The 69452-nt window shown below is 50.3% G+C and overlaps 4 protein-coding genes across 4 annotated transcripts; 1 reads left to right on the top strand and 3 right to left on the bottom strand.

The window, feature by feature from the left end:
* The first annotated feature begins 10929 nt into the window (after positions 1-10929).
* LOC150062465 (PRAME family member 8-like) lies at positions 10930-21140 on the top strand. Its single transcript, XM_090334014.1, has 4 exons — positions 10930-11177; positions 12347-12910; positions 13613-14066; positions 20940-21140. Exons 1-4 carry the CDS (start codon positions 10930-10932, stop codon positions 21138-21140), a joined length of 1467 nt encoding a protein of 488 aa, XP_090190140.1.
* Positions 21141-21199: 59 nt separating this feature from the next.
* LOC150062464 (preferentially expressed antigen in melanoma-like protein 1) lies at positions 21200-22482 on the bottom strand. The gene is made up of 2 exons (XM_090334013.1): positions 22394-22482; positions 21200-21779 (listed from the first exon to the last, which is right to left on the bottom strand). The coding sequence occupies exons 1-2, from the start codon at positions 22480-22482 to the stop codon at positions 21200-21202; spliced, it is 669 nt and encodes a 222-aa protein (XP_090190139.1).
* An 8785-nt stretch (positions 22483-31267) lies between these two features.
* On the bottom strand, positions 31268-35038 carry LOC150062463 (PRAME family member 12-like). Its single transcript, XM_090333907.1, has 4 exons — positions 34971-35038; positions 33742-34038; positions 32586-33176; positions 31268-32089 (listed from the first exon to the last, which is right to left on the bottom strand). Exons 1-4 carry the CDS (start codon positions 35012-35014, stop codon positions 31516-31518), a joined length of 1506 nt encoding a protein of 501 aa, XP_090190033.1. The 5' UTR covers positions 35015-35038; the 3' UTR covers positions 31268-31515.
* Positions 35039-45450: 10412 nt separating this feature from the next.
* Lrrc38 (leucine rich repeat containing 38) lies at positions 45451-63121 on the bottom strand. The gene is made up of 2 exons (XM_090333906.1): positions 62285-63121; positions 45451-46338 (listed from the first exon to the last, which is right to left on the bottom strand). The coding sequence occupies exons 1-2, from the start codon at positions 62916-62918 to the stop codon at positions 46085-46087; spliced, it is 888 nt and encodes a 295-aa protein (XP_090190032.1). The 5' UTR covers positions 62919-63121; the 3' UTR covers positions 45451-46084.
* Positions 63122-69452: the final 6331 nt, after the last annotated feature.

Raw genomic sequence — 69452 nt, 5'->3', positions numbered from 1 at the left:
GGTTACAGGGCGGAGGGTTTTTAAGGATCGGAGGCCGTTTGGAATTACAGTAATGGGCAGCCTCTTAAATGACTTGTTTTATTATCAGAAGCGGCAGTAGACGCCATCCTTTTAATCTTTGGGTCTCTATGAAAATCATCAGCATGGGGCATATCTAATATAACAGATGGGCACTTAGAAGGGGGTCGGGAGGCCTGTTGCAGTACCTCCTCGCTGTACTTAATTCTTTTTAACCCAAGTTCTTCATGTCTTGAAAGCCTATGAATAATTCCTGTGACGATGATGCCTGTCCCATGGTCAGTCACTTACCTTTTGCCTTCTCCACTCAGCGTTGACTGAGATGCCTCGGGCGGGCCACTCCGAGCTGGTCACACAATCACTTGGATCCAAGTTTTCCTGGAAGACAGCGTTCCTCAGCCTTGCAGGCACTCAGGCCGCATGTTGGGCGCCATTTGTCCAGTCAGGCAAGACGTCAACTAGGGCCAAGAACCTAGAGGGAGGAATGAAAGGGGCAGGAGACACGAAGAAGGCAGCTAGACAAGCATTCTGATCAAGCTGCGAATTTTATTTTCACACAGAGGTTTATATGCCTCTTCAGGAGAGGCAGGAGGGGGTTGGGGTACTGCTCAGGGTAGGAGGTCAGGTGGTAGGATGTTTACATATCAATACAAGTAGGCATGAGTTGTTTAGTGACCTTAGGGCAAGGAACTATGCAGGTACATTCTTACGCTAAGAATTCAGGGAAGGGGAGAATGTCTCCAACAAATGTAAAAGACCTTTATGATGAAAACTTTCAAAACCTGCAAATGGAAATTAAAGCAGAACTGAGGTAGTGGAGAAACCTCCCATGGCCTGGATTGGAAAAATTAATGTCATGAAAATGGAAATCCTGCCAAGGGCAATCTACAAATTCAATGCAATGCCCATCAATATCCCAATGTCATTCTCTAAGGAAATAGAGGAAGCAATCCAAAATTTCACATGGAATAATGACCCCATAGAGCAAAAACAATTCTTAGGTGAAAGAACAGCACCGGAGGAATATCAATAGCAAACTTTAGACTCTATTACAGAGCTATAGTAATCAAAACAGCTTGGTACTGGCACAAGAACAGGCCTGAGGACCAATGGAATAGAACTGAAGACCCAGAAAAGAATACACATACCTATGGCCACCTAATCTTTGATAAGGGAGCCAAAGAAAAATAGGATGGAAGAAAGACAACCTCTTCAACAAATAGTGCTGGCAGAATGGGTTAAGCACTTGCAGAAAACTAAAGTTGCATCTTTCTATGTCACCCTGCACCAGAATTAATTCCAAATGGACCTTGAGGTGAAAACTTTATAAGAAGGAATAGGAGATATACAAGGTCTCCTAGACCCAGAGACACAACAAATTTGAGAAAGTTTGGACAAATGGGATGGCATTTAGCTGCAGACCTTCTGTAGGACAAAGGACATAGTTAGCTAGTTAAATAGAAAGCCCACAGAGTGGGAGAAGATCTTCACTAGCCATACAGCACACAAAGGCCTCATATCTAAAATATATATACAGCTTTAAAAAATTGAATCTCTCCAAAACAAATCTTCAATGAATCAACCATCCCATTAAAAGATGGACTAAAGACTTAAAGAGAGACTTCTCTGAAGAGGAAATGAGAAGGGTCTATAGGCACATGAAGAAATGCTTGACATCTCTGGCCATAAAAGAAATGCACATTGATGGGCTAGAAGGCTCACCTGAGTAATGCTAGCTACTCAGGAGGCTGAGATCTGAGGATCTAGGTTCAAAGCTAGCCAGGTAATACAAAGTGCTGAGACTCTTATCTCCAATTAACCACTAGAAAGCAGAAGTCAGGCTGTGGCTCAAGGGTAGGGTGGTTGCCTTGAGCTGAGGAGTTCCGAGATCGCACCAAGGCCCAGAGGTAGGGCAGTAACATTGCACTGAAGAGCTCAGGGATAGGGCCCAGGCCAGAATTCAAGCCCCATGACCCCCGCCCCTGCCCAAAAAAGAAAGGCAAATCACTTCACTCCAGTTAGAATAACCATGATCAAGAAATCCAATAACAACAGATGCTGGCTTTGATGTGGCCATCAGTGTTCGCTATTACACTGTTGGTGGGAGTGTAAACTAGTTTAACCACTATGGAAAGCACCGTGGTGATTCCTCAAAAGATTAAACACAGAGCTCCCCTATGACCCAGCAATTCCATTCCTTGGCATTTACCCTAATGTCCATAAATATGGACATACTAAAGCCACTAGCACAACAATGTTCACTGCACCATTTTTTTTAAACCATAGTGAAGATATGGAACCAACCCAGATGCCCCTGAGTAGATGATTGGATCAAGACGATGTGGTACTTATAGACAATGGAATTCTATGCAGCCATCAGAAAGAATGGTTTTGCCCCATTTGTAAGGAAATAGAATGACTTGGAAAAAATCACATTAAGTGAAGTAAACCAGACCCAAAGAAACATAGGCTCCATGTGTTCCCTCTTTTGTAATAATTAGTACACATGTAGGACTCTCCTAGCCAAGGATTACAGTACCTCAAAACCTTGGTGCATAAGGTCATATAGGGTGAGACTAAATGAAAGGAACTTTGGGATATGGAAACAAGAGCTTTATCTTGTGTGCTTGTTGTTCTTAATCTATTATGTTATTTCTCTTCTCTTTTTTTTGCCCTTTGGTTAATCTCATCTTGTTACTGTGTCTGACTCTGTATATTGCATATACATTCATTTGTTTATTTGAAATAGGAAAGGGAAGGGGGAAAAATGAGAGGATTGGGAGGGGTAGGGGAAGAGAAATGCTGACAGAAACATGAGAAGGGATATCAATGTGTGAGAAGTAATGCACCTACTACCTGGCAAAAGTAACTGTAACCCCTATATATGTTATCTCAACAATCTATATACACTACAAGTCTGAAATGCTACTCTACTGACCCTGGTTAATCTTGGCTTCAGTGGAAATTGGTATGAAAAGTGTTCTACCCTGAAATTGGGGAAAAGACTAGATAAGACCACCTCGATGAGTAAGAGTTTAGCTTCTTCCCTCTAAGAGATTCAAAAGTTCATTCATGTTCTACCATGCTTTACTAACAAATCAGCCTCATTTTGGAGACCCTAGGCTCAGATTGAGCACATACTTTCTAACGTGGAGTTTCAATTTGGTAGGAAGTTCATTGAGAATGAACCACAGCCACCTGGAAGGGACCCTACCTTGTCATCCTGACGACACCACAGAGGTGAAAGTAGATGAGACCACTGGCTGGCTCCACCACAGTCCATTTTGGAATTGCTGAAACTAAGACTTTTGTGTTTCATTTCCACTCCTCCTCTCCAGCACACATTCTGTGGTACATGGATTTGTAAACCAGTTGGACTTGGAAAAGGATGCTGGTTTCCTGTTGTGCATATGCTAATGAAACAAGTCTAGTACTTTCTTTAAAGTAACTTGGTTTAACCTCATGGGCCTAAGGCTCCAATGCAGCTCTCACTAGGAAATCAAATCTTTGATTTCAAGTACATGAAACCAGTGGGGACTGAACTACAAAGACTGGGTCTATGTAATTGTCCTGCACTCACAGCCAACTGGGTGCCTAGTGGCTGAAGGGGGACTTTTGGGCTTTTTCACCCAACTCTGGTGGAGAATTGGAGGGAAATACTGGGAAAGACCAAGAAAAAAGATAGCATTGTCCAAAATGAAATGTATTCTTTACCTGATTTATGTACCTCTGACCCCTGTGTACCTCCCCTTTAAAATAGCCATAAAAATTTTAAAAATAGGGCCCGGGAGTTTGGCCTAGCGGTTAAAGTGCTTGCCTAGCATGCACAAAGACCCGGGTTCGATTCCTCGGTATCCCACATGCACAACCAAGCCGGAAGTGGCAGAGACGAGACACAACCAAGCCGGAAGTGGCAGAGACGAGACTGCAACAAGCGACAGAGAGCGAAAGCAAGCAAACGGGGCCAGAAAGAGAAGAAGGGGGCCAAAAAAAATTTTTTTTAAAAATAAAATCATTTGCTTAATGTAACTTTGACTTATTTGAGGTCATAAGGCTCCAGCCTATTGTTCCTCTCCTGTTAGAGGGGAGGGGTCTGCTGTGCCCTGGGCACTGTCCATAGCCTTTCTCACTTAAGGTTAGCCCTCAGCCACTTTGAGTCACAGTTCCACTTCTGATTGAGACAGAAGTGTAGATAACTGTAGATGAGAGTCTACTAAACTTTCTTGCCTCAGCCAGTCCTGAACCTTAATCCTTGGAGCTCTGCTTTCTGAGTAGAGGAATACAGGCATCATTCTACAGTATGGGCTAGTTCAGCATACTCTTCAATTATTATTTATCTTCTCATGTTGAGACCTGGAAATACTGAATTACAAACAAAAACAAGCCAGATGATTTTTCTTTTTTCTTTCCTTTGCCCAGTTCTAGTGCCTGAGCACTGTCCTTGAGCTTTCCCAAGATTAGTGCACTACTACTAAGTCACAGCCTTTTCTGGGTATGTGGTACCAAGGAATGAAACCCAGTGCTCTTTGCACACTAGGCAAGCACTCTACCATTAGGCCACACTCCTTGCCCACACGAGCCAGATTTGTCTTAGCCTTAGGAGGCCATAAACTCACAATCTTGATTTCCTTGCTTGTTCAGAACTAGCACTCTGTGTCATTCTTTAAAATTATTTTTTGTGGGTCTCGGGGATCTTCAGCCTGGGGCTACCACCCTACCCCTGGCCTGGGTGTTTTCTGTGAGCTCTTCAGCTCAAGGCTCCCACTCTATCCCTGGAGCCATGGCCCCACTTCCCATTTTCTAGTCATTAATTGGAGAGAAGAGTCTCAAGTTCTGGTGGCCACACTGGCTTTGAACCACGATCTTCAGATCTCAGCCTCCTCAGTAGTTAGGATTACAGATGTGAGCCATGTGCCTCTGTATCTTAAGTCACAAAAGGTCTCACCCTCTTGAGTGCCTAGGATTACATACCCAAAAAAGGCAGAAGTAGTGCTATGGTTCAAGTGGTAGAGTGCTAGCCTTGAGCAAAAGAAGCTCAAGGACATTGTCCAGGTCCTGAGTTCAAGTCACAAGACTGGCAAACAAATAAAGAGAAAAACCTATCAGCAGGGTGTCTGTGGTTCAGGAGTGTAATCCTGTCTACTCAGCAGGCTGAGATCTGATTATCTGGGAGAGAAGCCCTGCCAGACAAGAAAGTCCCTAAGACTTTCATCTGTGTGTCTGCTTGGTTTTCTGGGATGAGACTGTCTCCTGCTAGGCCTAGTTGTGTTCTCCCCATAGACTTCTCACCCCAGATGAGTCTAGAAACATCATCACCTATTCCTGGTGTGTGGAGAGTTAGCAGGGGCTCCTGCACCACTGCCCCACTCCCATCATGCCTTGCACCTAGGTTTGAAAGGAGACAAAAGCCAGGGGCTTGTGTGGCTCAATTGTCTCCTCCAGAGGCTTTTCAGAACTTGGAGGGGCCTAGGTCTTCCTTTTGAGCTGAGGTCAAGGCAGGGCCCGGATTTTCCTCCCATCCTCAGGTCCAGGGTAAGAGCTTGTGAGGAAGGGGCTCAGTGCTGCTCTCTGGGCTGTAGCCAAAGAACCTATGATAAAGTTGTGTCAGTAATTTTCTTTGAAATATGAGCTAAAGCTGGGCCCCATGGCTTACACTTGTAATCCTAACCACTGACATATGAGGATCCAGGTTCAAAGCCATTCCAGGCAAGAAAGTACCTGAGACTCCTAACTCCAAGTAACCTCTAGAAAATGGAAATAGGGCTAACGGTAGGGTGTATCCTTGAGCTGAATAGCTCAGGGACAGCGTCCAGGTTGAGTTAAACCCCAATGACCCACAAAACAAAAATGAAAAACAAAAATATAAATATAAGCTAGGAGTGGAATGAAGATACCACCCCATTTAGCCTGAGCTCTATCCTACGCCAGAATATTTTAAGAATTTTTCTTTTATTTTTAAATCAAAATTGATTAAAACCTAATGCAAATGATAACTTTTCTGTGACTGTTAAGACATAGGTAAGATTAGATATTGTCCAAAATGAATCAGAATCAGCAGGTCATTAAAAATGGTACAGTATTAAAATAAAAAATAATTTTTCAAAAAATAAACACCTGGTATTGGGTCATCTGTGGCTCTGACCTGCAATCCAAGCTTTTCAGGAAGCTGTGATGTGAGGATCATAGTTAGAAGCGAGCCTGGGCAAGAAAGTCTGTGAGACTCCCCTAAACTAAAAACACAAGCCAGAAGTGGAGCTGTTACTCAAGTTTTAGCTTGCTAGCCTTGACCACAAAAGCTCAGGGACCGACTCTGGTTCAAGCCCCAGGAGCAACACAAAATGGAAGAAAGAAAGAGAGAGAAAGAAAGAAGATAGGAATGCAGGAAGGAAGGAAGAAGGGAATGAGAGAGGTGGGGGGGGAGGTGGAAGACAGCTATATGAGTGTCTTTGGGTGGTAGGGCACCTGCCTACCAAGTGTGAGGATCACAGTTGAAAGCCAGCCTGGATCCAGACACTGGTGGTTCATGCCTGTAATCCTAGCTATTCATAAGGCTGAGATCTGAGGGTCATGGTTCAAAGCCAGCTCAGTCACAAAGGTCCATGAGACTATTATTTCCAATTACCCACCATAAAACCAGAAGTGCTACTGTGACTCATTGGTAGAGAAAAAGCCTGGAGCTGAAGAGTTCAGGGACAGCACTCAGGCCCAGAGCTCAAGCCCCACAATCAACAAAACAAAACAAAACAAACAAATCCAGCTTGGGATGGAAAGGCCCAGGGACTCTGATCTACAGCTAACCTCCAAAAAGCCAGAACTGGACTTGAGGCTCACAATGAGCAGGGTGCCAATCTCAGGTAGAAAACCTAAAGCACAGTGCCCAGGCCCTGAGTTCAAGCACCAGTACTAGCATGCGTACACACACATACACACACACACACACACACACACACACACACACACACACACACACGTACAAGGTCTAGCTTTATTTATTTCTATTTTGGTATTCATATGTATTTTCTTTTCCTCTATGTTTTTGTCCTGATAGTGGTGGTTCTTGAAATGTGGGCCTGGAAGTTTTCCCTGATCTCTCCAGTGCAAGGCTACTGCCCAACCCTTTGAGCCACAGCACTACTTCCAGTTCTCTGGTGGGTATTGGAGAAAATAGTCTCACATATTGCAGTGCCCGGGCTGGCTGTAAACTATGATCCTCAGAATACAGCCTCCTGAGTAGTTATGATCACAGGATTGAGCCATGACACCCAGATTCATATGCATTTTCTGTACATTCATGTAATCTTGTGAACAGAAGAACATAACTACATTGTTGGCCTGAATAAAACATTCATTAATGCCAGTACACACATTTGGAAGTAAAGGTCACAGAACACAAGCATGGGAGTACACAGAAGCCAGGAGTGGGCAATGAAACTTCCAGTCTGGGCTGGCAATGTGACTTACTGGTAGGGAGCTTGGGCTAGCATGCATGAAGCCCCAGTTCAAGTCTTCAGTACCACATGAACACAAAAAGCTGGGAATGGCCCTGTGAATCAAGTGGTAGAGTGCTAGCCTTGAGCAAAAGCAGCACAAGGACAGGGCCCAGGCTCTGAGTTCAAGACCCAGGCATGGAAAAACAAAACAAGAGTAAACCAAACCTAACAAAAAACCTTTCAGTCCCCCGGACCCTGCCCTTTCCTCCAGGACCCTCTGGAGAAGGCAGAGAAACCAACCAGGATGAAGTGGGTGGAGCTTCAGGACTTGTGAGCAGAGGCTGCTTTCTGATTGGCACACTTGTATTTGGCCAAGGGAGGGGCAAGTAGCCTAGGGGAATAAAGCTTCAGAGGAGCCAGGGGAGAAGGGAATGCTGGTAAGTGGAGTCACTGCCTGAGCCTGCTGCCTTCAGAGAGCCCCACTGACCTGGGCCACATCTGGTAAGTCCCCAGCCTCCCTAGGGAAAAGGCAGGAGTCCTCTCAGCCAGTTCCAGGGTGACAGTAGCAGAACCAGGATGCCACAGGAGAGTATTGTGATAGGGGCCTCTTCCTTTCGGTACCCATCCTGGGACTTGAAGGCAGGACCTCTGGGCTGTCCCTTAGCTTCACTTGGACAAGGCCTGTGTTCTGTGATTTGAGCCACAGCTCCACTTGTGGGATTTTGGTGGTTGATTAGAGATGAGGGTCACAGGTTTTACCATCCAGGGGGACTGCAGGCCATGATGCTCAGATCTCAGGGTGAGTTGCAGATGTGAGCCACTGACACCCTGCAGGAACTTGTCCTCTCTTGAGAAACAGACTTCAGGCTATCATCTTGACTCTAAAGGCAGCTTTCCCTTGGCCAAAATACCTTGATTTGTGTTTTGTTGCTGTCATTTTAAATTCAGAAAACAAAATGATTTTTCTTTTTTCTTCTCTGGGGCTTGATCTCTGGGTCTAGGTTCTGTCCCTTCGCTATTTTAGCACAAGGGTACAGCGCTATCTCATGAGCCACAGTGCTAGTTCTGGCTTTTTCCTAAGTAGTTATCAGAGATAAGAATTTCAGACACCTTCCTGCCAGGGCTGGCTTCACAGATCTCAGCCTCCCGAGTAGCAGAGATTACAGACACAAGCCCAGGCACTAGCTCAAAATGTAGTTTTTCGGCACACTATCACTTATTTGAATTGAAATTGCTTTTGCTCAAAATCAGCACGTTGCTTACTTTGAGCCACAGTGCTACTTCCAATTTTGCGGTGGTTAATTGAAGAGTCTCACAGCCCTTCATGACCAGGCTTGCTTTGAACCTGGATCCTCACCTCCCAGCTCCTTGAAGAGGTAGGGAAGGATTATAGGCGTGAGCTACCAACCCCAGATTAAGCAATATCTTCAACCATGGGATTAGAGATAAGAAACTACACCCAGGCTGGCTGGTTAGAAAGGATTAGAAGGGATTTCCATGCTCTCAGTCTTTAGGATCCACTTAGTCAAGACTGAGGCTTGACTATTTATTTATGTGTTCAAATTTGTGGATTGTAGGGCTTGAACTCAGGGCCTGGGTGTTGTCCCCTAACTGTTCAGGAAAAGGCCAGCATTCTATCAACTTGAACCACAGGATTACTTCCTGTTTTGCAGTGGTTACTTGGAGATAAGAGTCCCCTGGACTTTGGTGTCCTTCTTGGCTTTGAACCACTCTCTTCAGATCTCTGCCTCCTGAGTAGCTAGGATTACAGGTGTGAGGCACAGGGGCATGGCTCCAAATTCTATGTTTAGTTCAAAGCCAGGTAGCTACTTGAGAGGCTGACACTGGAAAAAGCAAAGTTAGAGGCCAGCCTGGGCAGAGGAGCTCTTGACTTCCTATCACAAAAAGAAATAAACCTGGGATGGGAGTGTGGCCTAAGGGTAGAGTGCTTGTCTAGCATTCAGGAAGATATGGGCTCAATTCTTTATTACCATGTACATACAAAGGAAAAGATGGATATGGTGCCTTTGCTCAAGTGGTAGAGCTGTAGCCTTGAGAAAGCCTGAGAACAGCACGCAGACCTTGAATTCAAGCTGCTGAACTGGCAATAGTAATAATAATAATAATAATAATAATAATAATAATATAACAGCTAAAAATGAGTAAATAAGCATTATGTGGAGATTAAATAAAAATAAATCAATAAATGAAACAGGCCACATACTGATGGCCTACATTAATAGTTATAATGCTAGCTATTCAGGAGGCTGAGATCCAGTCAGTCCATGCATACTAATCCTTGAGTTCCTTCTTTTCCAGTCTTGGGCTTTGTGTGTCTCAAGTGGTAGACTGCTGCCTTTCTTCACCTGAAGGTAAACAAAAGACATTGAATTCAAGCCCCATTCTCTGTCTGTCTGCCTGTCTGTCTCTCACTGCTGTCTGACATTTCTTTTTCAAGCATTGGTGTAGGGAATGGGCATGGGCAGAGTCCTTGGGTGTTGCAGATTCTCTTTCTTGGAGGTGGCCCTGAGATGTAACCCAGGGCCTCCTGAAGGCTGGGCAAACCTCCACACAAGCTCCACCTCCATGCAGAGCAGTTCCTTAAAGGAGGATGGAGCCTTGTCCTGCTCTGTCTGCTCCCCCTGCTCCTCTGGCAGTGGCAAGGGCTCCCGGGTGGAAGGGCTGCCTGGGAGCCTCCCTCTCAGTCCTTCAGTGAGGCTCCATGTCAGAGGTGGTGCTGTGCACAGGACACCCCACACGGTGCCTGGCCTGGCTGCTGCTCAGCAAAAGCATAGACACGGAGCGCTGTGGCTCCTATTGCCTGCGGTCTTCAGCAGTCCACGTGGAGGTGTCTGAGGAAGAGAAGAGCAGAAAGGCTGGGCTCATGACTCTCCTGTGGCCTTTGTTGTAGGGCTGAGAGTGCTGGCAGGGCTTAAGGCAAAAGCCTAGGCTGTGCCCAGTGCCTGTGGCTAACTCCTGTTATCCTAGCTACTCAGAAGGATGAGATCTGAGGGTCAGGGTGGAAGCTCCAGCAGGCAGAAGAGTCTGTGATAGTTTAATCTCCAAGTAAGCATGAGAAATGGAGCTGAGACTTAAGCAGTAAAGGGCTAGCTAGCTTTGAGGACTAAAGGTCCAGGGCAGAGTCCGGGACTTGTTTTCAGGTCCCAGGAGACATCCACACCCTTGCACTTGAGTACACGCACAGGAGCACACATCCAAGCTGGAGGAGCTTGGCTCTGTCTCTGTTGTGGAGAGGACTCTGACCCAGTGTCTGTGTGGGCATGAGGAGTAAGTGGAAAGGACATGAACTGACATCTCTCCCCTTGCTGGAGTAGTGATGTTGTCATTGAGTGAGTTGTGTCTGAGAAGGGGCTTCTCAACGTGAACTCATACACATTCATCTTTAGCTGCCATCCCTTGAACTTTCCTCTGCAGGTTCATTATGGGGACACGGTCTCCATCGGAACTCTGGCTTCTGGCAATGGTGAGCCTGCTGAAGGACCAGGGCTTGGCCATCTCTGCTCTGCAGGTCCTTCCCTGGAATCTCTTCCCTAAACTGTTAATAGTGACCATTGTCGGGAGACACATGGCGATGCTGAAGGCCCTGGTGTCAGCCTGGCCCTTTGCCTACCTCCCTGTGGGGTCCCGGAGGGACAGAGACAACCTGAAGACTCTGCAAGCCATCCTGAAGGGGCTTGATATGCTGCTGGAGCAGGACATGTGGCCCAGGTGAGGACCGGCAGGAGTCTGGCAAGCGAGGACCCTGAGTGCAGGATGGGACACAGGTGACAGGGGACTCAGGGAGAGTAGGTTAGACACCTAGGCAACTCTAGGGGCCAGAGGGTCACAGACTCTCTGCTGAGCTCTGGTGGAAGAGGGCTTCTGGTGTGGAGGGTTGCTGGGGATGCCTGCGAGGTCCCCACCTCATTCTTCCTTTAGCTCTTAAGAACATTTTCAGGAGTCTGGAGAGGCTCACACGAGTAATCCTAGCTACTCAGGAGGCTGAGATGTGACATGTGAGGATTGCAGTTCAAAGTCAGACAGGCTCCAAAAAGTTGGTGAGGTTCTTCTGTCCAATTATTGCCAAGAAATTGGAAGTGGCTCTAGGGTAGGTAGTAGAAGAGATAGGATGCTGTCCCAGAGCTGAAGAGCACAGGGACAGGGCCCCAGGCCCCAAAGTTCAAGTCACCCCTACAACCAAAAAATCAAACAAACAAAACAATGGGAAAAAAGAAAAGGAAAGAAACCCTTCAGAATAGCTGTGGCTCAGTCCTGTAATCCTAGCTTCTTAGGGGAAAAAATGTTGAGGACCTCATTCAAACAAAGGGGCAGCAAAATGCCTAACTCATTTTTTTTTTTTTGTGGGTGGCAGGGGGGAGGGGTGGGGCGAGGGAATGTCCTTGTGGTGCTTGACCTCTGGGCCTGGGCGCTGTCCCCGAGCTCTTCAGCTCAAGCCTAACATTCTACCATTACAGCCATAGCCCAAGTTTCTGGATAACTGGTGACAAGAGTCTCCTGGATTTTTGTGTGCCCAGCCTGGCTTTGAACCATGATCCTCACACCTCAGCCTCCTTAGTACCTAGGTTATAGGCTTGAGCCACTGGCACAAAGCTCCTCAGGTTCTTATCTCAGATTGAGCAAGAGAGAAAGCCAGACATGGGGGTGTTATTCAAGTGGTAGTGCAACTAGCCTTGAGTGGAGAAGCCTCAGGGACAGCACAGTGGCCTTGCTTTCAGGCCCCATTACTAGGGAACAGAAAGAGATGGAGGGAGAAAGCTAAAAGGAAACAAACAGAGCAAGCTGGTGAAAGAGTAAATGTGGTGGGCTCAAGGTTGGCTAGATCAGATGAAAGCAAAGATTGGAAGTTGACCCATGTCTGTCCTGTGTCTCCCCAGTAGATGCAAACTGCGAGTGATAGATCTGCGGGAAATGTCCGTGAGCATCTTGGGGTTGGGGTACATAGAGTTGTCCCGAGCCTGCTCAGCACTGGCCCTGATTGACAAGCCAGCAGCGAATCACCATCCAGAGATGACAGAGGAGCCGCCCTTCCGGATCTTCCTCCATGTTGTCATTGATGATGGGCCCCTGGATTGTGGCCTAGCCCACTTGCTGCAGTGGGCCAAGGCGAGGACTGGCCGGGTTCAGCTGTGCTGTAAGAAGCTGCAGATTCTGTCACCGTTACACGCACCCTCCACCTCTAAACTACACGACATTCTGCCTTGGCTTCATCTGGACTCCATCCAGGAGCTGCTTGTGGAGGATTTTTGGCATCACAGAACTGAGAATATTGTTCCTTATCTGGTCCAGATGAAGAACCTTCGCAGCCTTACCCTCTCCAAGAAGAGAAAACCTAATGTGATCCGTGTCCATGAATTGGCTGCACTACTGCACCTTGAACATCACCAAGTGTCTCAGATGGATGAAGACGTGATCCTTTATGAGAAGCTGCACGAGGCCCTCAGGTACACATGGGGGACAGAGCCTGCCTTGGGCTGGGGAGAAATGGAAGGGCCTCACGAGTGTGCAGTCAACATGCTGGGGAGGTGATTCTGGGAAGACACAAGAATGGACACATTGTCCAGTGTAATCCTTAGCTCTACCCTGATGTGTCAATCACAGGAGAAAGCAGGGTGCATGCTGGGAGCATGCTGTGGGGATGAAGCTCCCTGTGGGGTCCTGTGCAGGGTGAGTGGCTGTGAGATGCTCTGTAGGAAGGGATTCTGAGCTACCAGATGGAAAGGAAACTGGAAGGATAAGAGGGTCCTGAAGCAAGGGGAACAGGAAAGGATGATTTTGCTGAGGTTTTAGGGAGAATGAGCCCAAGGGCAGGAAGCCAGATGTGAGGAGAGGGGGCTGGAGGAGAGAAGGCAGCATGGGTCAGGCGCGGGGACACTGACAGGAAGCAGCCTGGGTGGTGGAGGGACACAGGGCTCAGCCAGCATTCTCCTGTGATTGGTCTCCATTGCTGCATCAGCACAACCTGTGAGGACCATCTACCCAAGTCTGCTCTGTTCAGCACCATTCACCCAGTCCCTCTGCTCTCTCTTCAGGACCCTGAGGCCCTTGACAGCTCTGTCCTTGCATTCATTTCCATGTTGGGCAGGAGACTGGAAACAACTGTGCCAGAATCCCTGCATCCATCAGCTGAAACACCTGCACCTCAGGAATGTGTATGTGGTTCACTTCAGCCCTGGGCCTCTTCGAGCTCTGCTGGAGAAAGTGGCTGGAACCCTGGAGTCCCTGGCCTTAGAACACTGTGGAATTGATGATGCCCAGCTCTCTGCCATGCTACCCACCCTGAGCCAGTGCTCCCAGCTCAGCTTGTTCAGTTTCTTTGGCAATCCCATCACCATAGCCGCCCTGCAGAACCTGCTGAGGCACACAGCCAGGCTGAGCCAGCTAAGTGAAGGGCTGTATCCCACCCCTCTGGAGAGCTATGATCAACCAAGTTCTGGCCATTGTAAAATCAACAAGGAGAAATTGTCTCAGGTCTGTGAGAACTTGCTGCCGATCCTGAGGGACATACAGCCAGCCCATGAGGTTCACATCAGCACCAACTCCTGTGCTTCTTGTGAGAAGTTCCAATTCCACAGCCTGGCACCCAGTGGCAACTGGGAAGTGAGGGAAAAAATTCCATTTTCACGGACTTATTGATATTTTGGGGTTCTCTGGATTGTGTTCTTGGGGTCCCCTGGAAATGAACATGAAAGTCCCCTTTAAGACACTGGTCCATCTTAGAGGGGACATCAGGGACCTGCCATGTGGTATTGGGGCTCCTCTGTCCTGTGTTCTCAACTTGGAATCTGGATGGAGTGGATTCAACATGGGAGGAACAAGAGGACATCCCTGTTTTCCTGAATGGCTCTGAGGAAAAGGCCACATGTTCATGGATCCACTCATTACGTTCATTTAACTTCCAGTCAATAAATCAGTCATGGTAAGCAGGGCTCCATGGCTTATGCCTGCTTCCCAGCTACTCACGATGCTGAGATTTCAATCTCCTCGTCAGAGGACATTGTAGCTGAGTATGGTTCTTCAATACCTCTAGTTCTGAGTACTCAGGAGGCTGAGTTCTGAGGATTGCAGTCCAAAGCTGCACAGGCAGTTCAGGACCCGGACCCAGGCCCAGAGTTCAAGCCCCAGCACTGACACTCCAATGCCAACATTGTGTGTGTGTGTGTGTGTGTGTGTGTGTGTGTAAAATCTGCCTGGTATCCTTCATGCATGTAGTCTTAGGTATTCAAGAGGTAGAGATCTGAGGTTCAAACTTTAAGCCAGCCAGCCAGGGAAGGAAATCCATGGGGCTCATGTCCAAATAAATACCACAATACTGGAAGTGGTATTGTAGCTCAAAGTTCTAGAGAACTAGCTTTGAACTAAAAACCTCAAGTACAGTACCAGGGCACTGAGGTCAAGACCAAGAAAAAACACACACAAAAAAAAATCGCTAATGATCACTTTGTTATCTGATATATTGAATTTATTTGTATTTGGATATTTGAAATTTGATAGGGAAGGGGGGGAAAACCAAGACGGGTGGGGGATGTGGGGGGGGGAGGGAAATGGGTACCAAGACATGTGAAAGGGTATCAATGTATGTGAATTAATGCACCTTCTATCTGGCAAATATCATGTAACCCTTTTACTAATTACAATAAAAAAAAATCGCTAATGAGCCTAAAGACCAGTGGCTTACCATCTAGGAGTCTGTGTGTGTGTGTGTGTGTGTGTGTGTGTGTGTGTGTGTGTGTGTGTGTGTGTGCTGGGGATTGAACTCACGGCCTGAGTTCTGTTTACTATGCTTTTTTTGCTCAAGGATAAGGCCACACCAGTCGACCACAGTGCCACTTCTGTTCTTTTCTGTGTATGTGGTACTGTGGATGTGAAGCCCGAACAAAATATAGCCATTTCAGACTTAGATGTCATCCTGCTAAAGACACAATGACTGGAAATGTGTCAACAACCACCTCCCCTAAAACCTCCTGTAAGACCCCTCTCCCATCCTCTCTAGGTATCACCCATTCCCACAATGAAGACAACTGAGTCTGTTAACTAAAACTAACCCAGACCCCATAGAAACTCAGTTAACTCAGGAAGTTCCCAAGCTGTGAACTGTAAACTCTCGATAATAGAACTCAGGAACAAAAGGCAAGGAACTAAGGGGATGAGCCCAATCGAGAAGAGGCATGTGGGCAGTCCCCCGCCTCCTGCCACAGTCGCTGACCCCTCCTCTTGCCCACCAAGACTGCGCACCAAAGTCAGGTAGAAAAAGATAGGGTAATTCAAATGACTCCCCAGAAACAGGTTAGGATTTGAGTGGTCACTCACTGTGATGTGGCAAAATTGTGCAGTTCTGTGTGAATGTTACAATCCTAATTACCCTGTATGTGGTCAACTAGCACCATATGGTCAGCGTGTTAAAAAAAACTCTGGGAACAAAGGAGTCGGGGCTCTCAACTCTCACCCACTGTGTTGGCGATGGTTGTGAGTCCAGGCTCTAGCTTGCAATAAAAGACTCTCCTGCTCTTATATCGGTTCGGCTCCTTGGTGGTCTTTGAGGACCTCAAATCTAGGCATTACATGGAGTTATGCATCTTAGGCAAGCACTACCACTAAACCACATTCCCAGCCCTCCTTGAGACTCTTCTCTACAATTAGCCTTTTATTGGGACAAACAAAACCCCAGGTTTTCCAGTGGCAGATTACCAGCCAAGTGCAAAAACACCTACACAAGCAAAGCTCTAAGTTCAAGTCTCAGTACATACATTTAAAAAATGAGAAAGTGCTTGTGAGTCTTTCTAAGAAAACTAGTCCTGTACCAATCCAGAGGCAATGCCAGACCCTGGATGCCTTCCTGCTGAGCCACAACTACAGGAAGCCCCAGACTTGTGGACTGAGGGGCTGCATGTGCAGGAACAATGGAGTCCACTGACCCACTTGGGGCCAGGCTGCTTCACCCTAGGCTCTGGGTGGCCTTGCACAACTTGCTGGAGCCCTGTGTGCCAGCTCACCACACTAGATGCGTTGAGGCTGATGTCAACCTCAGAATCACTGCATTCATTCCTTAACCTACTCAGACATCTTGTCTTTCCCCAAAGTGAAGACAGCCATCTTTCTTTTCCACAACCTGTTGAGTGCAAGAGGGGCTGGAAGCCACCAGGATGGTGGGCAGTGTGGAGAGGTGGGGGCAGAGCTATGGCATAGTCCATCCAGCAGGGGGCAGGAGAGGCCAGCCAGTGCAGAGAAGCCTCTGGTCAGCAGACACAAAGCCTGAGACTCCTGACCCAACTATTGGTAGTGGCAGGGCCTTGGCATCTTGCCAGCAGGGATGGACCCAGGGAAGGAGGGCCTTTGCTCCAGGAACTGGAGCTCATGGCCACCTAAAGTCTTGCAGGCCTCCTTCCTACTTGTAGGGTCGATGATCAACCAGGATTCCCTTCAGTCAAAGTGCAGGGAGAAAGACGTTGAAGGACCTGCCTCTTCCCTTGGCCAAATCTTGTTTATTTCCCAGTCTTCAGGCTTGAACTTGCCCATTCCTGAGCACTGTCCTTGGACTTTCTCAAGGCTAGAACCCTGCCTCTTGAACCAAGCACCACTTCCAGCTTTTTTCTATATATGTGGTACCAAGAAATGGAACTCTGGTCTCCGTGAATGCTAGGCAAGCACTCTCCCACTAGGCCAAACTCCTGGCCCTCAGCCCAATCCTTGTATCTCAAGATGAAGGATGGAGTCCTATCATAATCTTCCATGTCAAGGAAGACACCGGGTGCTCATGGACAGGCTTGACCACACACCTGGCCTGCAGGCAGGATCCCATCTGGGAGGGGATAAGAACCCCACCCTTGGTCCCCAAGGTACCATAGCTCCACACCTGTCATGGGCAGGCAAAGTAATTCACCAATAGGCAGGCATTATGATGCAACATAGTTTAGTGAGTTAACATAGCAGAGTTAACACAGGAATCAACATGCAGTCAATGGCTTTCTAATAGGGACTCTCACTGGACCTCTCAAGATGGTGCTTCTGTATCTAGCTGACTGAATTCCCATCTAACACAACCACATCCTGAGAAGGTTGAACTTAGGCTAAGAAATGGAGGGAGAAAGGGAGATCAAGTGTAGCTGTGACCCTTACTAGACTCTAGGTTGAAAAACCAACTGTACAACTTATGGTTGGGAATTGGAGGGAAATACTGGGAAACACCAAGGGAAAAGGTAGCATTGTCCAAAAAGAAGTGGACTCTTTGCCTGATTTACATAACTCTGATCCCTGTGTACCTCACCTTTATAATAACCATAAAAATAAAAATAATAAAATCACTTGTTTAAAGTAACTTTGACCTGTTCAAGCTCATAAGGCTCCAGCCTATTGTTTCTCTCCTGTTAGAGGGGAGGGGTCTGCTGTGCCCTGGGCACTGTCCATAGCCTTTCTCACTTAAGGTTAACCACTTTGAGCCACAGCCCCAGCCATGGTATGGGGGAAGAAATACACATAATTGGAGATAAGAGTCTCACAGACTTGCCTGCCCAGGCTGGCTTTTAACTGTGATTCTCATAACTGAGCCTCCTGAGAAGGATTGCAGGCAGGAGTTACCAGGGCCCAGCATGCAAGTACTTCCTATATTTAGGAATTTGGAATTGTACTGAGGCCTGAACTCAGCTCCTGGGCAGTGTTCCTGAGCTGTTTTGTTGTTGTTGGGGGGGTGGGCGAGGCAGGTGTCATGGGGCTTGAACTCTGACCTGGGTGCTGTCCCTGAGTACTTTAACTGAAAGATATTGCCCTACCCCTTAAGCCACAGCCCCAGTTCCTGTTTTCTAGTGATTAATTGACGATAAGAGTCTCAGGTCCTTTAGTGCCCTCTGGCTCTGAACAGTGATCCTCAGATCTCAGCTGCCTGAATAGCTAGGATTGATTACAAGCATGAGCCATCGCACCTGGCTGTTCCTCAGCTTTTTTTGCTCAAATCTAGGGTTTTGCCATTTGAGCCACAGCCCCATGCTGGTTGGGACAGAAATGCAGATCACTGTAGACGAGAGTCTATTGGAGTTTCCTGCCTCCGCCAGTCCTGAACCTCAATCTGGGGCTCCGCTTTCTGGGTAGCTAGGATTAGAGGCACCAGCCCACTGTATTGTGCTTGTTCAGCACACTCTTCAACTCTTTATCTTCTCATGTCGAGACCTGGAAATACTGAATTTCAAACCCACACAAGCCAGAATCTTTTTTTTGCATTTTTTTATTGTAATTAGTAAAAGGGTTACATGATATTTGCCAGATAGAAGGTGCATTAATTCAAATACATTGATACCCTTTCACATGTCTTGGTACCCATTTCCCTCCCCCGCCAAAATCTTTGTTTTGCCAATTCTGGGGCTTGAACTCAGGACCGGAGTATTATCCTTGGACTTTCTCAAGACTAGAGCTCTACCACTTAAGCTTCAGTACCACTTCCAGCTTTTTTCTATGTGTGTGGTACTGAGGAATTGAACCTGGGTCTTTGTGCATGCTAGACAAACATTTTACCACTAGGCCAAACTCCCGGCCCAATAAATGTATTCTTCACCTGACTTGTGTCAACGCAACTCCTCTGTACCTCACCTTTACAATAACAGTACAAAATTTTAAAAAGAATTAAAAAAAAGTCTGCGCTTGAAGTACCTTTGACCTATTCAAGGTCAGCATAAGCTTTTCTCTAGGGAGGAGTCTGCTGTGGCCTGGGCACTGTCCCTGAGCTGTTTGCCATCCCTCTGAGCCTGAGCCATTTCTGGTTTGGGGAGGAAATGCAGATAATTGGGGATACGTTTCTGAAACTTTCCTATCCTCCAGATTAGGATTAGAGGCATAAACTACCATGAGCTAGCAATTTCTTCCTAAATGAGTTTGCCTTTCAATTTGGGAGATGATTCTGGGGCTTAAAGTCAGTACCTGGATACTGTAGCTGAGATTTTTTTCTCAAGCTTGGGTTCTGCCACTTTCATCCACAGCTCCACACCTGGTTTGGGAAATTATGCAGATTATTGTAGATAAGCATCTACTAGAGGGAACCGGGAGTGTAGCCTAGTGCTACAATGCTTGCCTAGCATGCATGAAGCCCTGGGTTTGATTCCTCGGTGCAACATACACACAAAAAACCTGAAGTGGTGCTGTGGCTGAAATGGTAGAGTGCTAGCCTTGAGAAAGTCCAAGGATAGTGCTCAAGCCCCAGGATTGGGCAGTGCTTAGGCCCTCAATTCAAGCCTTAGGACTGGCCAAAAACAAACAAACAAAAAACAACAACTGTTATTCCTGATGTTGGCTTTGAACTTTGATCTTTGGGTCTCAGCCTCCTGAATAATTAGGATTATAGGCACGAGCCACTGGCACCCTGTTAGAAAATAAAATGAAGATCCCGCATCACATTCCTGCCACCAGGGAACTTGTCCTCTCCTTTTTTTTTTTCTTTTATCCCTGGGGAATGGTATGGGCTTTGAACCCCTCTAGGATGTAGCAGCGTCCTAAAGAGAACACATGTTCATTTCCAAGGGAACCCAAGAAAAAAACAAACTAGTGAAGTGCACAAAAAAAAAAAAAACAGGGTCTAAAAATAACTTGAAAAAGGACAGTCCTCTGTAAGTACCCAGAAGTCCCTGGATGCCAGGCGGTACAGCTGGCACCTCTCACAGACACAGGACGGGGCACAGATCCGGACCTCATGGGCAGGCTGTATGTGTCTTAGGAACTGTACCAACCTCGCACAGACCAAAGAAAATCTCTCTAAACAGCATTCACCTGGGTACAATCTAGAGCCGCCATAGATGTCCAGAGGGGCAGGATACAGCCCTTCACTTAGCTGGCTCAGCCTGGCTGTGTGCCTTAGCAAGTTCTGCAGGGCGGCCGTGGAGATGGGATTCCCAAAGAAACTGAACAAGCTGAGCTTTGAGCACTGGCTCAGGGTGGGCAGGATGGCAGAGAGCTGGGCATCAGTGATCTCACAGTGCTCTATGGCCAGGGTCTCCACAGTGCCAGCCACTCTCTCCAGCAGAGCTCGAAGGGGCTCTGCACTGAAGTGACCCATATGTACATTACTGAGATACAGGTGCTTGAGCTGACTGGTGCAGGGACACTGGGACAGAAGCCTCAAGTCTTCTTGCATTAGTGAACAACCATTCAAAGACAGAGTCGTCAAGGGCTTCAGGATCCTGAAGAGAGAGGAGAGACACTGGGTGAATGGTGCTGAGCAGAGCAGACTCAGGGAGGACATGGTCCTTAGAGGCGGTCCTGATGCACCGATGGAGTCCACCCACAGAGAATGCTGACTGAGACCTGTCACTCCCCGCCCCAGGCTGAGGCCTGTCAGTGCCCCTTGAGTCGGGCTCATGCTGCCCTCTCTGCAGCCCCCTCTCCTCATCTCTGGCCACACATCTTGACTTCCTGCTCTTAGGGCCTCCTCATTTCTGGATCTCAGCAAATCGTCCTTTCCTGTTCCCCTGGTTTCAGGATCTTTTGTTCTTCCAGGTTCTAACCTGTGAGCCCAGACTCATTTCCAATAGAGAAACTCCCAGCAATTCACCCCTACCTAGACCATGGCAGGCTTCCCAACTGAGCATGCTCCCAGCATGCATCCTGCCTTCTCCCGAGATTGAGAAACCAGTGAGAATTGAGCAGTGGACCAAAGGGGGCGCCTCTCCCTGTGTCTCCTCATGCTCACCCTGCTAGCGTGGATAACCACAGACAGTTGCAGCCCATTCCTATCCACCCAACCCAAGGCCCCGGGCTCACCTGAGCACCTTGTGCAGCTTTCCATAAAGGAATAAGACTTGACATATATGAAGTTCTTGGAGGTTTTTCTCCTTCAGCACTTGGACAATGTATTTGTAGAATTTCTTGAATTGGTAACTCCTAGTGCCTATGTTTATCCTGGTGAGAGACAAGATACGAAGATTCTTCATCTGGACCAGATAGGGAACCATGTTCTCCATGTTTTCTTGATTCCACAAAACATCCACAACCAGCTCCTGGATGGCGTCCAGATGAAGCATGCGCAGAAAGCTCTGTATGTTGAAGATGGAGATTGAGGTGCATGGTGAAAAAATCTGCAGCCTTTTACAGTACAGCTGCACCCGGCCTTTTCTCATCTCAGCCCAGGGGAGCACATGGGGTAGGACCCATTCCAGGGGGCTGTCACTGAGGACAATATTTGTGAATATCCGGAGGGGCGGCTCTTCTGTCCTCTCTGGATGGTGATTTGTTGCTGGCCTGTCAGTCAGGGGCGCTTCTGAGCCCATTAAAAACAAGTAGTCCACAGTCCAGATGTTCAGGAACGTATTCTGCAGATCTATCACCCGAAGTTTGCATCTACTGGGGGAGACACAGCAGAGTCTCAACAGACACACGACGACTTCCATTCTCCACTTATACTTGATCTAGACAAGTGAGCCCACTACATTTCTTTTTGCTTGCCTACCTGACTGCTTGCCTGCCTGCCTGCCTTCCTCTCTTTGCATACTATTAGTGGGGCTTAAAGGCAGGGCCTGTGTCCTGTCCCTTAGCTTTTTCCACTCAAAGCTAATTGCTCACCACTTGAACCACACCTCCACTTCTGGCTTTCATTTTGGCTCATTCGAGAAAGGTCTTGCACTTGCCTTCCTGGGCTGGCTTTGAAGAGAGATCTTCAATATCGCAGTCCTCTAAGTCATTAGAATTATAGGAATAAGCCAGTGGCATCCTGTAGCTTTTTCCAATCTTTTTGTTGGTGGTGGTGGTCGTGGGACTTGAACTCTGGGCCTGGGCGTTGTCCCTGAGCTCTTCTCTTCAGCTCAAGGCTACCACCCTACCCCTTGAGCCACAACACCACTTCCCGTTTTCACGAGGTTAATTGGAGACAAGAGTCTCTTTCATGCCCGATCTGTCTTTGAACCAATCCTCGGATCTCAGCCTCCAGAGTAGCTAGGATTGCAGGCATCACCCACCTTGCCCGGCTGCTTTTTCCACTCTTTTCTACTTCTATACCCTGGGGGAGAAGGTTAATGATGTACTCGGCAGCCATGCCTGCAGCCATCCCCGGGAACCCTGCGCACCCAGAAGACGCCCTCTTCCACAAGAGCTCAGCAGAGAGCCTTGTGATCCCCCAGCCCCTCACGACTTTCATGCATCTACCCCACTCTCCCTGACTGTGGTGTGTCTCATCCTGGACCCCAGGATCCTCCCTTGCTGGCAACCTGGGTTTCCCTTACCTGGGCCACACTTCCTGCTCCAGCAGCATGTCAAGTGTCTCCAGGATGACTGCCATGATATCTCGGTCTGTTCTGCACAGCAGGTCCCCCAGGGGGAGGCAGGGAAAGGGCCAGGCCTGCACCGTGGCCCTCAGCACCTCCTTCATGCCTTTCCACCCGTCCGTGCCTTTCTGCACCTTCACACGGCTCTTGACAACCACCTCTTCCAGAAATGGGACAAAGAGGTTGCAGGGCAGGACCTCCAGAGCAGACATGGCCAGGGCCGGGTCCTCCAGCAGCCTCTCCACTCCCAGCTGCCGCAGTGTGGGAAAGCTCATGGTCGTCAGTGGGACGAACCTGCAGGAGAAAAGCAAGCCTGACCTAAGCTGACAAGGCCTTTCTTGAAGAGAACTCATGTCACATCACTGTCACCACTGCTGCTCTGGGGAGAGACGTCAGTTGGTGCCCTTTCCATTCAGCCCTGACGCCCACCCAGGCACAGCACTGGACACCAGGCAGCAGGAAGACCCCAACACAGGCACACACAGCTCATCATGGTCGCAACCAATTCCAGCCAGGACTCTGATCTCAGAACCCACTGATCACGGATAATGAGGAGCCTGAAAGTCACCCCAATAATGTGTGTGTGTGTGTGTGTGTGTGTGTGTGTGTGTGTCCTGTGCCTTCAATTCAGGTCCTGACCACTGCCCTTGTATCTCAGTGCTCAAGGATAACTTGAGTTACAGTTCCACTTAGGCTGGGCAGGGTGGCTCACTCCTGTAATCCTAGCTACTCAGAAGGCTGAGATCTGAGGATCTCAGTTCAAACCCAGCCTAGGCACTAAGAAGTCCGTGAGTATTGTCGTTGGGCTTTCCTCAAGGCTAGAGCTCTATCTATCACATGAACCACAGCCTCACTTCAGGCTTTTTTATGTAGGTAGAACTAAGGAATCGAACCCAGGTCTCCGTGCATGCTAGGCAAGCACTCTACCACTAGGCCAAACTCCCACCATGTGCGAGACTCTTACCTCCAATTAACCACCAGAAAACAGGAAGTGGCACAGAGGTTGAAGGGGTAAAGTGGTAGTCTTGAGTGACAGAGCTCAGAGACAATGCCCAGGCCCAGAGTACAAGTCACTTGACTGACCAAAAAATAAAAAATAAAATAAAAGAGTTATTTACTTACTTGTCCTCTCCACCCGCCTCCCCAGGGGCTTGGGACTGGAATTTGAGAATACACTGCCCATAGAAAAAAGTCCTTGAAACTCTTATCTTCACTTAACCACCAGAAAACAAATGGAGCTGTGCCTCAAAATGGTGGAAAACTAGCCTTGAGCAAATAATTAAAGGATAGAGTACACACCATAAGGGATAGAGTCAAAGCCCCACCTAGCATACAAAAAATACTTAAGGAACAGTGCCAAAACTCTGATTGCAAGCCCCGGTACTGGTGCAAAATATAATAAAATTAAAAATATATATAGAGAGAGGGGGGGGCGGGAGATTGGCCTAGTGGTAGAGTGCTTGCCTAGCATGTACAAAGACCCAGGTTCAATTCCTCAGTACCACATACACAGAAAAAAGCTGGAAGTGGTGCTGAGGCTCAAGTGGTAGAGCTCTAGTCTAGAGAAAGTCCAAGAACAGTGCTCAGGCTCTGAGCTCAAGCCACAGACAGGCAAAAAAAAATTATATATATATATATATATATATATATATATATATAGAGAGAGAGAGAGAGAGAGAGAGAGAGAGAATAATTTCAAGCCAAGCCCCAAGTCTCATACTTATAATCCTTGCTACTCAAGAGGCTAAGAAGTGAGCATCACAGGTCAAAGCCACCTCTGGCAAGAAAGTTTGAGATTTTTTTTACCAGTCCTGGGGCTTGAACTCAGGGCCTAGGCACTGTCTTTGGACACTTTTGGCTCAAGGATGTTTCTCAGTAAACCACCAAAAACCTGCAATGGATCTGTGATTCAAGTGGTGGAGTGTTGTTGTTGAGCAAAAAAATCTTGAGGACAACAGCAGACTGAGTTAAAGCCCCAGTACTGGAACTAAACACACAACCCCCCCCCCATACTAAACAACAACAGCAAAAACCCACTTCAATTCAAATAAATGTATTTAAAAAACAGTATTTTGTTTTATAAGTTTAAAGTGACAGTGACCAGAACAAATCAAAGTATTTTGGCTGAGGGTGAGGGTGCATTTAGAATCAAAGCTAATGTCTCAAATATGTTCATCAACAGACCACCAATTCCTGCAGGGTGTCAGTGGCTCACATCTGTAACTCACCCTGAGATTTGAGGATCATGGCCTGCAGTCACCCTGGATGGTAAAACCTGTGACCCTCATCTCTAATCAACCACCAAAAAACCCACAAGTGGAGCTGTGGCTCAAATGGTAGAGCATCAGCCTTGAGCCAAAGCATCTCAGGAACAGCACACAGGCCTTGAGTTCAAGGCCCAGGACAGGCACAAAGAAGAAGCAGCCCAAATCACAATATTCTCTATGGCATCCTGGACCTGCTGTCACCGCTGTGACTGGCTGAGAGGACTCTTGCCTTTTCCCTAGGGAGGCTGGGGACTTACCAGATGTGGCCCAGGTCAGTGGGGCTCTCTGAAGGCAGCAGGCTCAGGAAGTGACTCCTCTTACCAGGATTCTCTTCTCCCCTGGCTCCTCTGAAGCTTTATTCCCCTAGTTTACTTGCCCCTCCCTTGGCCAACTACTAGTACCCAATCAGAAAGCAGCCTCTGCTCAAGGCCCCTGAGACTCCACCCACTTCATCCTGATTGGTTTCTCTGCCTTCTCCAGAGAGTCCTGAGGAAAGGGGAAGGGTGAGGGAGACTGAAAGTTTTAACACCCAGTTAAAACTTTCTTTCTTCTGTGAGTGCTTTACTCACTCTTCTGGGACCTTCAAGTTCCAAGTGTGTGAGGCAGAAAGGCTTGCTCTTATCTTGCCAGGGTATGGTAGGTGTTCTGCCTTCTAGGTAGAAGGGCCACCATATTCACAGACAAAGATAATCTGACTGTGTTTGGGGGGGGCAATACTGGGACTTGAACTGAGCATCCCACTGTCTCTTCTCTTCTTCAGATCCTGACTGTAGACTCAGCTAATTGGGAGGTCAAGGGAAGAATTGCTTGGAGACTGGCCTATAACTACAATCTGAGACTACAGGTTCTTCAGCTCAATCCCAAGAAGGTACCACTCCCCCCCACACACACACACAGAATCCAAGAATCCCATATGTTAAGGCCAGCAGCTGGCTCCAGCACACCGAATCAAGAGGCATGTTGCCAGATGTGAGAGCTAACCTAGTTGTAGCAGCTCACCTAATATGCATAAAACCCTGGGTTCGATTACCCAGAACCATATACAGAAAAAGCTGGAAGTGGTGCTGTGGCTCAAGTGGCAGAGTACTAGCCTTGAGCAAAATGTGTCCAGGGACAGTGCTCAAGCCCTGAGTTCAAGCTCCAGGACTGGCCAAAAAAAAATGGAGGAATGGTGAGATTGATTACCTTGCATCCAAGGGAAGACAGTGCTTCTTCAGCACATCTTCAGCCTTCTAAGCTGGCTCCAGCTGGCTCCAGAGCTACAGACAAGGGCCTGAGGTGAAATGGGGGGACTGGGAACAGAAGCTGGGAAAATAATGCAACGTTAGACCATAGCAAGTCACAGGCCCAGTTCTTTGTTTCTGGAGGGGATCCTTGGGAGTGGACTATCACTGAGTGGATCAGGAGGTTGTGGTGTGGCTGGGGGGTCTGAGTTTGAACTGTTCCCTTATATTCAGAGCAGTTTCAGAGCCAGGGGCAATGCCTCAAGCCTATAATCCTAGCTACTGAGGATGCTGAGATCTGAGGATGGCTGTTCAAAGCCAGCCTAGGCACTAAAGTCCATGAGACTCTTATCTCCAATTAACCAGCAGAAAACGGGAAGTGGTGCTATGGCTGTAGGGAAAGAGTGATAGTTTTAAGCTAAATAGCTCAGTGACAGCCCCAGGCCCAGAGTTCAATACCCATGATCTAAAAAAAAGAAAGAAATAGGGGCCGGGAGTTTGGCCTAGTGGTAGAGTGCTTGCCTAGCATGCAGGAAGACTTGGGTCCCATTCCTTGGTACCACATACATAGAAAAAAGCCAGAAATGGTCTGAGGCTCAAGTGGTAGAGCTCTAGCCTTGAGAAAGTCCAAGAACAGTGTGCTCAGGCCCTGAGCTCAAGCCCAAGACTGGCCAAAAAAAATAGGTGGGGAGGAAAATGGGGACAAAAACACAAGAAGGGGTAGCAATGATTGTAAAGAAATATACCTTCTAACTGGTGATATAATGTAACTCTTCTATTAATTACAATAAAAAACAGTTTTTAAACAGCACTTTCACCATTTGTTCTAAGAAGTTAAGGCCAGCCCTCATAGTTCACACTTGCAATCCTACTTTAGGAGGTTGAGATCTAAGGATCATAGTTCAAAACCAGCTCAGGCAGAAAAATCCTTAAGATTTTATTTTTATTTCTTTATTTATTTTGGTTGTAGGGTTTAGACTCTGGGCCTGGGCACTGTCCCTGAGCTCTTCAGCTCAAGGCTACTGCCCTATTCCTTGAGCCACAGTGCTACTTCCCATTTTCTGTCAGTTAACTGGAGAAAAGTGTCTCAAAGTCTTTACTGCCCGGGCTGGCTTTGAACCTTGATCCTCAGATCTCAGCTTCCAGAGTAGCTAAGACTCTTATTCTGTCTGTTTGGGGGCTTGAACTCAACACCTGGGTGCTATCCTGGGCTTTTTTTTTGCTGAAGGCTAGTGCTGTACTGTTGGAGACCATTGCTTTCAGCCTCCTGAGGAAGTAAGATGATAAGATGGCACAGGGCAGCTCGCTAATGAGTCAGTACTTGCGGACCAGGAAGTTTCTTTGCATTTGTTGATTTGTTTCTTCCGCGCTTGTGGATAGAGTGGATCGCTCCATTTCTTCTAGGTTTGTTTGCTGCTTTGCAGATGACTTTTACTGTGATTGACTGCTTAAGGATATAAAGAGTGTGGGATTTCTGGGGAAGGGAGAGAAGGGAAAAAAGACGGAGAAGGGAGAAGAGAGAAGGAGAAAGGAGAGAGGCAGAGAAGAAAGGAGAGAGAAATAAAAGACCTCTGCTTGCAGCGATTTATGTCTGTGATCATTCCCAGTCTGCCTCTGAAGTGACCTGTCCTTGCAGCGACACTCTACCACTTTGAGCCACAGCTCTACTCCCAGTTTTCTGGTAGCTAACTGGAGATAAATGTCTCAAGGTCTTTCATGCCTATTGGCTTCAATCTGCAGTCCTCAGATCTCAGCATCTTAACTAGCTAAGATTACAGGCTCGAGCCACTAGCACAGGGCTTGGGAGACCCTGATCTCCAGTTAACAACCAAACAAGCCTGAGGATGTGACTCAAGGGGTAGAATGCTAAGTCTTGAGAAAAACAACAACAAAAGCTAAGGGACAGGTCTCAGGTCTTGAGTTCAAGCCCCACCCAAAATAAGCACCAAAGCAAAACAAACACAACAAAGAAAAACAGTACTGTATGTAAATTATCACACAAAATGTTACTGCCCAGAATTTCCATGCGGGGTGCAGAGCATCCAGGATAGGGCACACAAACCCTATCTCTTGAAGTTTTATGAGGGCATTGGTGTTGTCTGGATTATCTTCATGTAGTGCTTTGGCTATGAGACTCAGGGGCTCCCTTTTACTATGTAGGCATTTTCCCAGTTCAGCTCTTAGTCCCTGACCTTTTTCTACTGTTTCCCCTTGCCCCCCACCCAGTTCTCACCTCCCAACAATGGTGTATCCGGAGGGTCTGTTTTAAAATTTTCTTCCCTTAATGTCCCCCACAAGCTCACTTCTCCCATGTATGTAGCATCCATGGGAACCCATCTCGGAGTCTTCACCTCCTTTCCCAGGGCTTCCACAGTCTCTCTGTCATGTTCACATTTTTGTTTTCTGAAACAGAGCCGAACAGTCCCCAAACCAACCCCCTAAAGATCAGACTTATTCAAGTCTGAGGTCATTTGCTGTCCCTTTGTCACTGGCTCGGTCCATCATTTTGACAGCTCCTTCCCCTCCCCTCCCCTCCCCTCCCCTTCCCTTCCCTTCCCTTCCCTTCTTGCCATGCATTTAGGCTTGTCAAGGCTGGTGGAGACACACAGGAAGGGAAAACCTAGAAAGATATGGAAACATCACTGGAAGATTCCCACTTTTCTGGTGGATAATTAAAGATAAGAGTCTCAGGGTCTTTCAAGCCTGGGCTGGCTTTGAACCGCAATCCTCAGATCTCAGTCTTTTGAATAGCTAGGATTGCAGGTTCTGTCTTCCCATGGCTTCTGGCAGTGAGTGCCCTGACCTAACCTAGGACTCCTGAACTTTGGGCCTAGAGGTTAAAAACTGAGTTTCACAAATGCAGTAGCCCCTGACAGTGTTGGAGGTGGGTTTGTTCTTACTGTGGTTTTCAGGACTGGTGGGGAAGGGGGACTGCTACTCTCCTGGGTTTGGGCAACAAAATAGCTAAGAACAGATTTTGATAGAGTTGGAACTCTGTGACCTGTGATACTCACAAAGACATTGCGGTAAGCCCAGCTTGTAACCCTAGCTATTCAGGAGGCTGAGATCTGAGAAGTGCAGTTCAAAGTCAGTCTGAGCAAAAAAGGCCTTAACATAGTTTAACAACCCAAAATCCAGAAGCAGAGGAATGGCTCAAGTGATATTGTTCCAATCTTAAATGAAAAGTCAGGTGAGTGTAAGGCCAAGTTCAAGCCCCAATATTCCCACCAAATGAAAAAAAAAAAAAAGTCATTCCTTTTGGTGCTACTCTTGGGGCTTGAACTGAGGGCCTAGACAGTTTTTTCAATGCTAGAGCTCTGCCACCTAAGCCACAGCTCTACTTTCAGTTCCTTCTGGTGGTTAAAAGCAGGTAACAGCCAGGTGTTGGTAGGTCTTACCTGTAATTCTAGCTTCACTGTAGTTGAAAGTTAGCCTCTTGAGTAGCTAGGATTACAGGCCTGAGCCAGGGCATCTGTCACTAATTTTCTCTTTTTTTTTTTTTTCCCCAGTCCTGGGGCTGAAACTCAGGGCCTAGGCATTGTCTGTCCTTGGACACGTTTTGCTCAAAGCTAGCATTGAGCCACAGTGCCATTTCCAGCTTTTTCTGTGTATATGGTTCTGGGGAATTGACCCCAGGGCTTCATGTATGCTAGGAAAGCACTCTACCACTAGGCCACATTCTTGGCCCTAATTTTCCGTGAATGTAAAAAATACTGCCATTGGCCAGGTGTCAGTGGCTCACACCTGTAATACTAGACTGAGATTTGAGAATCGAAGCTCAAAGCCAGGCTGAGATAGCTTTTTTTTTCTGGTGAAAACCTGAAGTGGTGCTGTGGCTCCAATTGGTAGAGTACTAGCCTTGAGCAGAGAAAAAGCTCAGGAACAAGGGCTGGGAAGGTGGCTTAGTGATACAGTGGTTGCCTAGCATGCATGAAGCTCTGGGTTCCATTCCTCAATAGCACATAAACAAACAAGCCCCAAGTAGCACTGTGGCTCCATTAGTAGTGCTAGCCCTGAGCACAGACAGGCTCAGGGACCACACCCAAGCCCTGAGGTCAAGTCCACAGATAAAAAACAAAAACGCTATTGGGATGTGCTTTTTTTCCAGATTTCTCCAAGATCAGATGACAACTCTAGTTTCTGATGGACATTTATTGTTTTTTTTTCATTGGCCCTGAGTCTTAAACTCAGGGCCTGTGCATTGTCCTCGAGCTTTTATGCCCAAGGCTAACACTCTACCATTTAAGCCACAGTTCTGCTTTCAAGTTTTCTGGTAGTTAGTTGAAAATAAGAGTGTCACAAGCCGGGCGTGGTGGCTCAAACCTGTAATCCTAGCTACTAAGGAGGCTGAGATCTAAGGATCAAGGTTCAAAGCCATCTTGGGCAATGTAAAGCTGAGAGACTCATCTCCAATTAATCACTCCAAAACAGGAAGTGGGGCTGTGGCTGCAGGGCAAGGCGGTAACCTAGAGCTGAAGAGCTCAGGGGCAGCACCCAGGCCCAGGTGGAGGGCAGTAGACCTGAGCTGAGGAGCTCAGGGACAGTGCCCAGGCCAGAGTTCGAGCCCCATGACTCAAAAAAAAAAAAAAAGCCTCACAGACCTTCCTGCCTGGGCTGGTTTTGAATGGTGATCCTTGGATCTATCTCAGCCTCCTGCAGAGCCAGAAGTATCAATGTGCGCCACTTGGGGCGTGTCCCCTCTCCTACTAGTGTGTGCCTGCCAGCCACAGCATGTGTGTCTCACGCTGCAATTCCCTCTACTCCAGACTGCCAAGACTGTGCTCTCCACTGCTCACCTTGATGAACCGCCATGGAGTGGGAACGAAACCCACATACAACAGAAAGCAAGGGTAACGTGTGCCTGACAAGAGACAGGGGAGGGAATGATGAGAGTGGCACCACTGCATGCTGGGAGGTTCTGGAACACAAGCCCCATCCAACAGGCAACGCAGGCCCTTTACCACCATCAGTCACTGGAGACGTGTGAATCTAAACTCTAAGAACGCAATCACATAGAATACATGAGCTGGCTTTCTTTGAGATGCTGTTTATTTCTATTTTTTTACAACCATCTATATAGAAGTAACAATCTAAAACCATGAAATATGAACCTAGAAATTAAAAATTCCTATTTCTGAACGTCTTTATATAACACAAATCTCTGAAGGTTCTCAACTCCCCAGGTCAACACCGCCCATCCAAAGGCTGCCCCGCTGCCAGCCCTGTCCTTTCCCCTCCCTTGACTCCACAGGTTCTGGGTCCCGCTAAGATGCACCTATGTTCTCTTTCAATGGCCCAGAAGCAGGGTGGCAATGCCTGTGCCCATCTAGAAACGGTAACAGCCAGGGCACAGGTGAGCCTGGGCTTCAAACTGTGCCTGATTGCCAGGGAGAGGACAGGGAATGGTACTGAACCATATTGTTCTGGACTGTCTTAACGGCTCCGCCATCGCCATCAGCTTATCACGAAGTTGGTTGAGTCTCCACTGGTGCAGGGCGCCCTGGGGGCCATAGACCTCCAGAGGAGTAGAATACATCTCCAGGCTTAAGTGGCTCAGGTGCACAGTGTGGACCAGCAGGGCCTCCAGGGCGGTCACAGACACCGGGTTCCTCAGGTAGTTGAAGGTGGTGAGGCTGGAGCAGCAGCTCAGGGCAGGCAGGATGGCAGTGAGCTGGGCGTCCTGGATCCCGCAGTCCTCCAGGTCCAGGGTCTTCACGGTGGCTGCCACGCTCTCCAGCAGAACGCGGAGGGGCTCGGGGCTGAAGCGGGTCATTCTGACACCGCTCAGATTCAGGTCACTTAGCTGACGGATGCTCGGGCTCTGGGACAGACATGCCAAGTCTGATTCTGAAAGCCGAGAGTCCGTTATTGAGAGGGACTGTAAGGGGGTCCTCAGGCACCTAGGAGAGAGCAAATGGTTAGGTCTGAGCTCTGGGGGCTGCTGGGGGGGGGGGGACGGCCTCAAAGGAGAGGACCATTTGGTATACAGGATGCAGGCTGTTGTGACCACAGCCAGGGCGCTGTGTGGTGAGGAGCCTGGCTGTAGTCACAGCAACCCTTGGGGAATCTGAGCTTCCACAACTGGCTTCCTGGCATGGCGTTCCTTTCCAGGCCATGCACTCTGGGAAAACCTATCGTCTTACATGCACCTCAGCTTACCCTCTGCAGTTGCATGCACCCCAGGTCAGCCCCTCCACTCAAACGCACCTCCATTTCCCTCTGCTTTTATATGCTATCTTCAGGAATGAAAAGTGAACTAGACATCGCTGATGTTTTGTTTTGTTGTCTGGATCCCTGAGACAGCCCAGCTGACTAGCACACAGTAGGTGCTCACTGCACTTCCTGGGACAGCAAAGGCTCCCTCAGGCATGCAGGGAAGCCCCGTGTCCTCCTCACCTGAGCACCTGGTGCAGGCGGCCCTCCAGGAAGCACACAGAGTCCATGGACAGCTCCTGGAGGCAGGCCAGGTGGGCAAACTGAGAGGTGAACTGCAGGACCAGCCGCTCCTGCTCCTCTGGGGTAATAAAGGCAGCCCGGTGGACGTGGGAGAGGAGGAGGCTGCGGAGATTTCCCATCCTGCTCAGGTAAGGAGCAAAAGTAACCAGGCTGGACAGGGTCCAGTTGCAGTTCACTTCCACTTCCTCCACACAGCCCAGCTGCAGCTTTTCCAGGATCTTCTCGGCACTGTGTACATATGGTGTGATGATCTTGAACTTCTTACAGCTCAACAGCACTAAGGCCTTTCTCTGCTCCACCCACAGGAGGAGGTAGGACAAGAACGGATCTAGGGTTCTCTGGCTGAGGTTCAAATCCATTAATACCTCCAAGAGCGGCTTCACACCCACATCCCCTCCATTCTCCTCTGCTGAACTCTTAGGCTTCCTAGTTTTGGCCTGTGCAAGGCTATCATCAGCACTGCCTCCAGCCCAAAGCTTCCAGAAGTTGTGGTGAAGGTTCCTCAAATCCAGCACCTGCAATTTCCACCGTCTGAGGAAAACAGAGGCCCAGATATGCAGAAAGGACCAGCCTTCCGCTTGAAATTCCCCTCTTCTTCCCCCCTCCCACCTTCCCTTTCTTCCCTTCCCTTTCCCTCATATCTTCTCCCTCTCCCCCCCTTTGTTTTTGTTCACCCCCAGTCATAGGGCTTGAGCTCAGGCCTGGGTTCTGTTCCTGAGCCTCTTTGTGCTCAAGGCTGGCATTCTGCCAGTTGAGCCCAGGTCCACTTCCAGCTTTTTCTGAGTAGTTTATTGGAGGCAAGAGTCTTACAGACGTTTCTGTCTGGGCTGGCTTCACACTGCCATCCTCAGATCTCAGGCTTCAAGTAGCTGGGGTTGCAGGCCTGAGGCTTTTCCCCTCCCCATCTATTCTAAGGAGTCCTCCTACTCAGAAGATGCTCCCAGAGGTGCTCAGCCACGGTCCAGGCCGTGCTGGTCCTCCTGGCTGGTGCCAGAAGAAAGATCTGGACTACTAATTTATCCCACTCTCCCAGACCCCAGTTGCCTCTTCCCTGGATTTCAAGGTCTTTTCTTAAGGCTCTCCTGATAAACCTCACCTGGGCCGATCTGTCAGGGCAAGCAGCCTGTCCAGCCCATCCAAGGCAATCTGCAAGGCCCCCAAGTCTGATGCCTCCATCAGCGCCCCCAGCGGGAGGCAGGGGAAGGGCCAGGCCTGGATCAGGGCCTTCAGTGCCTCTGTGCATCTCTTGGCAAAGGCCTCCTTGAAGAGTGGAGGGAAGAGCTCCACAGGCAGGTCCTCCAGAGCAGAGATGGCCAAGGCCTGGTTCCTCAGCAGGCTCCGGGCCGCCAGCTGCACCAGTGTGGGTGGGGCCTGATCTTCCATCCTGATGGACCTACAGGGAAAAGATTCTGGGACAGCATCCAGGAAGAAGCTTTTCTGTCCCCTGTGCATAGGCACCCCTGCCTTGTCCTTCCCAAATGAAGAACCAGCTGAGGAGCAGACTCACTGCTTCCCATCAGAGGAACAGCCTCAGTTTACCCATCCGCTCCTAAGCACTGTTACTGAAGCCTGGACCCACTACAGCTGCTGAAGTAAAACTCACCAGAGGATGCCCACCCTTCCAGGGGAAGACTTTCCCATCCACTGGGAACCAGTGGCTCACACCTATAATTCCAGCTTGTCAGGAAGCTGGGATCTGAGGATTGTGGTTCCAAGCCAGACAGATCTAAAAGTCTGTGAGACTTTTTATCTCCAATTGACCAGCAAAAAAGCTGAACATGGAGGTGTGGTGCAAGTGGTAGAGGACTAGCCTTGAGTAAAAAAGCAGAGATAACCCCAGACTCTTGAGTTCAAGCCTCAGTACTAGAATGTATGTACACACACACATATTCCCATCATTATTCAACACTCTAAAATCAAGAGATCACAAATGTCTCATGTCCCAACAATGTACAGTCTCATTTCTCACTATTAACCTGCCTGGGAAAAATTAAGGTCATTCATGTTTGTTTCATATAGTCTCTCCTCCCAGACCACAGCCAGGTCCCTGCATCTTCCCCACCCTTGTGCCCTGCCTCACACAGCCACCTGGTCAGGAAGGTACAGATACTAGGTGGGATGAAATCTACCAGTCTCAGCAACAGGCCCTGGGACTTACAGGTCATCAAGAACCATATGGGTGAGTGGGGTGGGGTGGGTCCCAGCCAAGGGGGAGGGCAGAGATGAGAAGAACATGAGATCAAGGCCAGCACAGGCAAAACAAAAGGAAAATTCCTCTGTGAATCAACTGGGAAAAGTGCAAGGTGATCACTTGTGAACAGTTACCTGGAAGATTGCAGAAGGGAGGACCACAGTCCGAACCTCTCCATACCCCAGACCAAAAAAAAAAAAAGTCAGCCTCTATCTGAAAAATAAAAACAAAACAAAGCTGAAACTAAACAGACAGGGTGTGTGGCTTAAGTGGTACAGTGTTTGACAGAAGCATGTGGTACTGAGTTCAACTATCAGCACTGAATATAAACCCTGAACCATCAGGGTGCAAGAAAGCAGGGTGGGTGCCTTGGCTGGTGGAGTTGGGTGGAGGAGGAAGGTGGAGGTGGTGTTTCAGGAGAGGGAGGCAGCAGGTCAGGTCCAGTGGCTCATGCCTGTTACCTTCGCTACTCAGGAGGCTGAGATCTGAGGAGGATGGTTGGAAGCCAGCCTGCACAGGGATATCTGTGAGACTCTTATTTCCAGTCCCCCCAAAAGAAAATCCACCAGCAAAGCCGTGGCTCCAGTGGTGGAGTGCCAGCCTGGGCCAGAGCCCGGGACCAGAGCTCCAGCTCTCAGAGTGACACCCAACGAGAAGAAGGCAGCCAGGCTGAGGCCCAGGAAGTGCGTGGGGTGGGAACGCGGAGGCGCCCCCACCCCCACACTTGACAACGTGGAGCACTGGGGTTGCCCAGGTCCAGGCCCCCCGGAGACCCCCGCCTCTGTCTGTGTGCCTTGCTTTCTTCAGCTGGACTGGGGGTGGAAGTCGGCCGCCATGCGTGGGGCCCGGGCGCGAGGGGCCCCGGCGCGAGGGACACGGGCGCGAGGGGCAGGGGCGCAAGGGACCCGGGCGCGAGGGGCCCGGGCGCGAGGGGCCCGGGCGCGTGGATGGAGCTCAGGACTCGTCGTCCTTTGGACCCGGCGTTATCTGGGGCCGCATTTGCGGTTTCTTTTCAGTGCCGGTGCGGGGCTTGAACTCGGGCCTGGGCGCTGTCCCGGCCGGGTGCGTGCCTGGAGGCCTCCCGGTGGTCAGCTGGAGTGAAGCAGGACTTCCCTTCCACCCAGAGGCTCAGAGCCTGTCGGGGAGGCGGGGCCGGGCCGGGCGTCGGGGCGGCGGCGCGGAGGCGGGGTGTCCCCCCCCCCCCGCCCGGGCCTCGCTCCGCTCGGGGTGGGCCCCGCCACGCGAGGACACCACGGAGGAGCCCGGTCCACGCGCCGCCACGTTCGCTCCCTCGTTCTAGAAGGTTCCTTGCCTTGCAGTGGCTCCCTCTGCCACTGTTTTCTCCACGCCCCGACCCTCACCCGTGACCTTCCCATCTCCCCCCCCACCCCCGCACCAACCGCGGCCTGCTGAGCCCCCTACCACAGTCCACTCGGGGATGAAGATTGAAGAGAAGCCGCACAGGATGACTCCGAACCGGCCTCGAGTCCGCCCGGACCACGCCTGCCCCGCGCCCCTGCGCATGCGCGCACCGGGCCCGCGCCGCCGGCCCCGCCCGCCCCCGCCGCCAGGGGGCGCCGCGAGCGTGCGAGGGGGAGGGGGAGGGGAGGGGGCAGGCCCGCGGGTGGGGCGGGGAGAAGGGAGGAGACAGCCAGAGTGGGCGGCCTGCCCCGTTCTAGAAGCTTCCGAGTGGTGAGTCCACCACGGCGCCATGTCGAGTGGAATCCGGGTGTCGGGAGGTGGGGCCGGGCAGGGCGGGACCCCGGCTGGAGGCCCTGCAGGCCTGGGAATAAAGTCCAGACCCAGCCGTGTGAGTCCTGGGTGTGCGGAGGGAGATCTGGCTGCAGACTGGCCGGTGGACTGCGCCGCGATCCTGCAGCCAGGGCGCCGGGCCCTCTTCACGCCTGGAGCTGTCTCCGCAGTGAAAGGACACCGGTCATTGTGGATCTACTTTGCACGGTTACTTTAAAGGCGGTGCGCACAGGGGCCACAGTGACAGGTCAGGTAAGGAGTCCATTTCTCTCTGGACAGCGCCATCCCTCTCCTGGCTGGCTCCCAGCGTTCCCCTCCTGTGGCCATGCACACGCTGTGGAGTTCATTGTCAACACAGTGCCTAGTGAGCACCGCTGCTGCCTTCGTCCAGTTTCCTCAGGAGCTCTGATGATTGGTTAAGAACCCGCAAGGGGGCGGGGCGGGCAAGTTAGAGGCAGCTCATTGGCCTAGCAAGTTCGCGGCTCTGATTTAGTCTTCAGCATCAGGAGAAAAATAAAACAGAAATGGTAAAGGCAGGGCCAGGAGGTTGGCCTACTGGTAGAGTGCATTCCTAGCATGGAGGAAGACCCGGGTTCAACTCCCCAGCACCACATACACAGAAAAAGCCAGAAGTGGTGCTGTGGCTCAAGTGGGAGAGCTCTAACCTTGAGAAAGCTCAAGGACAGTGCTCAGGCCCTGAGTTCAAGCCCCAAGATTGGCAAAAAGAAAAAGTGGTAAGGTCTGGGCATTTATCTCCTGGCCTACACGCAAGGCCCGAGTTTCCTCTGCATGGAAAAAAAAAAGAAAGACATGAAATAAACTACAGCAGAAAGGAATTTTACAAATATTTAGAATGAAGGCACAAGTGCATTTTGAGGCAAAATCAAAGCCTTACATCTGTTGGCTGGAAACCACAGATGAAGGGAAGTTCTAGCAACTGTAACAGGGCCCTGTGGGTGAATTTACTTGTGGGTCACACGCTCCCAGTGGAGAACGCAGAACCCCCACTTCAGTGGAAAACTACACAACCCAGAGCAAACAAACCTTCCTGATCTCTCGGACCCCCCCCCACACACACACACACTCACCCTGGAGTTTCCAGCTTTGCCTTCCTTCTAGAACTGGCCTTCCCATTGTGTCTACCCTGTGTCTTCCCCACTGCACGCAGGACTTAGGGGACTGGAGATGGGATCACTTAGTGTCTGAAATCCCACAAACTCATTGCTTCCGTTTTTACCAAAGATGACTCTTTTCTGTCAAGTTTTTCCAGACCTTGGGATCCATAGGATCAGTCCAGAAAAAAACAAATAACAACAACAAAACAAATAACAACCCCCCCCCAAAAAAAAACCCTCCTGCTTGTTTCCTCATTATTTTCATTTCTGCTTTGCCAAAGTTGCTTGGAGCCCTCAAGCATCTCTGCCTTCTACTGGTCTAGGTACTGTCAGTGTAGCTGGCATCACAGAGTATTTCAGATGCACATCAGAGTGTGTTGACACACATCTAAAGGATGGGACAGGACGGTCAGCTCTGGGTGCCCAGGCTGGACTATTGGATGCTGGTGGACTCTTGGGTGACCTGGCCCATGGAGAGGTCATAGGTCACTGGTTGCTCACCCTCCAGGAGGATTGTGGGATGCCTGGCTTTTCTACAGTCTTCCCTCTCTATCACCACAAGGGGAGCAGCTGCTTCTGCCCCCATACAACCCCAAATGTGTTTAGCTCATGCCTCATAAATATTACAAACATCATGCTCGGATAATACTTTACCAGTTGAGAGGATGATGTCATGTTCACTCTTCTTTCCCTTATGTAATGACATTGATTTTTCCAAAATTAAGACAAGTTAGCATTCCTGATTCAATTTCAGATGCTCATCATCCAATCTCCTATTCTTTTCGGTAATGTTAATACAACGTTGGCCACTCTGACAGTAGATGGCCACGGAGGGTGTGTCTGGCCTCACTTGAAGACCTTTCATTTTATGATTGCTGTTTCTACAGTGACACACCTTATACACGTGTGTGCTCAGGATAGGTACGAGTCAGTTGGACTGGAGGCAGTTAGGAGAGGTCTATCTGGAAAGGTTTAGACAAATCTAAGAGACACTTCTCTCCAATGAACCAGCAAAAATCCAGAAGTAGAGGCGTGGCTGCAGTGGTGGAACACCAACCTAGCCAAACACAAGGCTCTGTGACGAGACTTCAATACCTCAGAAACCAAATCAAAACCAAAAGATATTTTAAGAAAACTGTGCCACGCAGTCTGCCCTGAACACATGCAAATTCATGAGAGGGCCTGGGGAGAGGTTGTCTGAAAGTTAACTGGCTGTCAACACATGGCATTTCCCCCCCACTTATCATTGTGGTGTGACTTCTCACTCCAGCACCCACTTGCAACCCAAAGCCTTGAGGGTAAGGAAGATTCTATTAACTACCCATCATGGGCTGGGCCTGGTGCCAGCTTCCTGGTTGACAGGGAAATCTGGGAGAGATTTGTGACCTACTTTGATAGGGTTTCAGAAAGAGGGTTTGGCCTTTCTGTTGCTTTTGTTTTGTTTTTTTTCCAGTCCTGGGGCTTGAACTCAAGGCCTGGGCACTGTTCCTGAGCTTCTTTTGCTCAAGGTTAGCACTCTACCACTTGAGCCACAGCGCCACTTCTGGCTTTTTCTGTTTATGTAGTAGAGGAAGGGAACCCAGGGCTTCATATATGCTAGGCTAGTATTTCTACCACAAGCCACATACCCAGCCCTGGGTTTGGCCTTTTTGAAAACTCAAAATCTCTCTTACTTCTGGAGAGAGAATGACTGAAGCTTCCTAATAGACTTGAGGGAGTAATTCCTTTCTGCCACAGTTTTTTTTTTTTTAACTGTTTTAACACCCATTATTTTCGGGGCGGGGGGAAGGTAGGGGAGAGAGGCCTGAAAAAGAGCTGGTTCAGCAAGCAGTGCTTAAAAATAAATTAGACACTAGTGGCTCACACCTGTAATCCTAACTGCTCAGAAAGCTGAGATCTGAGAATTCCAGTTTGAAGCCAGCCCTTGCAAGAAAAGTCCATGAGAGTCTTCTCTCCAATTAACCAGCAAAAAGCTGGAAGTGAAGGTGTGGCTCAAGTAGCAGGGTGCCAGCCTTGTAGAACAGCCAAGTGAGAGTGTGACACCTTGAGTTCAAGCCCCAGGATGGACATAGAAAAATAAAAGGCATTTTGAAGACCCAACCTGAGCCTCCCTTCACAGAGCATAATTCAATTTTGTGCGCGCGCATGCGTGTGTGTGTGTGTGTGTGTGTGTGTGTGTGTGTGTGTGTGTGTTGATACTGGTGTTTGAACTCAGGGCCTGGGTTCTGCCCCTGAGTACATAGTAATACAGGCATGAGTGTGGCTAGTTTGGTTGTTGTTGTTTCATTGTTGTTGTTTTTTAACTTCCTTTGGCCCCTTTCACACACCCCTGGAGGTCCATGTCTATTCTGGCCTCTCCCAGGAAGGAAGCTCGTGATGTTTTGTTGTGTTCTATTTACAGGGGCTTAAAATGGGATTTTTCTTGTTGTCATTTTCTGGAGCTGCTTGGAGTCTGGTGAGTGTGATAAAAAGGGAATTCAGCAGCACACCTCAGGCACCTCTCCACCCCCACCTCATCCATGGGTGGTTTTAGCCCAACTCTTTCAGTGGCTCAGCAATTCTTCCCTCTGTCTCCTCGAATCTGCACAAGTAGGGGTGGCTGGTCCCTGGTCCCCCAGGCACTCCAGGTCTGGTGAAGATGCCCGCTTTGTCAAGAATGGAAAGGAGTGTCAGAGAGAGATAAATCAAAGAGCTGTCACCTTGGGCAGCAGTACATTTTGCAAGGGACATTAACTTGCCTCCAGGCAACATAGAGGAAAGTCACCCAGCTAGAGGCCACCGTGAGAGCCGTCATTTGCCACCTTCACCTTGTCTCTGTAGCCAGTAGGGACAGGCAGGGAGCCTCTCTTCCCTGCTGTTCCCCGCCCTATGCCCTCTTTACTAGGTTGAGTCCTTTTCACCACCCACCCAGGTCTCACTTCCTCCAAGAAGGCCCCCCTGAACACCTCTCTGGTTCCCATCATGCATCCTTGATTATACATCACAGTTTGTGACACTATGCACTCTTGTTTGTTGCAGGCCAGGTTTTGGAGCTCAGTTATCTTCAGCCACTGGACATGGCAGTGACCCCTCTGTTCAGGGTTCATGTCAAGGGACAAGGGTGATGATTGCCAGTCCCCTGCTCACACCAAGTGGGACAGAAACACAGGGGCCACGCTGGCATTCCATGATGACCCTTTGTTCTCATTAAGCAGAGAAAAGCCAGAAGTGGAGGGGAGGCTGCAGTAGTAGAGTGTCAGCCTTGAGTGGAAAAGGCTAAGCAACGGTGCAAAGGCATAAGATCAAGGCCTGGTATCAGCAGAAAAATTATTTAAAAAGCTGGAAGTCAAGTTGCACAAGTGGAAGAACACTATCTTTGGGTAGAAGAAGCTCAGGGACATGCTCAAGCCCTGAGTTCAAGCCCTAGAAGTAGCACGTGCGCTCATACACACACACACACACACACACACTGACACACACGCAGAGTCACAGAAGGTTGTTTTTATTTTCAACTTGAGGGAAGGTGTATCTTTGCTCGTGATGGTTTCCCAGGCTCCAGCTCATGGTGACGCTGAACCTATTGCAAGCAGCGTGTTCTAGTGTCATGGCAGCCCGAAGAGTGGAGGAAGGAGGCCACAAAGAGCAGGGGTGGTTCATCGCACCGGTGCCCCTCCCTGCCTCCCCTCTCCCTGACTTCCTGCCACTAATTCCCACCTTCCAGTCCCGGGAGGTTTCTCCAACCCTGTGTGCTCAGGCAGATGTGGGAGGAGGCGATGGGAGGAGGTCACAGATCACCTGGTCCCAGGAGGAAAGAACTTGGGTGGGGTGAACAGTGGTGATAACTCCAGAGATGTGAACTCCAAGACCTGGGCACAGAAGTGGTACCTCTAGGAGCATGTACCCCAGGACCTGGGCATGGCAGTGGTTGTACCTCTAGAAGAGTGTACCCCAGGAATGGTGCCTGGCATCCATTACATCCAGACCACTGGTTTCTCCAGTGTCATATACACACATCAGATGGCTGATTATTCTAGATTTGCCCCTGCTTTTGGCCTCTTGGGTCCTTTTGCATCCATGTTCTTCATCAGGTCCTATTTCAGAGACCTAAAGATCTGTGCATGTGTGTGCATGTGTGTGTGTGTATATATATATATAACATTATATAATTGTATATATAAAATACAAATGTAACACAATATACTATATGTCATATCATATATTATATATGTGACATATGACATGTATTATAGATCACATTATATTATAAATAAGATACTGTGCATTGTTTAATAATTAATATTTTGCATGTTATATATGATATGATATATTTATACATATATGAATTCTATGGTATGTATAATGTAGTATATAGTATATATTTATATGTTATATAATGTATCATATTATATAATACATGTTATATATTATACATGCTATATATTTGATATATAATATATGATACATTATATACATTACAGTTGGGGAAGGGTGATTTACAGAGTTCTTACAGCTCTTCAGTCTGGCCTTTCCTTGGAAGTGGACTCACAGAGGGCCCACAAATAGTAAGAGTGGTTCATCCCACCTGGTATAGATGCCCCTCTCTTCCTCCCCTCTATTCTGCTCCTTCTAACATACTGCCCGCTCCCATAAGCCATCAGTCACTTTAGAAGACCAGGGATTCACCAGCCAAGTCAGGGCCTCGAGGAAACCCAATCAAACCCGACTGACCTCAGTCTTGGCTCTGAATCGGTGAGTCAAGGCCCTGGGGGGAAGTGCCACCTCTGAACCCCCCAAGTCTCCTCCCTCTTGAGGCAGGTGACAAGGACAGATGAAGCCTGTTACCTTCACATGCCCTTGCATTTTAAGCTTTTTTTTTTCTGCATAGAAAGCATATCCAAGTAATTAGCAGAAGTAATTAGGGGTCAGATAGTCATAAATGAAAATCACTCAAGACCCAGCCGCCGAATGGAGGTCCACGTGGTGGGGATGGCAGGGCTGACGTGCCAGCCATGCTGCCTGACCCAGGGCCTCATTCTCCTGGCTCTCAGCGAGAGGTCTCCCCAGGTCACCTCCGTACCCAGCAGACCTCCCCCCCCACGACATACGGCAGGCAGAGGGAACTCTAGGACACATATCTTTATTGTCCTTGGGTGGCAGTCCTGGCGCGTTCCTAGTGCAGTAAGTGTGGCTCCCACATCTGAGTTTGTCATTCATCCACCACTCCACTCACCTACCACCTAGCCACTGCCCACTCCGCAAATGCCCACAGTCCACCCACCTGCCCACCAATTCACCTGTCAGGAACGAGAGCAGTTCCTGAGCCCTTGGGGAGCTCAAGTTGAGTGCGGTGAGATAGACCATAACCGCAGAGACGGAGCAGAATGTGTGAGAAGATGAGCGATGGGAGGGACGTTCTTAGTACCCTTGAGGTGTGTCCACAACCGTTGTCTTGTTGTTAAAAATAACAGTCACTGAGGGGCTGGGATTGTGGACTAGCGGTAGAGTGCTTGCTTGGCATGCATGAAGCCCTGCATTTGATTCCTCAGTACCACATACACAGAAAAGGCCAGAAGCGGCGCTGTGCCTCAAGTGGTAGAGCACTAGCCTTGAGTAAAAAACGCTCAGGGACAGTGCTCAGGCCCTGAGTTTCAACCCCAGGACTGGCAAAACAACAACAGAACCCCTCCGGCAGTCATAGCTAATCGTTGTGATCCAAAGGCATCTTGTCTCCCCATCAAGTCACAGCTTCTGGCTAGCTCTCCAGGCACCCAACATTCCCCATTTTAGAAAAGGATTTTTATTTTATTTTTGTGCCAGCAGTGGGCCTTGAACTTAGGTGCTCAAGGCTGGTGCTCTACCACTTGAACTACAGCTCCAGTTCTGTTGTTTTTACTTGCTCATTGGAGATAGGAGTCTTATCGACTTTCCTGCTTCGGCTGGTTTTGAATAAGCAATCCTCAGATTTCAGTCTCCTGAGTAGCAAGGACAACCGGCGTGAGCCACCCGGGCCTGGCTTTCTCCGGAATTTTACATCCAGGCAGCAAACAACTGTTAACTGGCACAGAAGACTCGTTCTTGCTCCCCACACTAACGTCTGTTTAATGTCTTTGGTTTTTGTTGGATGTAGGGCTTGAACTCGGGGTCTGGGCGCTGTCGTTGAGCTTTCTCCACTCAAGGCTAGTACTTTACCACGTTGAGGCAGTGCCATTTCTGGTTTTCTGGTGGTGATTGGAAATAAGAGTCTCATGGACTTTCCTGCCTGGGCTGGCTTTGAACCGTGATCCTCAGATCTTGGCCTCTGAGTAGCTAGGTTTATAGGCGTGAACCAATAGCACTGAGTCTGTTTATCGCCAATTATTCTTGTTTCTTTTCCTCTAGGAAACCTTGATGAACAGACTCTCTATCCACGCTGTGTCTCAACACCTCCTTACTTCTGTCCTGGAGCTTGCCCCTTCCTGCAAGGACAATTTTCTTTCCTTATTTGTGTTTGTTATTGTCAAGGCCTGCCTGAGAGAGCAGAGACCTTGTCTTTCTTATTTAAAACACATCTGCAGTGCCCGTGGCAGGACTGGCACTTAGCAAGCACTGGATAATTACAGAAGTAAAGACAGAAGGGAATGATGGCTGACAGAAAGTTAAGATAGACTATAAGCCAAGAAATGGGGAGTGGATCCTTCTCCCAGAATTGCCCCAGTGCTTTCTGAGCTCCTGGTCCTAGTCTCACCCCCATCCCAAGCCAGCACAAACCCCAGTCAGGTTGCATTAACCCACTGGGACGAATGATATGTTTGTCTCTGAAACTCAGTGCTGGGTCTCCAGCCTCAAAGATACGGCCTGTCATAGCCAGTGCTCCAAAGAAATGTCACACACACGCCCGGAGGCCACCAGTGAGGGCTGTTCATAGTGCAAGTCCCAGAGGTTTGTTTTTTTTATTTTTGAACATTGTATTGGTTGAATATGACCTACTTAGTAGAAACCTGGCCTTCCGGAGAGTTCACTAGACGTTGTGAAGATGGCAAGCCCCAAACTTCATCAGCATAGAGAATGGCTAAGATGTGCTGGCTGAGGAAGCAAGCCTCATTCTTGGCCCCCCTGACTGTTGTCTTCAGAGGAAAGAGTGATCCTGAGCAAAGAGGCCATCATACCTCAACAGAGTGTGGTCTTCCTCTGTCAGTTTAGACTTAGGCTCAGAGTTCAATTAATGCAAACCAATGGTTTCCTCACCTGCTTACCAAGATCCCATCACAACAACTTAGCTTTCAGCTGGTGCTGGTGGTTCACATCTGCAATCCTAGCTTCTCAGGAGGCTGAGATCTGAAGGTTGTGGTTTAAAGCCAACCTGGGTAGGAAGTCTGTGAGACTTTGGTCTCACAGTAAGCCATCAAAAAGCTAGAAGTTAAGGTGTGGCTCAAGTGGTAGAGTGCCAGCCTTGAGCAAAGAAACAACCCCTTAAAACAAAAAAAAAAGTAAGAGACAGTGTTCAGAGCCTGAGTTCAAGCCCCAGAGTACTGGCATATGTGCTCGCTCTCTCTCTCTCTCTCTCTCTCTCTCTCTCTCTCTCTCTCTCTCTCTCTCTCTCTCACGCGCGCGCACACACACACACACACACACACACACACACACACACACACAGAGCTTAGCTTTTGCCCTTGGTACCATTTTAGTTGAACATAGGTCTTACTTCATTTACCCTACTATTTAACAGAATATCACAGAATGTTTTTTTAATTATGAATAACATATATTTATTTCTCACCGGGCTGGAGACTGGAGGTTGGACATGAATGTACAGAGCCCCCTGGTTCCAGTGAAGTTCTGCTTCCTGGTTCCCACATGGGCAACTCCTCACTGCCTCCACCCCCATTTAGTAGCAGGACGGCGAGTCCTCTTCTTCTAGACTCACCTTGTGAAGGCGCTGACCCCGTCCAGCAGGGCTTCACCTGCACGGCATCCTCATCCCCAGTCCCCGCCCCTTCTGAAGGCCACCGCACTGGAGGCGGGGCTTCTGCATCTGACACGGGGGAGGGGACACAAGCACTGTCTCCTCCTGTCAGGAACAAATAAGAAGAGAAGACTTCTTGCTCTTGGATAGGAACTTGGGTCCCCACGGTGGGCAGCTCAGAGCAAGAATAGCACCCCCATCTTTGCAGCCAGAAGACTGCATGTGGTCCAGCCAGCTTCCGTGCGTTTCAGCTGTCAGTCAGGAAGCCCAGATCCACTGGGCCGTGATTCCTTCCACCCTTCCTGGCTTCTCTGCTCGAAGATTGGCCCGGGCCTAGCGGACATGCTCCGAAGTCCAGACCTGGACCCGGCTCTGTCCTGCTCCTCCCTGGGGTGATCACTCTCTCTCGTTGGGCATTTCTCGCTGTCCTGGAGCGCTGCGGCTGGCCAGGTTGGGCAGCTCAGTCTTCCTCGTCCTCGTCTTCATCCTCCGTGTCCTTGTTCGGGGTACATCTCTGGAAACACTGCACCACTGTGGCCAGGAAGAAGCTGGAGATGATGGCGGCGATGGAGACGGCTACCCCGGAGAAGATGATGATAAACAGGTCCGTGAGCGACAGGCTGAACTTGCACTCGCTGAAGCTGGCCTCAGACAGCTCGTGCAGAGCCACCCTCCGGTTCTCTGTGGGCAGGGAGCACTGGATGGCATCCAGGCCTGCAGAGAGGCGAGCGGAAGAAGAGACAGAGACAGAGAGAGGGTTAGCCCGAGGTCCATCCCCTCCCAGAGGTCACCAGGGCAGGTTATCTTGACTTGGAGATACCAGGGTGAGGGCAGCAGGCCCCATACTGGGTCTGGAGTCTCCAGTCCAGACCACCCAGGCAATAGCTGTCTGTGGAGACGGGGAAGGTGGGGGGCAGATGCCATGGGTGGGAGACCACCACCTCGTGAAAGGAGCTGGTCTGCAGGTCACTCTGCAGTCTGCAGTCCCCTCCTCTTCACTGCCCTTGAGGCAGCACAGAAGGCATGATTTGCACTGTCTGGAGATCACCCTGAAAGGGTTTCTCTTGATGGGAAAGCATGAGGACATAGTTGAAAGTGGCCTTCTCAGGGCACCTGGTACACAGAAGCCTGGCCCCGTCACCTAAAGACGGTGTTCAGTGCAGCTTTCCAGGCTCACCCCTGTGGACCTGGGTACAGGAATCTGCTGTGGAGTCATCAATTCAGTGTGCTTAGTACCTGGGTGATTGTCCTGCTGGTCCAGAGGCCCAGTTCCAGAAGCATTACTGATTTTCTTTTCCTTAATCGATACAAAAGTTTATTATGAAAGGAACCCTCCCTCCCTTCCCGTTCCCTCCCTCCCTTCTTCCTTCCTTCCTTCCTTCCTTCCTTCCTTCCTTCCTTCCTTCCTTCCTTCCTTCCTTCCTTCTGTCCCCTCCATTCCTTTCTCTTCTTTTCTTTCCCTTCTCTTTTTTTGTGCCTATCCTAGGGCTTGGACTCAAGGTCTTGCACATTTTTTTTCCCAGTCCTGGGGCTTGAGCTCAGGGCCTGAGCACTTTTCTTGGACTTTCTCAAGGCTAGAGCTCTACCACTTGGGCCACAGCACCACTTCCAGCATTTTTCTATGTATGCGGTACCAAGGAATTGAACCCAGGTCTTTGTGCATGCTAGGCAAGTACCCTACCACTAGGCCAAACTCCCAGCCCCTTGCACATTTTTTTAGGGACAGTAATGAGGCTTGAACATGGGGCCTAGGCACTGGCCTTTAGCTATTTTGCTAAAAGCAGGTGTTCTACGTGAGCTTTTCGATGAGTAATTGGAGATAAAGAGTCTTACAGACTTCCCTGCTGAGGCCAGCTTTGAACTCTGATCCTCAGATCACAGTTTCTTCTGAATAGTTAGGATTACAGTCATGAGGCACCAACATCTGGCTTTTGATTAACTGTATTTTTTTACCTTTCTTTTTTGGTACTGGGGATGGAACCCAGGACGTTGCACTTGCTAGGCAAGTGCTTTGCTACTGAGCTACATCCCAGCCCCAACATCTGGCTTTTGGTGCTCAGTTCTTCAAAGAATTGACCCTGCGCTCATTTTCCATATTATCTGATTTGCTCATACCTTGCTAAATTATCAGCCAATTACCCAGCAAAAAGCAGCCCAGCCAGTTGCCTAGGCTCTCCTCTGTACATCCTGTCTGAGCTGGCTCCTTCTTTCTATCCTGGCTGCATCTGCAGTTAGCTTACTTCTGCTCTCCTCCCCTTGGGAGCTGTTGCCTAGCAACCAGACTGGGCACTCTCCTCTGCCAGCATTAGTACCTGCATTAGAGACCCCAGGAATTAATGTGGACTGGAGCTCTATACCTTTCTCTTGTTTATATGCAACCAGAGTGGGATTTTTTTTGCCAGTCCTGGGGCTTGAACTCAGGGCCTGGGCACTATCTTAGGACACTTTTTGTTGAAGGATAGCATTCTGCCACTTGAGCCACTGTGCCACTTTCAGGTTTTTCTGTGTATGTGTTCCAGGGACTCGAACCCAGGGCTTCGTGCTTGCTAGGCGAGCATGCTACCTACCACTAGGCCATGCTCATGGCCCACCAGAGTATATATATATATATATATATATATATATAACTATAACTGTAACTATATATGTGCATGTGTATATATACATGTATACATATATATATATATATATGTATGTATATCGCCAGTTCTGGGGCTTGAACTCAGGGCCTGGGCACTATCTGTAAGCCTCTTTGTGCTCGAGTCTAGCACTCCACCACTTGAGCCACAGCTTTACTTCCTGTTTTTAGTGGAGATAAGAGTCTCACAGACTCTCCTGCCCAGGCTGTCTTCAAACTGCGATCCTCAGACCTCAGCCTCTTGGGTAGTCAGGATTACAGGCCTGTAAAGAATTTATTAACATTGATTTTTACATCATATTTCGAATGACGTGTTTAACAAACAAGTGTTTAGGAAGGGAATCTCCATATACAATCACTGGCAGTTAGATTTTAGAACACAATTAAAATTAGGCTGAGGGTTTGTATGTCATAGATACATATTAATCTATGTAATAAAACAATATCTATAGAATCATAAATTTTTATGTCTATGTAGTTGTGTTTATAACTAGTTTTTGTTATAACTGTTAATATCTATTAATGGTGAAACTCACTGGGATTCGTTGTACTATTTTCATAATGAATATACTGTACCCTAATCCCTCTCCTTCCTACCTCCTGATCACACAGCTCCTTCTATTTGGTTGTAGTGCTAGAGAGTAAACTGAGGGCCTCAAGCTTACTACACAAGCAATGTGTCTATTACTTGAGCCAGGCCCAAGTCTTAAGTCACTGTGTGTGTGTGTGTGTGTGTGTGTGTGTGTGTGTGTGTGTGTGTGTGTTGGTAATGAGGCTTGAAATCAGGGTCCCAAGTTTTCCTTTGACTTTTTTTTTTTGGTCACATTTCTAATTCTGCTACTTCTGGATTTTTGCTGTAAGTTGAAAATAAGAGCCTCATAAACTTTCCTGTCTGGGCTGGCTTTGAATCAGGATCTTCATATCTCAATCTTCTGAGTAGCTACAATGATTGACTTGAGTTACCAGTACCCAGATAACCACTGTTTTTGACTGTTTCTTTTTCTTTTTCTTTTTGCCAGTCCTAGGCTTGAGCTCAGGGCCTGAGCACTGTCCTTGGACTTTCTCAAGGCTAGAGCTCTACCACTTGAGCCTCAGCACCACTTCCCGCTTTTTTCTATGTATGTGGTACCGAGGAATCGAACCCCGGTCTTCATGCATGCTAGGCAAGCACTTTAACCACTAGGCCAAACTCCCGGCCCTTAACTGTTTATTTTTCTAAAAAAAAAAAAAAAAAGGCCAAAATAGGGGCCAGAAGTTCATGCATGAAGACCCAGATTTGATTCCTCGGTATCATACATCAAGTGGCAGAGTATCCGCCTATTCAGTGTAAGGCCATGACTTCACTCTTGTGTACCATAAAAACAAGGACAAATAAATAAACACATTTGACTCACATCGGAGTGCTTTAAAATGACAGTCGTATTTGGGGTGGGGGTTAAATGAAAAAATGGAAGCCAGGTGGAAAAAAAAGACAAATTTTTAAAAATGGGAAAAGCCCCACCTTCTCTCTCCCAGTCCTGGGCCTGGGCACTGTCCCTGAGCTTCTTTTTGCACAAAGCTAGCACTCTATCACTTGAGCCACAGCACCAAATGTGGCTTTTTCTATATATGTGGTACTGCAGAATCAAATGCAGGGCTTCATGCATGCTAGGCAAGCACTCTACCATGAAGCCACATTCCCAGCCCTGATCTGCCTTCTCTTGACAGCCTACCCCAACCCAAGACATTCTGAAAACAAACAAGAAGGTAAACAAGCAAACACATGCTGTCAAGGGCACAAGCCGTTTCTAAAGACAGCAGACTGTATGCAGCCATGAACCTCGTAAGGGGTCTTTAGGTGAACAGTGCCTAGAGCAGTTCTTGTCTTCCAACACAAATACATTACAACACAAGCCCCACAGTGCTGGTGGTTTAAGTCCAGTCTGATCATTTCTGATGTCTGAGACATTCGTTGTGCCAGGGAGTGAACATTTTTTTGTTGTTGTTATGGCATATTTTTTGGCGGTCATAGGGCTTCGCAACTCTGGGCCTGGGCACTGTCCCTGAGCTCTTCAGCGCAAGGCTGCTGCCCTACCCCTTGAGCCACAGCCCCACAGACTTTAGTGCCCAGGCTGGCTTTGAACTGTGATCCTCAGATCTCAGCCTCTTGAGTAGCTAGGGTTACAGGCATGAGCCACTGCACCTGGCTAGTTCTGGCACTTTTACAAAGCCAAGATCTTAGGAAATGTCACCTGGCCTTTCACCATAGACGGAGGAAAATATACTTTTTTGGAAACTGCCAAGGGAGAGGTTTCTGGGCATGATCATGATGATGACACCCTGGCTGGCTCTCTCCAGCTGGTGAAGGATGGAGAAAGAAGACAGAGTGGACCAAGAAAGTCAACCTGTTGTCTTCTGGCCCTATTTTGGCTTTTTTTTTTTTTTTTTTAGAAACAGTCAGCAGAGCCGGCATAGCTCAGTATGCTCAAGTCTCACTGGTCCCCCAGACTGGAGCTCAACGGTGATCGAGACTCTCATCCAGACCTCCTAACTCTGGGCCACGGCAGCACCCAGGAGAAAGTGATGGCCACTCAGAGATCACGTGTCTCCTCCTGGGGCAATACCCCCATGGGCAGCTTGGCTGGAGCCAACTGGCTTCCTATCTTTGATGCCATGATGGGTCTTTCTGTGTCCCCCAAATCAGCAGGCTCTAGCTGGTTGTGGTCTCATTGGAATGGGGCCCCTGGCACACTCAGGAGAAACAGAACGAGGTGCTGGCAGGTGGCTCATGTCTGTGATCCTAGCTCAGATCTGAGGATTTGGTTCAAAGACAGCCTGGGCAAAAAAGTCTATGGGACTCTCATCAAGCATCAAAAAAGCAGGAAGTATGGGCTGGGAGTTTGGTTTAGTACTAAATTGCTTGCCCAGCATGCACAAAGACCCGGGTTTGATTCCTCAGTACCACATACATAGAAAAAACTGGAAGTGGTGCTGTGGTTCAAGTGGTAGAGCTGTACCACTTGAGAAAGCCCAAGGACAGGGCTCAGGTCCTGAGTTCAGGCCCCAGGCCTAGCAAAAAAAAAAAAGCAGGAAGTAGAACTATAGCATATGTGGTAGAGTGCCAGCCTTGAGCAGAGAAGCCCAGAGACATTGCCTAGGCCCTGAATTCAAGCCACAGACTCAAGAGACAGACAGACAGACAGACTAAGAGGAGTAATGGGGGGGCTTGGGGCCACCTGTCACCCCCCCACACGGGACTCCTCTCCTGATGGATGACTTTTCCTGCACAGCTGACACCTGAGCAGAGAGGGTGAAGCGCTGCCATCCTAGAAATAGACAGTGACACAGCAGATGGTGGATTGAAATTAATCTCTTGCACCCAGCCCGGCCCTTTGCCAGGAAACGGGCTGCCACCAGGGGCTGTCCAGGCCTTTCCCCTCAGCTGGCCCCCAGGGCCTGCCCAGTTCCACCAGTAAAGGCCCTCGTAAGCACTTTTGTGCTTAAAGGTATACTTTCGGTTTTCAAGCTGTGCTTATCAGTGAAGCGTGCATGCACCTAGACAGCAGAAATGAACAAAAAGAAAGGGAATAAAAGAACCCGTTCGTTCACAGCAAACATACCAGTTTATACTTTTTGAAATGCTTTCCTGTGTCTATCTGTGTGCACATGAGTCTGCTGAGAGACGTGCACCCCAGCACTGTGCTGTAACTTTCCATTCTGCCAAATACCCCCTTTTTTTTCAGAGCTGTGATCTTGGCCTAGTGGTAGAGTGTTTGCCTAGCATGCATGAAAACCTAGGTTCTATTCCTCTGTACCACATACCTAGAAAAAGCCGGAAGTGGTGCTGTGGCTCAAGTGGCAGGGCTTTAGCTTTGAGAAAGCCCAAGACCAGTGCACAGGCCGCGAGTTCAAGCCCCAGGACTGGCTATATGGCTAGTGGCTCACACGTGTAATCCTAGCAACTCAGGAAGCTGAGATCTAAGGATCGAGGTTCAAGGCCAGGCCAGGCAGAAAAGTCCATGAGACTCTTACTTCCAAGGAACCACCAGAAAACTAGAAGTGGAGCTGTGTGGCTCAATGTATTAGAGCGCTAGCCTTGAGCACAAAGGCTAAAGGACAGCACCCAGGTTGTGAGTTCAAGCCTCAGGATGTGCACCAAAAACAGAAACAAAAACAGGAAATCACCTGTTGTCCTTTTCCTTTCCCCCCTCATTTCCTGGAGACCTGCCGACGGTGGCCTTGACCATCCCTTCCTCTTGGCCAATGTGATAAGCCTCGCAAGAGCAAAGCGTTGCTTGATTTTGCATTTCTCCAATTACCAGGCCTTCCTGGGCCTGCTGGATTTGTCCTTCTGTGACCTGCCTGCCCACTGCTGGAGCACTGCCTCTCCCCTGCCCCCTGCTCTGCCCCAGCTTCTCTGGGGATCCCTGAGCACTGATTCCTTCATTCTTTGCTGGAGCTCAAACTGTTCTGCCATTCGCATCATCTGCTCTCCTCTCACCGAGCCAAGATCCAGCCTGCGCTAGCGAACGCCTTTCCTCACATTCCCTGCCTTTCTCCTGGGACTCCTGAAGCTAAGGCCCTGGCAATGGCAGCTTAGGGGCCTTGGATGCCCTTAGGCAGACCTGCAAGCCAGGGTGCTCTGTCTTCCCACATCCCAGAAGCCTCGATCTGGAGGCTCATCAAACATCTCCCGGGCTCTCTCTCTCTTCACCCTTGTTTCACAGAGAAGAGGCTCAGGGAAGTCAGGCCATTTATCTAAAGTCACTTGGGGTCTAGAATGGAACCCAGGTCTCCCAATTCCTTGTTCTTTTCATGTTCTTAATTCACCCTGAGCACCTGGAGAAGGTGCTGGGAAGACAGAGCTGTTGCAGCCACTTTGTACTGCAGAGGTGAGGATATAGGAGGCACATGAAAGGCACCATGGCAGCAGTGCCAGGGAACTCGGGCTCTAATTTCCTTTAGTGGTGCCCTCTGTCCTCCATCATCACTTTCATTCCATGTCGACGGCCGGCAGACACTTTGTCTGATTAAGTAATACGCGGATTGCACGGAGAAGGCGTCTGTGTAGCGTACGGTCAAGGGCTTGCCCGCCTGGAGCTCTGGATGCTGGGCAGTGAATCAGTGCCCAGGCTCCTGTCTCATCCTCACTGCAGCCCAACCTCAGCACACACACCGCAATCCCACACACGTGCAGCAAAGGGACAAACTCCAGGGCTGTGTCCCCAGCATGGCATTCCCTAGGGAACCCGATCTGAGGACTAGCGCACAGGGCTGAGAACGCGATGCCTGGGGCAGCAGCAGCAGCAGCATCGACACCAACTCAACCATCGTCACCATTGCTGCTTCTACTGCAGCTACAACAGTCCCGACCACAACGTCCACAGCTCCTCCATGAATCATCTCTGAATCATCGCTCCTGCTCCTCCCCCTTTCCCTCCCTTCCTCCTGCTCTCTCCACCACCTTCTCCCTCTTCTTCTGCCTTTTGCCTGTTCTTCTCCTTGTTTTATTATTATTATTATTATTATTATTATTATTATTATTATTTGGAACAGGGTCTCACAGTTGGGTCCTGCATAAACCTGAGCTCACAAGCCGTCCACTCCCTTCGTCCTGAGTGCCGGGGTGACAGGCGTGTGCCATCATGTCCAGGCTTCGTGTCTGTCATGTCTACGACCCCTCACCCCTGTGTGCGCATGTGCCAGCCTCACCACCACCTCTCCCAGTTGTACCCAGGCTGAACCAACTCCACCACGCTCACCTCCTACCCCACAGGGCCCTCTTGGCCAGTCAGCCTGTGGGAGGCCCTGGACATCCGACCACCAGAACCACGAGAGAGAGGGGGGTTGTGCCATTTCAGTCCTGAGGTGGAGGGAAGGATGGAGTGGAAGGTAGCACAGGTCTTCCATGGCCCGCAGTGAGCAGGAGGCAGAGCCCCAGCTGGGACTGGGTGTCCCCAAGCTCAGTTCTGATGCCATGCTGAGACACCGCAGCTCAGGCCTCTGCGCCACCGTGTCCCTACTGACGGGTTCACTGCAGCTTGTTCAGTGCTTTCTTTGCTCTCTCTAGAGATTGGCTCCTTGGCTCTTACATGGACATGAATACTGCAGTCCATGCTTTATGCAGGGGGAAACTGAGGCACAAGAGGTGGAGCCATCTCCTCAGGCTCACATATCTCACTGCTAAGGGAGCTGGGCTCAGCTATGCTGGATCTTGATCAAAGCCCACTCTCAAACTGACATAGTGTTCACCCAGAAATGGTGGGGGTGCTTAGCTGTGGTCTAGGATTTTTCACTACTCTGCTGTGTGGCTTTGGGCAAGGCACATGGGCTCTTGGAACCATGGTTTCCCATCTCAAAATGGAGAAGGTCTAAGCTTTTCCAGAATCTTCTAGAATGTTCTCTCCAAGGTGGCAGTGCTCTTGCCATATTCATCATCATGTCCAGAACACCTGAAGGGAGATTTTTGTGCAGCAGGTTTTTGGCTTGCTCTGGTTTCTGCTAGCAGACACGAGTCACCTTTGGTTTTTCTCCCTCCAGGGCTGGGCTCTGAGACCCTGAGACCTAGGACTGAATTTTGTTCTGATCTTTAAACTCAAAAGCCAGCTTCTGGTGACTGCAATCCTAGCTACGCAGGCGGCTGAGATCCAAGGATCCCGGCTTAAAGCCAGTCCAAGAAGAGAAGCCCTTCTGAGACTCTTATCTTCAACTGACTACTCAAAAACCAGAAGTGGTACTGTGACTCAAAATAGTAGAGTATCCAGACCCTGAGTTCAAGCTCCACAACCGACAAAAATAAAATGAAATAAAAAAAGTGGCCTCAGTGCTCAGGGAGCCTGGCCCAAGATGTTCAGGGCACAGAGCAGTGTGAGTGAGCAATGTGAGTGAGCAGGCCAGTGGGGGCACTGGCAGAGAGCCCACCCTGGTGCCCCGGGTCAGTGAAAAGGCCGAAGGGCAGCAGAAGGCGCTGGCCGTTCACAGCAGGCATTTAGAAGCCGATTCCAGTTGTTGGTGGGCGAGTGGTTTCCAGGGAGGCTCAGAGAAAGCCCGCTCACCCATTCCCTGGAACCACATACAAAGAAAAAGCCAGAAGTGGTGCTGTGGCTCAAGTGGTGGAGCACTAGCCTTGAGCAAATTAAGTGTCCAAGAACAGTGCCCGGGCCCTGAGTTCAAGCTCCAGGACTGGCAAACAAACCTAAACAAACAAAAAAGTATAGAGTGTTTTGGTTTTATCTAAATCACAAAATGGCCAGCACAGGTACCAGATGTGAACCCTGGCCTACAAATGCCAAGGGCCTCAGAATCACATGCCAAACCCCTGCCCATCCTCCATGACCCACCGCCCTCCATCGTCACCACACATTTTCCCAGCAGCCCTCAGCCCAGACAGACCCTCTATGTCCCTAAACCTGGAGGTTCTGCCTTTAGACAAGACTAAACCAGAGGTCCAACAGTGGTCAGGGACACCCGGAGTGGCTTTCCCAGCCCCCTTCCCTTCACCCCCCATCCCCACGGTGACCAGAGCCACCCCTGGCTACCTCTCTGCATAGTGCCACCCCCTCCATCTCCAAACTGATGAGTTCAAGAGACTCCCTGAAGAACCAGACACAGCCTCCCAGCCAGGACAGCCTCGCCCAGCCTCAGGTGGCTCCGGGGGACCTGGATGAGCATGGGGGGAGATGGAGGCTCTTCTAAATGAAAAGGAAAAGTGAAGAGACCCACCCATCCATGGAGAGAAAGAGAGGAAGGAGGGAGGGAGGGATGAAGAGGAGGCAGCTGTGTTTCCTGTGAGACCCCAGGCCTCCAGTTCTCAATCCCAGAAGTCTCTGGGGCAGGGCTATAAGGACCACACCCCTCAATCCCCTGCTCCCTGCTAATGCCAGAAGTGGCAGGGACCCCTCCCTCACTTCTATCAGCTGAGCAGCCCAGGTGGCAACTCAGCAGGAGGCACAGGGCTCTCAGTGCTGGGGGGCCAGAAAACACGGAGCCACAAGCTCCTCTCCCTGACCAGCCCTGCTCTGGCCAGGGATGGGAACACCTGGTCTCATTCCCTGTCACCGTGGAGACCTGAGGCTTGGGAAAGCCACAGACGGGACCAGAATCCTACAGACTTGGGGAAGGAAGGAAGCTAGAAAATCTGTACTCCTAACCCCTGCCCTGGCTGGCCAGTGACCTGGACATTCCCCTCCTGACCCGAGCTGTGATGGCAGAAGCGGAGCCAGCTGCCAATGGCTCCCTGGAATGTGTGTGGTCACCTGCTGGCTCACCCACTGGCCCACTGGACCGGAGGACCCAGGGTATGTCTGGCAGCAATGAGACACGTCTAGGACTGGTTCGTGTGCTCCCTGGTGGCAGGGAGGTTATGCTCATGAGTAACAGGTGACAGGAGGGACTGTCAGGGAGGCTCAGGGAGGAGACATTTCTCTGGACACAGCCTTGTGACCATCCCGGGAGATGTATCACCAGGGGGGCGAAATGGAGACAGCAGCCCTGGCTGGAGACTGGTCAGGGGAGGGCATGGACAGAGGAAGTTCTGGTGTCACTCACGTGAGGACATGGAGGAGGAAGAACGGGGGAGGCTGTAGAGTGGGAGTGGAAGCTGGGCTGGTCCTCAAGAATGAAAGCTAAGGAGTCTTCCAGACCCGCCATGTACTGTACCCACCACTGAAATGGGACACATTTTTTGTATCTTCAGACAGGGCCTAGGATTCCCAATAGTGGTCCTGAGTTAAGCCAGGAGCCAACATTACACAGAGCAGGCTCTCCAACCAGACTTGGGGGCCTGGAAGCTAAGAAGGACAGATGGGGTTGGGAGTTTGGCCTAGTGGTAGAGTGCTTGCGTAGCATGCATGAAGACCTGGGTTTGATTCCTTGATATCACATACATAGAAAAAAGCCAGAAGGGGTGCTGTGGCTCAAGTGGTAGAGCTCTAGCCTTGAGAAAGCCCAAGAGCAGTGCTCAGGCCCTGAGTTCAAGGCCCAGGACTGGCACAAAAAAAAAGAAGAAGGATGGATAGGGAAGTCCCATAAGGAATGGGGAGAGAGGACAGAGGGAGGAAGACCCACCCAGAATGGTAACACAGGACAGATGCGGGGCAGAGTCCAGGATGCTCACATGAGGTGTGATTCAGGTAGAAAACACAATGGCCCCAACAGACCCTGGCTCAAGGAGGGCTTCGCTGTGACCTGAGTGATGTGGAAGAATTGATGCACCTGGCCGGTCCCCACCCACCTGCCAAGCCACCTCAACACACACACACACACACACACACACACACACACACACACACACACACACACACACACACACACACAAAGCCAGAAGTGGAGCTGTGGTTCAAGTGGCAGATCACCAGATGAGCAAAAAAAAAAAAGGCTAAAGGGCAGTGCTAACATCCTGAGTTCCAGCCTCAGGACTAGCACACATACACACACACAGAAAAGATTTCCTGCAAATCTCCACCCAGTCAGCCGATGATGGACAGGTCAGCTGCAGCTAACAGTGATTGTCCCCTCGAGAGAGAACTCCCAGCTGTGTCCCCAGAGGCTGTCTGTCCACTGCCCCTCGGTGTCCAGCATGAGGTGTCCCCTGAGTTGGCTGGCAGAATCAAGTGATGGTGGCTTATTTTCAAGGAGATGCAGCATTTTAGGGGCAGAGCATCAGGATTTGGCGGGGGGGAGGATGTGCAAGTCCAGGGAGAGGTCACCCAGGATCTATCCCCTGAAACGCGCCAGCCTGTGGTGCTGGGAAATGCTGACACCACCCTGGTACTGGTGAGAAAGGTGACACCACACTAACTTCTAAGAGACAATCTGCAAACGCAGGGAGTGTGCCACGCTCCGCGTGTCCCCACTGGTCAGAAGCAGCAGGGAGAACACGTGCCCCCATCACAAACACGCATGAAAATGTTCCCTGAACCTCAAGCAGAAGCCACGGGAGCCATCACCTGCCCAAGAGCAAGTGCTGTGGACATTGTGTGTAAAGGCAGGCATGGAGTGTTGAGACCTGAAGACTGCCTGCCTGCCTGCCTGCCTGCCTGCCTGCCTGCCTGCCTCCAGCTGTCTAGGCAAAAGCACTGCTGAGGAGGGTGGGGAGTTGGTCCCAGTTGTGGAGCCTGAACTCAGATCCAGTCCCTGAGCCGCGGGGCTCAAGGCTAGCTCTCCACCACTCCAGCCACAGCGCCACTTCCTGCTTTAGGATGATTAATTGGAGGTAAGAGTCTCATGGACTCTTCCTGCCTGGGCTGGCTTGGAACCATGAACCGCAGATCTCTGCCTCCTGAGTAGCTAGGATTACAGCCACTGGCTCCTTTTACGTTCTTTTTCTTTTCTTTTTTTAAATTAATTTTACTTATTTATTTATTTTTGTTTATTTGGTACCAAGGAATCAAATTCAGAGCCTCATGCATGCTAGGCAAGCACTGTACCATGAAGTCACATTCCCAGCCCATCCTTTCGCTTTCAAATAACCTCCCTCTGTAAACTTTAAACACTATCCAAACCAAACCCATCACAGGCCGCATCAAAGCCACGGGACTTTTACAGTGGGAGTGAGCCCTCCAGTGCTCCCACTGAAAAAAGCTCAGGTCTAGAGAGAGCAGGCAGACCAGGCAGGTCCCCTAGGCTCCTGTGTGCACACCTCTCTGGGGTGCCAGATGGGGGTGGGACCCAGATGGGGGTGGGACCCAGATGGGGGTGGGGCCAGGCAGGGGTGGGGCCAGGCAGGGGCGGGGACCAGAGGGGGTGGGGACCAGAGGGGGTGGGGACCAGAGGGGCGGGGACCAGAGGGGGCCGGATCCCTGGTCACCCCCAGAAGCTCATTCATGAGGACCAGGGCTCAGGAGCTTCAACTTCACTCAGGCTTTCAGATGGCCCTTTGAGAAACACCATCAGTTTGTTTCCTGTCCCCTTGCCAGGGTGCTGTTAAGGGAAGATGGGCCGCTGTAGGAGGTGACACTGAGCTATGACAACAGTGTCACACTGCAGGCAGGTGAGGGGGGGGCTCCCTTGCTCCCTCCATGCCCTCTCCCTCTCCACCCTGGCCAGTCACCTGAGCTATTTCTGAGGCCTCTGGCTTCCAGAACTTGCTGCTTGGTGAGAGATTATCCCTGTTCTCCTGGGTGACCCACTATCCCTGACTGCTCCTGGGGGAACCTTCAGAACTCAGGGCTGAAGGGAGGGAGGCAAGGCTGAGAGCAGGCATGCTGGGAAGTATTCGGGGTCATGAGTTAGACACCCGGGAGGCTCCAGTGAGCTCAGTGGCCCTGTTCAAACCTTCTTGTTGGGTAGGGTAGATAGTGGGCGCAGATATTTGCCAGGCAGATATCCAGGCAGGTATCTGCCAAGGGAAGGGAAGAAATCCATCTGGGTGCCAGGGGCTGGGTCTTCAGCACATGGCCTTGGAGCCTGGGAATAGCATAGCTGGGGAAGATCAGTGACAGTGCCCAAGCCTAAATTCAAGCCCCAGGACACGTGTGTGTGTGTGTGTGTGTGTGTGTGTGTGTGTGTGTGTGCGTGTACACACATACACACCTACCTAGAAGAGTCAGTGTTGATGGCTCAGGCCTGTCATCCTAGCTACTCAGAAGCTAAGAGCTGGAGGACTGAAGTATGAAGTTATCGGAGGCAGAAAAGTTCATGAGAGTCCATCTCTAAAATAACCAGCAAAAACTTAGAGCGGAGGCATGGTGCAAGTGGCAGTGCACCAGCCACAAGGAATCAAGCTCTACTTTGCATAATTGAGAGTCTGAAGGTTCCCAGGACAAAGAAATAATACATGGTGAAGGAGATGAAAACATAGTAATTGCCCTGTTTGATGACTTACACACTGTACTCCCCACCCCAAATAGGTATAATTATTGGCTCAGTTACATCAGAAAAGCTTTTAAGCATAAGCAGCGGTGAAAACCTAGGAGGAAGGACACTGAGCTGCACACTCCTGGGCCCCTTGTGGAACGTCAACCCCAGCCCGCACGCTGGGAGACATGTCATTCCATTCTGGATTCACAGTCAGGAAACCGAGGCTGAGAGGGGTGGACAACATCTGAACTTGGGACCTGCGCTCGGTCCTGCCCCACCTCCACCTCTGGTTTACAGCTCGGGAATGTTGCTCGGGCCTCATTCTAAGCACAGGGTACACTAGTTCTAGGGGCATGAACTCAGGGCCTGGGCACTGTCCCTTAGCTTCTTTATTCAAGGCTGACACTTTACCACCTGATCCACAGCTCCACTTTCAATTTTTGCTGGTTAGCTGGAGTCTCATAAATTTTCCTACCTGGGCTGGCTTTGAACTGAGATTCTTAGATATCAGCTTCCTGAGAAGCTAGGATTAGATGTGTGGCCTGGCTCCGTATTTCCCTGGCTGAGTGAAACTAACTCCTCCCTCCCAGTCCTACACCCCCTCCCCCGGCAAAGTCTATCTGCCATGGCTACTTGATACCCATTTTCTTCCCCATGAGATGGAGAGGAGTTTATTTGCATTTCTCTGGATTTCCATCCACAGTACTACCTGTCAGTTCTCAGTTCTCATCCTCACCCTATCAGAGGACTACACAGTATTCCTTCACCATGTTCCAGTTGGCTGCATGAGGAAGTGGAGGCTCAGAAGCTGTATGGCACCGTTCCACAAACTCCTAGATCTTAAATCAGGACCCAACCCCACCACCCAGCCCACCTTAGGCTCTGGGGGAGTTGTCAGAGGTCGACTCAAGTACTGTGGGGATGAGATAAGTGACCTGTTCAAAGTCTCAGCCACCTAGAGTAGAAGTGAGAGCAAAGTCCAGGCCTTGACTGACCCTCATCTGGAAGATGCTGGGACCCACGGCCGGTGGTTGATGTCATTAGTGTATTAGTTCTGCAAAGGCAGGAGTCTCTGAAGGCAGCCCCTTCTCCCAGTGAGGTCTGCACTAGGCTAGTCCTGTCTCTTCCCAGGGAGCTAGGAAGGAAAAGGAGGACAAAGTTTAAAGCCAGGGAGTAGAGAGGGGGTCTCTGCACTTCGGAAGGTCAGATCTCTTCAGGGATGGTTCACGTGGTGGAGCCAGGCCTCTGAGGGGGTCTGATCTGCCAGGGCTGGGGAGGAAGAGAGCCAGGTCAGCGGCGGTGTGAAATAGTATGGAGAACTCCAGGATTCTGCCCTCTCTGGATGGAAGGAAGACATAGCGGGGCTCAGGCTGCATGGCTCTGACGGGAAGCCAGAAGCCCCCCAAGGGAAGGGCATTGCCTGGCCCTGTCCTGATGGAGATCACAATGGACGCTGGAGTTCCCCCTCTCTACCTGAGCCTCACCTTCCCTTCCTTCCTGCTGGGCCCCTTCCCAGGGCCCTGGCTCCCCTGTGTCCAATAATCTTCCCCTGACTCTAGAAGCAATAGAGCAGGCAGGGAGCTGAGAGGCCAGCCCAGGCTTGCAGGCTACTGGATAACCCTAGAACTGGCTGGCTTGTTTTTGTGCATGGGTTCTGAGACTTGGGCTGTGCTGGCCCCTGGCCGCCTTCTACTTAGGGACCCATAAATGACCCACACCCATCTATCCTGGGACCAAACCCCTTCTGAGATGATCTTCACATGATCTGAGGCAGAGCCCACTGGCCTCTGACTTGGGAAAGTGAGCTGTTAAAGACTGGAGAAGGGAGGGCCACGGACAGGACCAGAAGATTCTGCTGCCCAGACACGCTGGTCCAGCAGGGAGCCAGGATCAGTTAACACCGAGACACATCCAGACTCCCTTTTCCCAGCAGGGACCCAGGGTCGGTTAACACAGATATACATCCAGACTCCCTTTCCCCATAAGGGATCCAGGAGCAGTTAACACGGAGACACATCCAGACTCCCTTTCCCCAGCAGGGATCCAGGAGCAGTTTGCACTAGGAACCGTCAGCACCTAGAGTCCCTCACCTAGGACAGTTGCTGGTTGAGCCCCTGGTCTCTAGGCCCAGCCAGATTCCGGGCTGCAGTGACCTCTCCCTGTCCCTCTGTCCTCCTGCCCCATCCAGCCGTGTCCACTCACCTTGGGGAAGTCTGTCCAGCCCGGGTCCTGGCCTTCACTCACCTTTGGGCAGTTTGGAGGTGTTCTCCTGGATCCAGGAGAAGAGGTGGGCGAAGTCACAGTCGCAGAGCCATGGGTTTCCGTCCAGGCGCAGAGCGCGCAGCCCGGGCAGCGCGTCCAGGGCGGCCACGTTGAGGCTGCGCAGGTTGTTGTCGTTGAGCTCCAGCACCTGCAGCGACTCCAGGCTCTCGAAGGCCGCCTCGTGCACGCCGGCCAGGCGGTTGTTGGCCAGGCTCAGCTTGACCAGCCTCCCGGCCGATCGGAAGGCGCCGGCGCGCAGCTGGGTCAGGTTGTTGTAGCTGAGGTCCAGGAAGGCGAGCTTGGCGGAGCCTCTGAACGTGCCGTCCTCCAGCGCGCGCAGCGAGTTGTTCCTCAGGTCCAGGTACACCAGGTCGCCGTAGAATATGAAGAAGTCCTCCGGGATCCGCTGGATGCGGTTGCCGGCCACCAGCAGCTTGCGCACGTCCAGGGGAAAGGGGTCGGGCACGCTGGGAAGCCCGCGATCGCGGCAGTCCACGGTATGGGGGGCGGCGCAGGTGCAGCCCGCGGGGCACGCGTGTCCCGGACCGAGCAGCAGGAGGAAGCTGCAGAGCCCGAACACCCGGGAGGCGGCGGCGGCGAGCGCTCGGGGGCTCATGGCCGAGGGGAACGCGGGTCTCGGGCAGGCCTAATGGGGCGAGGAGGTCGTGCGCCCAGGGCGCACAGGGACGCCGGCGCCTGGGACCCGCGGCGGCGTCCCGGCTGGGTCGGGGAGGGAGCGGAGCGCGCCTGAGAAGGGATTCCACCGCACAGGAAATGAAGCCGCTGGAAAATCGGCGGGGCGGAGGGGGGGAGGGGGACGTCGCCAAGGCGGGCTCCCGAGGATCGGTCACTCCTGCCCGGCTGGCCAGAGGCGGCACTGGACGCTAAGTCCAAGATCCAGCCCCAGAGCAGCTTCTAGAGGACACGTCCTGTCAGGGGCATGCGCCCGCGCCCCGTGTCCGCCCGGTACCCTCACTCACTCCTGGCGCACGCGCCACCCTGGTGGCCAAGGGGAGCAGCAGGGAGGACCTGGGTCACTCAGGCTCTGCCCATCTGATCTGGGTAGGGCTACAAGGTGGCCAGGATGCCCGCCTTACTTGCCTTCTCCCTCCTGCGTTTGACACATGGCAGCCAGGAGGAGAATGCGCAAGGCTGGCAGTGCCAGGAGCCCAAAGGACAGTCAGGGCCAGTCAGCCATGTCCACGCAGACCTGGAGCTTAGGGCTGAAATCCGCAGACACCAGACACTCCACTGCTGGAGGACAACATTCAACAGGAGATGGCCCTGGTCCTGGCTGGTGGCCTGAAACCAATGCCTCTACCTCTCAGACCGCAGTTAGAAACATCTGTGTAGGGGAAATGGCTTCACCAGTTGCATGTGAGTGAGCATTAGAGTCAAGACATGATGTTTGGGCCAGGGGCCAGTGGCTCCCATCTGTAATCCTAGCTAGTAGAGAGCCTGAGATCTGAGAATGGATGTGTGAAGCCAGCCTGGGCAGGAAAATCCATGAGCCTTGTATCTTCAATGAACCATCAAAAAAACAGGTGTGGCTTAAATAGTCAAGTGCCAGTCTAGAGCGAAAAAGTTGAGGAACAGAACCCGCACCGCACCCCCACACTCCAATAATCATTTGGGGGGTAAGGGGCTTAGAGTCTTGTTAGCTCATTTTGCTTCCAGTCTGACTGTCTACTGCTTGAGTCACACCCCTACTTCTGGCTTTTTGCTTGGTTAACTGGCAGTAAGGGTCTCTGGGGTGTTTTCAGCCCATGTTGGCTGCACTCTCACCTCCCAAGTAGCTAGGATTCGAGGTGTGGGCCTCTCAGCCCAAGGCGGAGAGCCAGGGGTGCTGAGGTTGGCCTGAGACACTGGAAGGCCAATTCTCTCCTCACCATCCCCCAAGCCAAACTCTTCCCCCCCCCACCTTATTCCAGAAACTTCTCCAGGGGAGGGTCCTGCTCAAGGCCCTGGGGATTTCCTGCTGCTGGCTATTTTGGTTCAAACACCTTGGAATTGACCAACTCCCCCAGGACCAAAATAACCTAGCGAACAGCTGTGGGCCACAGGCCCCCAGAGCCCCTGCCCTGGCCCTGAGCCTGCTGGAGATTGTGGAAGCCTGTGACTCTAAAACACCCAAAGCTAAGCCCCCCCTGCCCCGCCGCCTCTTTCCAAAGGTACAAGCAGTCGATGTCTCTGAGCCCTAGGATCAAGCAACTGAGCCTCTGGGTAGCAGCCAAGGACTGGGAGGGGAGGGAGAGTTGGCTGGAATCAGGAGGGAGGGCAGAAGGAGGGGGAGCTCTGATGTCTACAACTCTTCCCCCATCTGCACCCAAGTCCCTGTCGATGCACAGTCATTTTTCTGGGGTCCCCAGCTTCAGGAGTGGGGGGTCCAAACTCTGGTGAAGACCATGGTAGGGGAGAGAGAGGGTGGGAATGATTGGGGATGGGGGGGGGTTGAAAGTGCAGGGCAGTAGAGAGTCATAGACAGGTGGCCGAATAAACACATCACCCCTGCCCCGCCCCTCGTGGCTCTGCACATAGAACCTGGCAGCATCTAGTGCTGGTGCTGGCTGCTCACTGCCGGGGTGGGGGTGGGGGTGGGGGCATCCACTCTGAGCCTTCTGGAAGTTTCTCTGGATCTTGTCACGGGGGCTATGCGAGCTCCAGACTTCAGAAGCTCCTTTCCAGAAGGTGTGTCCTGCATGCGTGCACACCCTGTGGTTTGCCCATGACTCTGAGTGTGCCGCAAACCATCTCAGCTCAGGGATCTGGCTGGCTTCCAGGACTGGCCCAGGTCTAGTTCTCACTGACCTCACCATTTGGGGCACCGAATCTTTCCCAGGCCGCTCATGCTCTCTGTGAACTTCCCAGTTAGGGTCTGATGACGATAATTCCACTGCCCCCGTCCACCCCATACCAGGCCTCAGGCTTGAACTCACAACATGAGCTCGGTCCTTGAGCTCTTCTGCTCAAGGATGGGGCTCTGCTACTTGAGCTACCCCTCCACTTTGGACTTTTTGTGTTTGACTATAAGAGGCTCAGAAACTTTCCTGCCCAGGCTGGCTGGGAACTATGATCCTCAAATTTCAGCCTTTTGAGTAGCTAGGATTATAGGTGTGAGCCACAGGCACCTGGCAAACTTCATATTTTTTTCACGTCTGGTGGTAAACAGGCCTTGAAACTAGAAGGGGGGTCACCCTGGATCCAGGGGTCACCTGGGCCCCCAAGTTGGGTGTCCCACCATTGCTTTTCTCCTGCTCCTCTGCCTCCTCTTCCTCCTCTTTCCTCCTCTTCTTTCCTCCTCCTCCTCCTCCTCCTCCTCCTCTTCTTCCTCTTCTTCTTCTTCTTCTTCTTCTTCTTCTTCTTCTTCTTCTTCTTCTGTCTTGGCGCTGAACTTGGGCTTGAACTCAGAACCTGGGTGCTGTCCTTGAGCTTTTCTGCTCAAGGCTAATACTGTACCACTTGAGCCACAGCCCTGCTTCCAGTTTTCTAGAGGTTAATTGGAGATAAGAGTCTCATGGACTTCAGTGCCTGGGCTGGCTTTGAACCTTGGTCCTCAGATCTCAGCCTTCTGAGTAGCTCGGATTACAAGCATGAGCCACCAGCGCCCAGCTCCACAGGAACTTTTCTATTGAGCAGAAACTTCAACTTGCGACCAGGGAGACTTTGATGAACATAAACAGTGTATTTCTCCCTAATAAACACAGAGTATTTTCAATGAGGTCTTCAAATTAGAGGCAAATTAGAGGAGAAAGAGGAGAGGGATATTGATCTCTGGTAGTGAAATAAAGAAAGGGGTTGCTAATAAAAACACTGCTGAGAAACACCTTCCTTATCCTAGGGTCTGTGATCCCCAAATGAGGGAGAAAATATCCCCACCCCACCCAGGTGCAGGGGGTGAGGACACGTAGGAACTTGAATGTGGGATTTGGAAGCCACAGAACACAGGGCATCAGTGGTTCACACCTGTAATCGTAGCTACTGAGGGGGCTGACATCTGGTTCGAAGCCAGCCTGAGCTGAAAAGTCTATGAGACTTTCATCTCCAATTAACACCAAAAGGCAGAAGTAGAGCTGTGGCTCAAGTGGTGGACCTCTAATCTGGGGGAGATAAAGCCCAGGGATAGCATCCAGGTCCTGAGTTCAAGCCCCAGGATTGGCACTGGAAACAAAGCCAAAACTTCATGCACATACTGCATAGCAAAGTGACCACAGTATGTCCTGCTCTGGCAGGAACGCATGGCTTCTCACTTCTAATGGACTCAGCTGGGTGTGTGGGGATCATCTGCGCAGCTTCTCATCTGTCATCTTGGATTTCTTCCTTGCACACGCATGTACACACAAGAGACATAAAGCCATGACCTCGGCAAGGTCCTGCTGTGGGTCAGAGTGTCCCCTTCTCCTGTGCTATTCACTCACTCATCCGTACCCTCCTGCAGCTTCAGCATCCCTGGCAGAGGCCCCCAGAAAGTCCCAGAGTTTTCCATGTTTTCTCAGAGGCATCACGCTTGTGATTCCTTTGCAAGCGGCTCTGCACAGGGGCGACAGATGCCTGGTGCCACCCCAACATCATTCTTCCCCAACTCTCCAACCCTGCATATCCGGGGAGTCCTCTCTCCTCTCCTAGCACCTTCCTCCCCTCTTCAGAGCATGTCTGCTCTGGTCCTAGGCTCTGCCCTTGCCTGATTCCTGGCACAGGGAGGTCCCCAGGAAGGCCCCCTCCTACCCATGAGGACCGGGGCCTTACAAAGCCAGCATTGACTTCCCCAGCCAGAGCGTGCGAGGCCCAGCGTGGTAGAGATGATGTCAGAATGTCAAAGTGTAAGTGCGAAGGTGAGGTTTGGATGCTCAGAATGTGGCTGGCTGTTTGGTGATGTCATTTGGGTGACTGGTGTGAATCACGAGTGAGAGGCCTCCCCTGAGCTGCCAGCCCTTTGTCTGGGGCAGCCTGGGCTCTGATCCAGAGATGTCAGGCCTGTGGGTCTCCCAGCAAAGGGCCAAACCCAAGCTCTATGCCCTGCACTTCCCCACAGCCACCACCAGGGGGCACTACCAGCCTCCAGCCGTGGTAAAGAAACACCTCTGGAACCACAAAATGACCACTTGAACCATGCCTCTAGCCTGGGTGGACTCTGGTTATTTTTGAGAAAGGCTCTTGCTTTTTTTTTTTTCTCAAGGCAGATGTGCACGGCTTCCCAATTTAGCTGGGATGATAGGCATACACACACACACACACACACACACACACACACACACACACACACACAGCTTTTCCTGTTGAGATGAGTCCTACAAACTTTTTTGGGGGGGCCAGTTTGGTCTGGAACTTGAACCTGCACAAGCTCATCCCCCTGCATCGCTAGGATGCCACCCCGTCCCACTATTGGTGGCCCTTCACCACCATCCTCAGATCTCAGCCTTCTCAGTATCTAGGATGGCTGCAGGTACCTGGCTCTCTCTCCTAGTTAATTTTGCAAAGGGAAGCATTTAGTTGGATCCTCGGTTCTTACAATCTACTTGAAGACAAAAGGCATACACAACCGCAGAGTCACAACACAGAGAGTCAACATGGACAACAGATGTCAAGCAAGTACCGTGGGCTGAAGGCAGATCCAGGCTCCTGCAATTGGGCAGAGGTACATCTTGACACCATTGACCGTCTTTCCTGCAACAGATCTTGGAGCACACGGCCACTCGGCTTCATGCTTCTCTGCCCTGGCACACACTGTTCCTTCTGCCTGTCCACCTGGCAGGCTCCTGTTCCTGCCTTCCTGTTGGCTTTGACCTTCCCATCCTCCTTTGCCGCTCTCCAAGCTCAGGCTTCTGGCACTGTCCTTCACATGGGGTAATGGGTTGTTTGTTTGTTTATGTATTTATGTTTGCTGGCTTGACCTCAGGTCCTAGGTGCTGTCCCTTGACTTTTCTGCTCAAGGCTGGTGCTCTACCACTTGAGCCCCAGCTCCTCTTCTGGCCTTTTGGCTGGTTAATTGGAAATAAGAGTCTCATGGATTTTCCTGCCTGAGCTGGATTCTCGGATCTATCTCCTGAGTAGATAAGATTATTGTCCTGAGCCACCTTCCCCCTGCCTAGATGCCCCCCACCTTTTTACCCACCTGTGTGAACAAACACGTTGGCCCCTGGGAAGGATAAGTGAACAGACCACTCGAAGACTGGGGTTGCTTTGGAAAGTTCTGGAAGCCCAGGTCTTTTATCATGGGGCTGAATGGTCTGATGACCAGCTCGCTCCATCCCCTCTCCACCCAGATGGCTCAGGGATGGCTCAGCTCGACACAGCTGATGTGTGCCAAAGATGTGTGGCATCAGAAACTGGGGACCAAGTCTCCTGGGCTGGGCAGCGATCAGGGCTGCTGTGAATATGCTCGGTAATGCCAGGGGGTTATTAGGTGGCCGTGGGTTAGACGGGGAGGAAGGACCAGGAAGAAGAGAATGCTAGTGAAGTTTTGGATCACCTGATCGCTGAGCGGTGTTTCCTCAGTCATAAAGAGCCTCCTCCAGCCCACTCTGCTCCATTTACACCTGTGCCCACGCCCACACCTCTCCCGCTCCAGGTGTGTGTGTTGTGCCTTCCTGCCAGCAAACTGCACACCTGACATAAACAAAGACAGAGCAGCCAGAATGCTTTCTAGTAAAAGTGGAGGCATGTGTGGAATTAGCGTGTGATTTACATAAATTTGCATGCCATCACACTGCAAGCCCTCAATTCTGAGTTCCTGAAACACAATTCCAGGGCTAAGGTACCTCATCAAAGCCAGCCAGGTCTTGTTCTGGGAACTTGCAAAATTGTGCCTGTGTTGGTTGTGTACATATGTGTGTATGTGTGTGCTGATATTGTGACTTGAATTCAGGGCCTCTCTCCCTCGATTGGCTTTTTCACTAAAGTCATACCTCCATTCTAGCATTGTGCTGGTTATTTTGAGATCAAAATACTTAGGCTGGCTTCAAACTTCAAGCCTCCGATTTGAGCTTCCTACGTATGTAGATTACAGGCATGAGCCACTAGTGCTTGGCTAAATGTGCTATCTTAATTGCAGTAGTGCAAGAGGGAGGTCCAGTTGTGAGTTTACAGGCCAGAGGGCTGATGTCCACGGCTTCAGGCAGTGGTGGCTACCTGATGACTCACTCGCATTTGGGTA

Source organism: Megascapheus bottae, chromosome 6 (assembly GCF_031878675.1).
Source record: "Megascapheus bottae isolate mThoBot1 chromosome 6, mThoBot2.hap1, whole genome shotgun sequence".
In the NCBI taxonomy this organism is placed as follows: Eukaryota; Metazoa; Chordata; class Mammalia; order Rodentia; family Geomyidae; genus Megascapheus; species Megascapheus bottae.
Note: the sequence above shows the minus strand (reverse complement) of the source record. Positions and strands in the feature narration are given on the sequence as shown.

Excerpts from the sequence above, each read along its gene's own strand:
- LOC150062465 (XM_090334014.1), top strand. The coding sequence starts at position 10,930 with ATGGTGAGCCTGCTGAAGGACCAGGGCTTGGCCATCTCTGCTCTGCAG. Across the intron at positions 11,178-12,346 it reads GAGCAGGACATGTGGCCCAG|ATGCAAACTGCGAGTGATAG; the intron begins GTGAGGACCGGC and ends TCTCCCCAGTAG. Across the intron at positions 12,911-13,612 it reads AAGCTGCACGAGGCCCTCAG|GAATGTGTATGTGGTTCACT; the intron begins GTACACATGGGG and ends CCTGCACCTCAG.
- LOC150062464 (XM_090334013.1), bottom strand. The coding sequence starts at position 22,482 with ATGGCTGCAGGCATGGCTGCCGAGTACATCATTAACCTTCTCCCCCAG. Across the intron at positions 21,780-22,393 it reads GGAAAAAGCAGCCGGGCAAG|ATGCAAACTTCGGGTGATAG; the intron begins GTGGGTGATGCC and ends CTCCCCCAGTAG.
- LOC150062463 (XM_090333907.1), bottom strand. The coding sequence starts at position 35,014 with ATGGAGAGGTTCGGACTGTGGTCCTCCCTTCTGCAATCTTCCAG. Across the intron at positions 34,039-34,970 it reads TCCCTTCTGCAATCTTCCAG|GTCCATCAGGATGGAAGATC; the intron begins GTAACTGTTCAC and ends TTTTCCCTGTAG. Across the intron at positions 33,177-33,741 it reads GCCCTGACAGATCGGCCCAG|ACGGTGGAAATTGCAGGTGC; the intron begins GTGAGGTTTATC and ends TGTTTTCCTCAG.
- Lrrc38 (XM_090333906.1), bottom strand. The coding sequence starts at position 62,918 with ATGAGCCCCCGAGCGCTCGCCGCCGCCGCCTCCCGGGTGTTCGGGCTC. Across the intron at positions 46,339-62,284 it reads CACCTCCAAACTGCCCAAAG|GCCTGGATGCCATCCAGTGC; the intron begins GTGAGTGAAGGC and ends GCCTCTCTGCAG.